The sequence below is a fragment of the Salvelinus namaycush genome, chromosome 30, assembly GCF_016432855.1.
Source record: "Salvelinus namaycush isolate Seneca chromosome 30, SaNama_1.0, whole genome shotgun sequence".
In the NCBI taxonomy this organism is placed as follows: Eukaryota; Metazoa; Chordata; class Actinopteri; order Salmoniformes; family Salmonidae; genus Salvelinus; species Salvelinus namaycush.
In genome coordinates, this window is record NC_052336.1 from 5217548 (window position 1) to 5289636 (window position 72089).

The 72089-nt window shown below is 42.3% G+C and overlaps 1 pseudogene; it reads right to left on the reverse strand.

Moving 5' to 3' along the window:
• Positions 1–13682: 13682 nt before the first annotated feature.
• On the reverse strand, positions 13683–45524 carry LOC120025304 (annotated as a pseudogene).
• Positions 45525–72089: the final 26565 nt, after the last annotated feature.

A 72089-nucleotide genomic window follows, 5' to 3' on the forward strand; every position in this document is an offset into this window, starting at 1 on the left:
AGCAAAAACAGGATTTAGGACATTTTTGCAAATATATTAATAATTAAAAACAAAAATATCACATTTACATAAGTATTCAGACCCTTTACTCAGTACTTTGTTGAAGCACCTTTGGCAGTGATTACAGCCTTGAGTCTTCTTGGGTATGACGCTACAAGCTTGGCACACCTGTATTTGGGGAGTTTCTCTGTCAGGTTTCTCTGTCAAGCTCTGTCAGGTTGGATGGGGAGCGTCGCTGCACAGCTATTTTCAGGTCTTTTTGGAGATGTTCGATCGGGTTCAAGTCTGGGCTCTGGCTGGGCCACTCAAGGACATTCAGAGACTTGTCCCGAAGCCATCCTGCATTGTCTTGGCTGTGTGTTTAGGGTTGTTGTCCTGTTGGAGGGTGAACTTTCACCCCAGTCTGAGGTCCTGAGCGCTCTGGAGCAGGTTTTCATCAAGGATCCCTTTTGTACTTTGCTCCCTTCATCTTTCCCTCGATCCTGACTAGTCTCCCAGTCCCTGCCGCAGAAAAACATCCCCACATCATGATGCTGCCACCACCATGATTCACCGTAGGGATGGTGCCAGGTTTCCTCCAGACGTGACGCTTGGCATTCAGACCAAAGAGTTCAATCTTGGTTTCATCAGACCAGAGAATCATCTTTGTCATGGTCTGAGAGTCCTTTAGGTGCCTTTTGGCAAACTCCAAACGGCTGTCATGTGCCTTTTACTGAGGAGTGGCTTCTGTCTGGCCACTATCACAAAGGCCTGATTGGTGGAGTGCTGCAGAGACGGCTGTCCTTCTGGGAGGGTCTCCTATGAATGGCACACATACACAATCCATGTCTCAATTGTCTCAAGGCTTAAAAATCGTTATTTAACCTGCCTCCTCTACTTAATCTACACTGATTGAAGTGGATTTAACAGGTGGCATCTATATGGGATCATAGCTTTCAGCTGGATTCACCAGGTCAGTCTATATCGTGGAAAGTTCAGGTGTTCCTAATGTTTTGTACACTCAGTGTATGTTTCTTTGCCTTTGTATCTTCACCTTTGTATTTTTCACATTATAGTTTTGCAATACAATGTTTGTATCCCTAAATACTGTGTTCCATTCTGTTAATGCTTTGCGTTCTCAGAGAGAGAGGACTACTGGCTGTTGAAATACTGTACGCTATTATCAAACTAAGGGGCCTCTCTCATGAAGGCAAACCGCTGGATTATCTCTCTCTCTCTCTCTCTCTCTGTGTCTGTGTCTGTGTGAGAGAGGTTGCCAGAGTGTGTTCCTGTCATGCATGTCATTGCCTTTGAGAGGTGAAGGCTTATTTAACACAAGACAGATGGAGGTATTTGCTAATTTTTTAAGTACTCTTAAAAGTACTTTGCTGTGTGTGCCCAACACCATGGTTGTTTTATCCTCCCCCGGAAACACTTTTACTCAGAACATCGAAACAGAAACAGAACATTTAAGATGATTATGTTGTGAGAGGAAACACTTATGAAGGTGTGTTTGTGCCTGTCTGTAGGGGTGCACATATGTTATGTGTATGGCAGCAGAGCAAAGAGCATGTGAAAGAGAGATTATGCCAACACATTTAATTTCCATTAAAACAGACAGTTAGCGTTCTTGCATTACTCGCCAAAGTAAAGAGTGGAGGCTTACCTAAACCTCCCTGTGTTGTCATTTCTACTGCAGGGACACGCTTGTTTTCATTGTAAAAAGCAGTGGAACGGAGCAGTCCTTAAATCACTTCAACCCAGCATTTATTAAGGAAAGAAGGCATACACATACATCTCAGCCACCTTTCAAACCCTAATTACAGGAGCAGGCTAATGCATATGCAGTGGAGGGCCCAGCTAAGATATATAAATACAAGACCAACCCTGTTGATGTTCACTGGCTTTGGAGGTAGTCTGTATACTATTGGATTGACAGAAGGATACCAAGCCAGCGGTCCGCACTGGAGCATCCCATTACACGCATCCCTGGGCGCCGATGACGTGGACGATGATTAAGGCGCCCCCCCATGACCTCTCTGATTTAGAGGTGTTGGGTTAAATGCGGACGACACATTTCAGTTGAATGCATTCAGTTGTACAACTGACTAAGTATCCTCTTTCCCTTTCCCCAGATACTCATATAGTAGCCTACACACATGAGCACGGATGCACACACACACACACAACACACAGACACGCGGACGTACTCACGCACACACATGCGCACCCACTAGGCATCCATAAACACTCAACAAAAGTACACACTTTGGCGAAACACTGCACACTGACTGAAAGGGAAGACTGTATGACCTAACTAGGGAAACATACATTTTTAAAGACTATTCATGCTTGTCTGTTTTGTTCATTACTATTTAATCTGATCGATATCGCTGTTGAATTTCAAGGAGAAATTAGGACTGGTTGAATAATATAGTGTCAAAGACAGTGTAACTTATTTTGAAACTGTACTGATGATGTTCCAGTCAGTCTCCAGAGTGAGTCAGCCTGAGGAGAAGTGAAGAATAGGAAGGTCTAAGGAGCCTCTCTCTGGATCAATGGTGCTACTACACTGTTTCTGATTATATCTATGTGGACAATTTTCTGTGTAGAAATCGTAGCTCTTTTTTTCCTGATTCTCTTGGCAGTAAGAATACCCTGGCACACGTCGAAACCTATCTCTCACTCACTCTACTCTCGCTCCCCTCTGTCTCTCATTTCCCTCTCATCTCTTGTCTACCCCCCCCCCCCTTCACTTCCCTTGTTCAAGCTGCCATCTCAGTGTGTAATCTGGCCCCAGTGGCCTGTTTGCCATTCTGCTCATTACCAAACACAGGAAGGTTTTTCAGAGTTCAAGACTCCTTATTGATCAGTCACAAGACCCTGATATCAACGTCTGTCTCTTGTGTTGTCCCAGTGTTAGCCAATCCTCCAACAAGGAACACAGCTATTGATAAACATTCTAATTTACCTAGCAGATATACTCAGACAACCCCAATACAGCTCCAAAAAATGTATAACCTTTTTTGTTCTTCGCTAAGACAGTGTAGCATAATTTGTAACATGTTTCATAAAATCATTACACATAAGGCCTTGATCAATACATTTTTAGATAGCAAAGTTTTACAAATAAAGTGTCAGAAATGAAAAATGTAGGCATTCACCAAGAGAACGAGTGCGTGCTTCACCTCCACCCACCATGCCACTCGCAATGCTCTAACTCTGCCATCCTCCTCTCTGAATGCCATCGCACCAGGGGTCTCGTTAGCCCTCTATTACAGATGTGACGAGCGTTCCATAATGGGCCAATTATCCCAAAACTCTAAATTTCACTCCAAAGGAAAACGACTGTGTAGTGATTAATGGGAAACACTTTAGGGGGAAGAGTAACACAACGCTGCTGGATGGGGAAGAAATATGTATCAGTCAGCCACCACTACAGATGCTTCCTCCCTTCTGACAACTGCAATTCATTTGAGATGCTATTAACATGCATAATTATGCTAATCAAGTGGTAATTAAGTGCCAATTCATCAGAGACTGTTTTTTGTGTGTAATTTTGTGGAACACGGTTAGTTTGTTGTTGTTTTCTTCCTCTATTTCCTTTCACAATATTGTCTAAGTGTTGTGTTCACGTTACATCCACTGTATCAGCCCTCTGCTCCATGTCTCCTCTCATATCGGACTGTACACATCATCGCATCCAAGATTCACAATCAACCTTAACACTTATCAAGAGAAGGCCTCAAATAGAAAGTAGCCTATGCTGATCAATATAAAAGGAACAGTTCCTACATAATTTACCCAAACTAAACATAGATTTTTATTGCCAAGCTGCCAGCAGCGACTTTGAGTACATACTGTTTGTTACAAAGATATTAAACCGACCATGTTTGATACAGCCGTGTTCTTAATTTATCCTCCATACAGTCCGTCCACAACTAGCTTCACCCCTAATTAATGACTCGCTCACTTTTCAAAATCTGATATAGGCCTACTTCATCCATAATAGCATCCATCACACTTCTCTACATGGATACCACTGGGAGTGAAATAATCCCTCTCTCCAGCCCGTCGACTGTCACTCTGGTAGTCTAATCATGCTGGGTCTGTCTTAAAGTAGCTACAGTATATAAGACCATAGGTTTGTATGAATCTGATCTCTCTCACTCTGTAACTCTCTCTCTCGCTCTCACTCTCTCTCTCTCTCTCTGAACAACTCACTGACTCTACATGCGGAAGCTTGCTCAGAGGGCATTGAACATTGGCCAGGAAATCCAACAAATATCTCTGAACCTCAATGCCACCCTACGCATGGCTTGAGTGGTCTGACAGAGATACTAAAGCTCTTTGGATGTACATAGGATAAACCTTTTAAGAACCCTTTTTGGTTCCAGGCAGAACGCTTTTGGTTCAATGTAGAACCCTTTTGGTTTCCATGTAGAACCTTTTCCACAGATGGCTCTACATGGAACCCAAAAGGGTTCTACCTGGAACCAAAAAAGGGTTGTACCTAGAACTAAAAAGGGTTCTCCTATGGCGACAGCTGAAGAACCTTTATGGAACATATTTTTCGAAGAGTGTAGGCTATGCCTACTATCGTTATGTGCAGGCCTACTCCAGTGACCCAATTTGGTATACAAACTTCATAAAAAATAACAATATAAAAAATACTCCAAATATAGTGTGGTATATTGTCTACAATACAGCTTGTTTCTATTTGTGTGTCCTAGTAATTCTTGTCGGTCAGTGCACTATTACATAGGAAAGCACATATGAAACATAATTTGCTGTGGCATCCCTCTGTCCAGTTTCACCCTGAGAGTCAGACAGGTGTTCTCATTGGACATGAAGGTCTCTGATGATTGATGTCACTCTTGATCACCACTAACGCTGGCCTGGGGTTATGAAACTGCTAGTTTCCCACCAACATGGGATCTCTTTGGAGTTTCAGCACTTTTAGGATGTTTTTGGCAGCTGCAACAACCTCCAACGCTACATCGAGATGGACAGAGTTTCACAACAAGGTGCATCATTTCTCTTTCGCTGTCTCTCTCTTTCTCTTTCCTGTCATTTCTAAAATCAAAAGTAAAACACTGTATTGGAGTTTCTAAAATGACCGAAGTGTACTAGCGGGCAGCCATTTATACTTTTTATCATTTAAAGGCGACATGGAAGTAGTGCAAAAGCATTGTGCAAAGTCCCAAAATTACCATAAACCTCATTATAAACTGGCAGCATTATTTAATTGGAAGCTTTTCATCCACAATGTGCGTTATGAAGAGGCAACAATTTATGTATTGCTCAATTTACTTCACTCTAGTTAAAGAATCGTCTCTTCATATCACACATTGTTGAAGAAAAGTTTCAAATGAATTCATACTGCGAGATCATTATAATTTGTACGGTATTGTTAGGTCTTTCTATAATGCTTTTGCATTACAAAAATGGAAATGTAGCCCTAAGTCTTTCTTTCCAAATACATGGACATTGATTTAATTCTATACATGTGTGAAGCTGGCCAGCTCTGTTGTTGTGGCACATGTTGTTGTTGTCTGTGCCCCTCTCTAACAGTTAGCAGGCCTTGACAGATCTATTTAACCCAGGCTGTGCTCCTCTCTAACAGTTAGCAGGCCTTGACAGATCTATTTAACCCAGGCTGTGCTCCTCTCTAACAGTTAGCAGGCCTTGACAGATCTATTTAACCCAGGCTGTGCTCCTCTCTAACAGTTAGCAGGCCTTGACAGATCTATTTAACCCAGGCTGTGCACCTCTCTACACAGCACTCTGGCCCGGTTCACAGGAACAAGGCTGAGAAAACAGCCAAGCGAGAGGTCACCATAACACACTGTGCAAATGTTTGACCTTGAAGTTTTTCCTCCATCTCTCCCGCTCTCTATTACTCAACGTTTTCATGTCTATTTTTCTTCTCCTGCTCTCTCCTTCTATACTCCACCTCGTGTGTGTTCCTCTTTCTACACATCTCTATCTCGCTATCCTGTATACAAAATCTATTCTTCTATGTCTCTCCAACACCGCTCTCCTCCTCTCCTTCCTCTCTATTGCTCCCCAGTTTGAAGACACAGAGGGACCCAGGTTCCTCAGACTCCCCATGGTCTCCCCTGACACCAGCCTATGAATGAATGATGACTGCATGGCCGGACACATAAAGACTCTTTATGGTGGTGGACCTGCAGCTGGTGCTCCCAGGGTGTCATGTTTATGATGTGGAGGAGAGAGAGGTGAGGCGCTGAAAGGCAAGTCCAAGGCGCTGAAAGGCACGGCTGCATGCTCCCGAGTTGGGGAATGTAAAGCAAAATCAAGTCATGTTGCTTCATGTAATACATACTGGACTCAAAAGCCACATGGATGGATAGTAATTTAGTACATTTATCATAGATGATCACAGAGTTTAGAGAGAACATTTTCTATCATACTTTTTAATTTACACCAATATTGGCTATAATCTCCCACTGTTGCATGAAGAAAAAGGCCTCTGAAATAACCTCCTGTTTGAAAAAATGAAAGCAACAGTAGAGGAAGTATACCATTTCTGTATTCAACTCCTTCGTCTGAGTGGATCAATCAAATCTCAATGATGTTGTCTGTACAGTAAGCTGTGGTTATGTTGTTCCATTAGATTCCACGAGTGGGAGAGATACATCTATCCTATTCCTAAAGGTCTGTGTGCAGCGTTTGCTAAATGACCTCGGAGAGCAATGACATGATGCTCGATCTCTTGTGTGTTGAAGGACTCCTTAAATGTCTCTATCATTCTCTCATCTCTCCGTGACTGATCTCTCCCCTGTCTCAACATGTTCCCACCACATTTTCCAGGCAGCAAAAAGGCCAGTCCTTTTTCAGCTCCTAAGTACACATGACAGGGAGTTGTCTCGGGAGCCTGTAAAAAGGCCCTCGGGTGCCGCGGGCGGCCGATCATAACAGATCTCAGTTAGTCCTCTGAATCATACCCCATCAAGCTTGTTTTGGGACGTTAGTTGGGCTGTCTGTTTGTCTGTCCAGCTCAGCCCACTGGGAGAGAGAAGGACAGATGGACAGGCAGAGGTTAGAGAATCACTGAAAAGGCACATTCTGAAAGATTTCCCATGATTCCAATTGCTCATTCGAAACATCCTGAAATATAACTCCATTTTGATGAATAAGACAACATAAAGGAATTCACTTGGTATATTTTAACTGGGAATTGAAATTAAACATAACAGATGCACTATGCAGAAATAGTTCAGCCAAATTAGTTTGCCTAATTTCAGTTTATGTGAAAAATTAAGTATGTATAGTGTAGAGAATCACTGTACTATCTAAACCGCTGTGAAGTATCTTTCCCATAAACAAAAATATTGTATTTTCAGCTGTTTGAAGCTGGTGAACAAAACTGAAAGTAAAAGATGCAAAAACTAAACTTAAGAACGGGATGCATAGAAATAGCGACATAGAACATATCTATGGATTCTTAGACTTGCTTTCAATGATAATGACAGATCTATAACTCAGATGTCTATGTGAATGTGGCCTGGTCGCCCAACAAGTTACATAATGCTAGAGAAACACACAGTATAAGACAGAGAGACACACAGATAGGACTGCTCCATTTGATACAGTGAAGGTTGCGACAGACAGACAGGCAGGTTGGATGGAGACACAGAGGTCTTGATACAGCACAGCCGCATAGGACAAGATAGGCTGTGAGGTTTGACGAGGCAGAAGGAGGCTTATGCGGACGTCTGGCTGCTCCTTTTGACGGCATGTCAGGCTTGGCTCGCAGGCCGCTTGGCCACGTCCGCATCACGCACTCATCGTTGTGGCAGGCCTGTCAGAAAACTCTGGTGTGCGGGAGACAGATCCGACCTCGGCTCGTCCAACAACCAGTGTGTGACGTATGTGCCACCCTGCCAAGGAATATGTTCCCCAAACTGGCAAGCTGGTGGCAAGCCTGTTGACAAGAACGACCAGTGACATCATACAACAACATGATCACCCTCCGCTCCAGACATCTGAGGGAGCTCAAGGATCAAACAGACAGACACACCGACAGGGTGATGAAGGGAGGTGCTTTCAGATTTGGTTGTTACTGTGACTTCTAACACTCTTGATAGAGAATGCAAGTTTGCTCTTTACAGAAAGACAGGTTTGATTTAAAAAATTCTGTAACAATCGTAAAACACCAACAACACACAAAAGCAAGCAAGCAAGCAGGCACACTTACAAGCGGAGTAGGACTTTGTCAAGAGGGTCATTTTTTCAATGCCTTACCGATCCAAAGTTTTTTTATGTGATATATTTCAAGTGAATGGACAGGCACAGTGGGAGAATAATGTGTAATCATTAGCAAAGGGTTTACAAATTATTTATGTAATATAAGCCATGATAATTTACTCAGACTTTTTTCCTGACTGCCATTAACAAGTAACTTGGAATCCAATAAATGTCACAATCGCTTTCACTTAATTAAAACAATAGATATCATATAGCAAGGCGTGCTGTCATTCATACCCTAGTTTTCTGCACACCGCCATTTACAGCCAATGCTTTATGAGAAGGGTGACACAAATAATAGTCATTAAACTGTCAGCCAATGGGAGCTGGATCACATTACCGAAATTAGCTAAGATGCACCATTATAAACAAGGCCTTCCCTCTACACGCGCATACACACACACACACATGCACATACACGCAAACATTACAGGAGGGAAACAGGCCAAAACGGAGGAGAGGAAAGGTCTTTCAACTTACTGCTAACACTTACAGAGCAGTTCAAAGGCATACCCCCAGCTTTAAGGTTGTTTCCACACGGAATGCTCTTTTGTCCCCACCATATTTGGGCGGTTGAGTTGAAACACTGTGTCTGATCCCATTAGGGCATCTGTCTTGACCATCCTGACTCCCATTAGGGCATCTGGCCAATGGCCATCCTGACTGTGACGTCCTGTTAAATAAGTGTCCATCGGACCACGCAAGATGAGCCTTTGTGCTTGACCGGTGCCGTGACATCCAATCATGTCCTCTGTGTTGGCATCATACCCCCGTTCACCTCCTGCCCGTCAGAGAGACATTTGGGTGGGTGTTGTCATCACGTATGTCCTGACAAATGTGTCACATTGAGATGAGGGGCTGTAAGAGAGATAGTATTTCGATGACCCCGCTGATGCCCTGACTAACACCAGCAGGACTGGGAACTCTACCATTATAAAGTACGTGGGGAAAGGAACATTGAAAGACAAAAGTTCTCATTATCATTCTGTAAATCGACTTTAAAGTGTTTACTTCCAGCAAGGTCCAACCTTTGTTAGATGACAATAGGCACTTTCAGTCGAAATTAATTGACACACTCATTTCTCTTAGTTGAGAGATAATAATGGCCTGACAGCACAATACAAAATTGTAGAAAAAGAGCAATCAACGACAGTGTGTTTGTTATAAGTGGTGTTAGTAGGCTTTGTCACGGCAACCTATTCTACAGACAACACTGACACCTGCTGGTGTGGAACATCAGTCAAATCTTCACAGTCCAACATGATATTTACAGTACCACCGTTGCCAAACTTTTCTGAAACTACCACATGTATAACGCCAATCACATACAGACAACCTCCTACAGTTTAACCCACAGACCAATATCTTTATATATACCCCATCTCCCCTCCAACCTCAGCCACATCCCTGTCCCCTCCAACCCATCCCATCCTCCACACCCACTCCTTTCCCTCCTCCTCTCTTCCTCTAATAAGCATTTAACATGGGCCATTGATTGGTGTGGCACACTATCGGTGGGACTAATTTATTTATGATCTTGTCATTTCCAATCATTGATCTGGATGTCCTTCGTTAGGGAACTAATGATATGCAGAGGTTAAAGATCCACTAATTATTGTGTTTGGTCTAGTGGAGGCTGTGCTGCAGGAGTAGAGTGCTCCAGAGGGAGATGACTGCAGAAGGACAGGGCTCAAGAACTGAGGTGACTGCTGGAGGAGAGGGCTCCAGGGGGGAGGTGACTGTAAGAGGAGAGGGCTCCAGAGGGGAGGTGACTGCAGGAGGAGAGAGCTCCAAGTGGAGGTTTCTGTAGACTGCAGAAGGAGAGGGCTATGGATGGGAGGGTACTTTAGGATTAGATGGCTCCAGAGGGGACATGACCACTGTCCTCGGCTGGCAGACTGCAGGACATTAGGACAACCACTGAAACAGAATCCTTTGCACTAACATTATTTAAATGGTTTGTCTGTCCAGTTCCATCTACACTTGTGAGATATCCAGACACAATGCATGCCTGACAACCTCTATGTGGTCTACACCCGTCTACAAATGTGGGCACAATCAGGATGAGGACACAATCAGGACAAAGGATGCATGTTAGCACCCGGTGTAAACGGGGCTAGAGACATTGACAACAGGTTGCATCCCTTCTCTAGAATGATAGAGGCATCTAGTGGCCAAAAGGCATGGATAGCGGCATTGAGGGCTTCCATCATTTTAATGTAGTCACAGATTCTCCATTATATTGACCAGATTGTAAAGTGGCCGCGCTAAAAATGAAAAAACATCTCTTAAAAAATGGAAGGCAGTCGGGAGGAGGCAAGATCAGGTGGGACCATTCTAGCCAATGAGAGGGCAGATGCGCTCCAATATAAAGGGCTCTATTCAATCAGATCCTCTTTTACTGACATCCGCATAGCCAGGGGCGTAACTTTCACAGGGGATGGGGGACACGTCCCCCCCCACACACACACATTCTGAAATTGCATTTTTGTCCCAACCCAGTTTTATCATTGGAATGTGATACAAAATTAGGCAACTATGTGCTTTAGGACCATGCGGACATCTCTGAGCGTCGGGTAAGCTGTTTGGAGTGTTTATCCAACTGGATTACAATCTTAAAAATAAAAATAAAAACATCCCCCCCGCTTCTAAAACCATAGTTGCGCCCCTGTGCACAGGGGTTGTTTTGACGTGTCGGAGGTGGAACTGCGTTAGAGCTGTCAAATCCACAAGTGGCTCCCAGCATTATACCATAGCAGACATTGTCATTGACTGCACGGAGTCGCATTAACATAAATCCTTTGTTCACAAGTTTGAACACTGGAAAGTGAGATGTAACCTACACCTAGGTTAGGATGATAGAAATCTTTATTTAGTTTCATGATTTTTAAGTTTAGGCATTAACACTGAATGGTTAAGGTAAGGGTTAAGGTTTGGGATAGGTTTAAAACAAAAATATCAAAAACAACTTTCTATTGGATTTGAACATGCATCCTTCAAAAGAGGCAGATGCTTACACCCATCCACCATACTCAGCAAAACGGAAACAGATTTGAAGTTAACAGCGCTCACGGTTGCCCCCAGTGGCCGGTTTCGCATCTCCCAACGTCCTCAGACATGGATGGACGTCACATACTGACTTGAATCTAGGCCAGTGTTTTTTTCTCAAAGTTGTCAGGATGTCACATGTCCTACTTATATCAATACACTCATAACAACCTGAGCATTGTGAAACTTCTATTCGAGCAAATAAGCCTCTCATTGACCTACAAACAAAAACTCCTCGCTTCGTGAGCGGGAAAAAATGAAAAACCGCCACCTGCTGGAGAACACAGATTTTAGGCCCAGTTATCCCTGTTACTTCGCCTCTTGCTCTCTGACATAGTCAACTGGGTGGGACTTCCAACTTCATTGGCTCATCCTTCCTTGTAACCCTGTTGGAGTCAAGCCCAACCGGGTCATCAGGAGGGATCAGCCAATCATAAAGAAGAAAATTGACTACTGCAAAATGGAGATTGCCTCAATGGCACTGCGCATGCTGTCACAGAAGGTATCATGGCACAGATACAAAGATGAGACCATGGTATTATGATCAGCTAGGTTGTTCATGTAGCCAGGATACAAGCTACTCACATGTATTGTCATATAACCCTAGTCTGGTTCATGTAAACTGGAAATGTGAGAAATATTATTTTGAGACACTTTAAAACATCCTTAACGGTCAAAAAAAACAATGTAAACTGCTGAGAGAGAGAGGAGAAAGAAAATGTACCAGACATATACAGTAATTCATCCACAACATGCATCATAGGTCTTTCGCATTATGTTGACGATTGGTGCTGCACTAGTAAACTAGACTGCACATACAACGCATACTACACAGAACTGCATAGGTCTTTGAGTTATGTACATACTAACAAGGAAACGAGGTCAAACACTTGATATCGAGAATGTATATTATATTGTAATGAGAATTAAAGGCAGAAACATTGGAAAAAATGGTTTACCTTCACGCTGAGCCTTTCATTTAAAATACTTGTGTAACGGGGTTATTCCTGTTTTGTTATTCAATTCTATAAAACTCAAGGGAATCCAATCCTAAGACATGTCCTTGCCTTTTTCAACCAGTAGAGGGCAGTGCTAGACCAGTCAAACAGATCACCGGACTTACTTTTTCCCCTCTTTCAGACATAGTCATGAACTATTCTTTGACAGAGATATAATTGTTCACATTGACCAGACAAAGAATACCTTTTGCTGCCATGTCTACAAAATCAGTCGTGGACAAGCAGAGGAGTGAAATGATTGTCTGAAGCTGGGTAAATCATGTGATATTCCTCCAACTGCTAATGATGAAATGCAAGAAAAGCCCTAATGTAAATTGCCCTGTTGAATGTTTGTTTCATTTCTGCACTTCTTTCCTAACGAAGATAACATGTCGTTTTCCTGTTCGTACTTTTCAAGGTGTTGGTACTCTAATAGTGTCTGAAATTGTCATTCGTGTTTTGTTCTTCCAATCCAACTGTTGGATACGTTTGCCTGTTTTGACATATGAAGGCAGTCACTTAATTTCATCATTAACAGAATAACATTCTTGATCAAGAAAGTTGCATTGATAAACTGTATATATATTTTTACAGCCATTGATTTCCCTCCATCATAGCTGAATAAATGGTGTGGGCTTTCGACCTAAAAATATCCTTCAGAGAGCCATCCTCCACTTCAGATCTTCACAAGGGTGAGTACACAGGGCTTTCTGGGAATTTCTGCTAGTTTTGTTTCTGCTTCTCACAAGTTCCAAAGCAGAATCTGTTCACAACGTTGTCTCTTCACACTGGAACAACACATAGGTAGACTACACAGAAGTTAAAGCATGACTGATGGACCTGAGGATACAATGAAGACCATAATGTTGCAATAACATGGAGACGCATGGTACGTAACAGTAGTCCAACATACTGAATTATACTCCTACTGTAGCATTGTAACTTGAGCCATAGCATCACTGAAACACCATAGGGGAAAATTACATACTGTATGATAAACATATCTTCAGTTCTCTGAAAAACAATGCTGAAACTCACCATGTTGTCCTCAGAGTCTGAGCTGGAGACAGAACTGTCCTCAGTGGATGCCTGATGGCATCCATCAAACTTTAGCATTCATGGTTTACCAGTCACATGATTGTACTATTGTATACTGACGTAGCAATGCTGTAAATTCAGGTGTGCATTGACGGAAAAATTATTTGAAGCCGATGTAGCATTGTCTATAAGCCGTGATGTGTGTTATAGTGGAGTCAGCAAGAGCACTTTGCTTCAGAGTCAATATTGGCTAGTGTGGCCTTTAACCCAATCACCTTCCACCACATTAAATAATGCATTTAGGATTAAAATGAACCAAACATGCAGCATACAAAACAATCACCTGCAAATTATTCTTTATTTTCAAAATATAACTATAGGCCAATGAGTTGGGTAGTGTGTGCAAACCTGAATTGTCATGAGAGCACCTTGTTTTATGAATTTGCCAATTATTAAATATAGCACAAAATAAATGAAAGATAATAGATTTGGAAATCTTTTGTATATTGTACCATAACTCAAGGCAGTTAATAGCTAAGCTATATCCAGCAAGGAGGAAGGCTACAATGGTCAGTAACATCATAAGAGTTGTGTTCTGAAGCAATGGCAGAAGATAGGAAAATTGAATCCATCTCATTTTTCCAGGAACGCAGAGAGCAGCTAACAAAGGGAACCATTATACAACCATAGCATTATGAATCCTCATTTAGCCTGTCAGGTCAGTCATGATTTCAACATATCCAGGTCAATTACTTAATAAGCATATCCAGCAAATACCCAATTAGCACATCCTGCTGATATTCATTATATACACACACAATAGCTTGTCCAGTGAATCACCATTTGGTGAAAAAAAAAAAAATCACGGCTTTAGAATTTATACCGAATCACAAAATCAGCACCTTGATTCAGGGAGAGAGGGATGTGTTTACATAGGCATGTGGGGCGGTGTTAAAAGCCATAAGATTTGCAGTCATTGGCTGAGGGGAGCGTCATTGTCAGCTTTTGGGCCCCACCTGCTCCCGCCTCTGACTCTCTGTCCAGGATGGGGCTGAGGCCTCGGACCCCTGTGTACGGCCGCCATTCATGACCGAAAGGCCCCCACTGTCTATAGGGCAGATGTAGTCCGCCAAATTATCCGGGCTCCTCTTCCTCAGGTGACTGAAGTGGGTGAAACCAAGTTTCTTGGGCTGAAATAATACAGGAAGACAAGGGCTTAAGCTAGGGTTCTCTGTACACAGTATGTACATTGAACAATAACTACTGTGGATCATTTCTAACTCTCAATAACAGAAAATTAAGCAGATTTCATTACATGTACACAGTATTCACAGCACATTATACAGTAATCACAGGCCTTCTTCCATGGACACACAGCAGTCGTACCCGGACTTTGGCAGTGGTAGTGAGGGGTGCATGGCCGGTGGCGTTGGCATACTCCCGTTTCTCCAGAGTGGCCTGTGTCCCCACCAGGGCAGTGAAGGCGGTGGCCAGGTGGCGGCGGAGCAGGGTCTTCTGAGGGGGGATGTTCAGCAGCATGGCCAGGGTCTCCGAGCTGAACCACGGCTCCAGAATCTAAAGTACAGGGGTAGAGGAGAGGGCTGGAGCTCACTCAGGTAGGAACACAATCATTTTTAAGTGCTGAATCCCAATTCTCCAGTCTTCTTCCAAAGTGTGTACCTGCAGATGACAGGGGGTGTGCAGCTGCACACTTCAGAAAAGTTTGGGGAATTGGGACGCATGCATGGTTCTGAGGTGCAGTCCACTCACAATGAGACCTCCATGGACCCCACTGCCCCGTAGGTTGGGTGCATACTCAGCCAGGTCCACTGCCCGAAGCCACTCCATCACACTATGGTTGGACCATTGGATCACTTCTGAGGGAGAGGGGTTCCTCTGACCAGGGAGAGAGAGAAATGAGGGAGTTCCTCAACTGAGCAGTAAAATCTTATCATTAAACAAATATTAACTAATTTCTCATCCATCACTAACTTTTCCTCTCATCCATCTTTTGCTTCTCCCCTCATTTCCCTCCTCAGGGTCCCTACCCTCTCACCTCCTCTCCAGGCCTGCGTCGGAGGCAGTGGGGGTTGAACTTGTTGACGTGGAGGACGTGGATAGCACACTTTATACTGAGGTGATGGAGCCGACTGGTCACCTTCAGGAAAAGCAGGTCATTCTGGGAAACAGTTTAGATAGTGTAGCTCAGTTGGAAAGCTAGGGCGTATTCACTGTATGGGAACCATTTTATACTAATTGTATATTAAATGGTGATGATATCACATGAGCACGTAAACTCACCATTTTTTGAAGGATTCACTTTAAAAAAAAATCTCATTGTTTAGCTTTACCACGGTGAGATACTGGAGCATCCTGCCGTCCACTCGCCCCTCGTGGAAATGGTCCTTGTACTGAGGAAGGCCTATGTCATCCAACCATCCTGCATGTGACCAAGCAGAGCTAACCATTTTAACTTCCTTTTAAACAAGGAACATTTTCCAACAAAATATCCTACAGACAATGCAGTTGACTCATTGTACACATAAAATACCACACTTCTGGCAATGTCTGAATATAGTAGATTTTAAAAGTACAGCTTAAGTCGTACGTGTAACCCAGATGTGGTCCAGTTCAGAGGACTTTTCCAGGGCTTTAGTACTGAACCCCCTTAGAGCCAGCTGTAGTTTCTTCCTGTGTAGCGGGTGTTTGATACCCATTTCCTGTGGACACAAACATTTACGAAAAAATAAGGTTCCCAAACACATGCAAGGTTTTACTGTGGTTTCCCAAAGCCAATCAATGACTATGTTTATAAGTTCAGAACAACATGATCCTGATTCCAGCAGAGAGTGCCATAATACTCCAGAGAGTATTATGACAACGCAGTGTCCATATGGAATCCTGCTGAGACTGAAATGTTCTGAGTGACTGACTTGACCTACTTGCTACACCGAGGCTGTCCTAATATAGGCACCATACAAGCAACAATTTTGTATGTTAAGTTCATCAGGGTAGAAACCCTCTCGCCCTCAATGACCTTCTCAAAGTCCTGTGGCCTTGCGGACAGGAGCGTCTGTCCGTTGTTGACCCACTGCCGGGTCAGGTTGACGTACTGGCCCAGACCATAGTCCTCCAGCCAACCACACACCTGCTCTCTGGTCCACTGGCTGAATGGAGTGTTCATATCCCTGATAGAAGAGAGAAATTAGATCAAGAATTCGTGAGAGAACACTGATGGAAAACCTTGTTTTGCTTCTGTCTACATGTATTGTACTTGGTCTACTCAACATCTATATGATGTGAACAGTATACCCTATATTGAAACAGGTACAGTAGCACACATGTGACTAATTTCAGTAAAGTAGGCATATGTCGCACGTCAATACTATACAATATATTTATTTTTTTCATAATTTCTCAAAAAGCTTTTGCAGAAATGTATTCTGGTACATGCGAACTTTCATGTTCCTTTAAAAACAAACTTGTATGCCGTCTGTAAATGAAAATTGTTTTTGTTAAATTACGAGCGTAGTTGGTTTAACCATGGACAAACAGTAAAGGGGGATAACTAGTCAGTTGTACAACTGAAATCTGTTTTCTGCATGTAACCCTACCCCTCTGAATGAGAGGTGCGGAGGGCTGCCTTAATCGACATCAACATATTCAGCGCATCTGGATTTTTACTTTGTCAGCTCGGGGATTCGATTCAGCAACCTTTTAGTTACTGGCTCAACGCTCCTACCCGCAAGGCTACCTGCCGCTAGCCATGATTGGCAGAGATAATGGTTGGGCTGAACATGCCGAGAGATGAGTTCAGATTGGTCTGCCATGTAGCGTGCTTCTGTTTATAACATGAGCTGCTAAGTATTTTAAGATAATCCTTTCTAAAGTGACTTTTTTGAAAGATATCACGAAGAACTGCAGTGCTGCTAAGGCTCTTCACTTTCTGGGAGGACAGAGTTTTGAACTCAGTGGAATGCTTGGTGGAAGCAGAGTATGATAACCTCTTCTGGCTGCAGGGTGAATATTGAAAAAACTGGAAAATATGCGCACATTTTCAAACGGCCTCTTAAGAAATTTTTGATCTTACAATATGCATATATTTACTACTATTGGATAGAAAACAGTCTATAGTTTCTAAAAACGTTTGAATTATTTCTCTAAGTTGAACAGAACTATTTTTACAGCCCATTTCCTATCCAGAATTGAGATTTCCAAATGCGATGTCTCTCTTTAAGACCTTGTCTATAAAAGGTCATGTCACTTAGGACCGTAGAAACACGTCATACGCCTTCATCTGGGTGTAATGCGGAAGTGAGAGAAAAAAGCAGTTGAATATCTCTTCCAGGGGCTGAACACAACATCTTGTAGTGAGACCTGCGCACTTTAATTTTTCTGGGCGCGAGGTAGAACCTGGACTCGGCTCCTGGAATACGCTCGTTAAAGGTGAATATGACCTCTGGCTACGATATTATTTGATACATGTCACAAAATCATCCTAAAGTATGTTTTTTCAATATACTTTAATTATATTATTGCAATTTATTCTGGACTTTAGACGTGATGCTTTGGAAGAATTTTTTGAAGAAAGAGAGATTAGCGCCGCACGGCCATTGTGCTTGCTAACCCAAGAGGGAAATAGTTCGTTCTGGAACCCAACTAAAGACTGTACTGGACAATGGACCCCTTTACAACATTCTGATGGAATATCAACAAAGATAAGGACCCAATTTGGGATGCTTTTTCATATATCTGTCGAACTGTGCTATGCTAGCGTTTGACTAGAATCAATGCTGCCGTATGCTAGCTAATGTTGTAAGCTAATATAACGATATATTGTGTTTTCGCTGTAAAACACTTCAAAAATCGGAAATATTGGCTCTATTCACACGATCTTTGTCTTTCATTAGCTATCCACCATATGTTTTTCTGAAATGTTTTATGAGGTGTAATTAGTAGTTGACGTTGGTGTCTGTATTTTCTCTGGCTACTCCCGTGCGATTTCAGACTGTAGCTATGATGTAGCTATGATGGGAGCAGTAATGTAAAACTGATTTATAGCTAAAATATGCACATTTTATGAACAAAACATAGATTTATTGTGTAACATGTTATAGGACTGTCATCTGAGGTAGTTTTTTCTAGGTTGGTTCTAGGTTAGTTAGGTTGGCTTGTGCATGCTACTTGAATCATACTTGTGCTGCTGCTACATGTCTGTCCACTTTTTTATTTGGTGGTGAGCTAACAAATATATGTGGTGTTTTCTCTGTAAAACATTTTAAAAAATCGGACATGTTGGCTGGATTGACAAGATGTTTATCTTTCAAATGCTGTATTGGACTTGTTAATGTGTGAAAGTTAAATATTTTTAAAAAATAGATTTTGAATTTCGCGCCCTGCAATAGAGCTGGATGTTGTCATAAGTGTACCGATATCGGGACAGCCCGCCTAACAGGATAACTAAGGAGATGGAGAAAAACCACCTAATTCCCCAATAGATTATTGGCAAGGAGTCATCCCCCAAACGCAGTCTTACCGAGCAGAGCTGCCAGACTCAGGGGTCCGGGTCAGTCTTGGCCCAGCTGTGGCACGCAGCCCCCCTCTCCTAAACTGGTTTGGTTCCAGGTCCTCCCCCTGCAGACCCCCTGACTGGGTCCGCCTGATCCTGGAAGAGAGGACAGTATTTGATTTCATAGACATACTTTACAAGACTTGGGAGTCATTCACATTGCAAAGCTTGCCAATTTACTGTATATATTTTCAAAAAATATATATACCCACTCACTTTCCCCAGAGCTTTCTGATACTGTTATTGTTCTTCAGGTGCTCTGGTGAGCCAATAGTCTGTTGACCTGACTCCGCCCCTGAAGACTGGGGTGAAAGGTCAGAGGATGAGGTGTCATCCATTTTCTCCGTCTTTCCTGTAAGAAGGGGGGAAAAGAACAAAAATATTATTTATTTTCTAGTTGTGTATCTATCATTGAATCATTTCAATCGGACGTTTACATCTGGGTGAAGGTTCTGGTTTAGCTTTCATTAGAGTTGCTTTTGAAATTTAAAGCAATCAACTGGTTCAAAAAAGTAATTTCTTTCCAGGACCGCAAAACAAATAGCTGATGTTATCTATGTGCAAGTAAGTTTCATACAGGCGGTGAACCTTCAGTCTTAATGACTGAATTCTGTTTATTGCCAATAGCCTGTGGAGAGATGACTAGCACAAACATGTTAATTAACTCATAGCTAGTGCCATGAACACCCTTACGTGTACATATCCCTGAAATATAAGAAACATGAATGTATTGGAAATTCCAAGATGTATGCAGTCAACTTACACACATCACTGACACACACTTACCCCACCAGACATGTCACCAGGGGTCTTTTCACAGTCCCCAGGTCCAGAACAAATTCAAGGAAACGTACAGTATTATACAGAGGCATGAGTGCATGACTCCCATCTTATATAGTGCAAGTGAACAGCAAACCTGGTTTCAAAAAAACAAGTAAAGCAACACCTCACGGCACAATGTCTCCCCCATGTGACCTACTTGTGTGTATGTACTGACATGTGTAACTGATTAATGATCACGCACACACTTAAAACCATTAACATGTTTTATATGTAAATTGTAAAGTATTTTGTCTAATATCTTTGTAGTTATGCGTGTCAGACCCCTTTAAGACTCACTGATAGGTCCACTAGGGGATTGGTAGCGCTTTGCTTTCTCATATTTGTATTCGAGGCCTTTGGCTCTAACCGAGCACCCAACAGGAGTGAGAGCACATAGAAAGGGGTTCCAGCTGCTGGGCCTGTACCTGTTTATGTGCACAGGACAAAATCCCACCACTGCATCCATAATATGGCACCATTTACAGCTGGGAGGCCAAAATAGATTCATTTTAAGGGAGGATCATATACTCATGGGCTTGATTTCTGCCACTCCAAAGCCCAGGGTGGAGTTGAGGTGAGTGTGGTCCGTGAGAGAGGGTGGGGTTGTGTGGACCTTGGTCATTTAGAAAGAGAAGGTGGAATTGAGGTAAGCGTGGTCTGTGAGAGAGGATTGGGTTGGGTTCAGTGTGGTCGACCAGAAAGAGGGTGGGGTTCTGAACATGGTATATGTCAGGCAGTCAGGAATATCCCTGAAAACCTTTGCTCCGGCTGGGGCCTCGCCGCTATTAGCTTTGATCAAAGTGACACTATCCACTGATCAGAGTCCTGTGTATGTGCCCTGTCTCAAAGGGAGGACCAGGTCTGATCAGCTATCTGGGGCTTTGTGCTCTGTGGTGTAGAAGGGGCCAGAACTAAGCACATCTCAGAGCAGGTCTGTCCACCATGCAACATAAGATAGTGAAACCTACAGTATATTCTGAGGTGAAGGTGTCTGAAGCACCTATGGACAGTGTGGCAGGGGGGTGCTTCAGGCTTACTTGAGTCGCCATCTTCACTCCCCTCTGGAGACCTCTGGCTCTGTGTCTCACTGCACTCTCCATTATGCTCTGGTAGGGAGGCCTTCACCGGCAAGGTCTGGCACCTGTTATCTACAGGCCCATTCTGGAGAACAAACACAGATAAATGAAACAATTAGACCAATACAATGTTTTATTTTACTTTTAATACAGATTCTTCTGTAAAATTCTGATTGACAAGACACAAAACAATCATGTGGTCAGAAGTGTAACCCAAACAAGAAAGAGAACAGTAATGGTTAGATATGAAAAGTGAAGAGTTTTGTTCACAGTAATAATACCTCAGACACTTCAGCCGCTACAGGAAACACCACTACATGCTAGAGATAGGAAAGGTGAAGAACAGTCATTAGTTGACAAGGAGTTAGTGCTGTGATACAGATTGAGAAGAAAAGTGTAAAGCACTTTCTAGTCAGATTTTCCTACTCTGGGCAGTAAATGTTGACAGGTGACAATGTCTCCACTACCGTCGGTGAAGATCCATTCTGTAGGTTGTCCATACTGCTTGATAAAAGTCGGGGACGCGTCCTGATAAAAATACATTATCATCTGATCATTCCCAATGAAATATATTGATTAGTGCAGTCCCTTATGTCCTTATGCCTTATGTGCAGTTCCTTGTGTGTGATGTCCGGTAAAAGGTATTCCTTTCACAGAGTCTCACCAGAGTTCTCTCTCCTTCTGGGTTGGCAGGTGGGACACAAGCTGGGGGGACGAACCGCTGAAGGACATCTGGACCAGAGGAGAGATGGAGATAAGGACAGGGAACAAGGTATATGACTGTAGCGCATTAGCCTCTAGTTCAATAGTCAGAAGACTTGTGGGAAAATGAGACTTCTTAACCATATTAGGCAGGATCAATCATGTTTTAATCCAAAGGCACTTTCAACCTTCATATTATGCTGATACTGAAAACTGGAGTAATTGTCAATGTATGCTTGGGGCTGAGAGAACAATGTTTTCCCCATCTGAACATTCCCCTTCCTCTGACCCACCTCAGTCTTTGTGTTCTCAGGGAGTGCACTGGGAGGAACTGTCCTCATCACCACTCCATGCTCCTCTTCCTCGCTGCTCGACGGAGTCCTCTCATTGGATACTGAGAGGATAGTGGGTGGAGCTATCAAAGAAAGTGTCATTGCTTCATACCATCATGAGTAATGGAAATGTTCTGCTTTCTCTGGGTCATTATAACATTTGAATGTAAGGAATATTTTACCCTTTTGGTAGCTTTTATTTTTTTTTTAAAATTATCAATAACTAGAGTAGTACAATGTTTGGTAGGGGAGATTGTTACCTTGTCTTGGGGTCACAATGTCTCTGAACTGGACTAAGAGCAGTGTGAGCTCCTCAATACGCCGGTCCTGTAACAGAAAGATTAATCCATACAGTGACTTGCAAAAGTATTCAGAGTATTTCTTCACATTTTGTACTAGAGTGGTATTAAAATTGATTTAATTGTCAATCTACACAAAACGCCAAAGTGGAAAAAAAATGTAATAACTCAAATATTCAAGTATTCCGCTCCAAGAGTCAAAACATGTTAGAAACACCTTTGGCATCAATTACAGCCATTAGTCTTCTTGGGTAAGTCTGAGAGCTTTGCACAGCTGAATTGTGCAATATTTACCTTCCTTTTTTAATAACTATCGTCACTTCCTGTTTAACCTGTTTGGGCTGCAGGGGCAGTATTGAGTAGCCGGATAAAAGGTGTCCATTTCAAACGGCCTCGTACTCAATTCTTGCTCGTACAATATGCATATTATTATTACTATTGGATAGAAAACACTAGTTTCTAAAACCGTTTGAATTATATCTGTGTAAAACAGAACTCCTTTTGCAGCAAACTTCCTGACAGGAAGTGGAAAATCTGAAATCGATGCACTGTTCTAGGGCCTGCCTATTAAAGTCCTTGATATTTATTAGTTTAGATGCACTTCATATGTCTTCCACTAGATGTCGACAGGCAGTGAGAGAAGAAATGGAGTGTGTAACTTGATCTGGGGTCGCATAATAGCTTTCGGCATGACGTGTCACCAGTTTCCTGTTTTCTGGAGAGCGCGCGAAGGGACCTGGATTTGCCTTCTGATAAGCTGTCGTTATGGACGACTAATATCTCCGGCTTTGATTTTATTTGATACATGTGACAATATCATCGTAAAGTATGTTTTTTCAATATAGTTTAATCAGATTATTGAAATTTTTTCGGGAGTTTTGCCGTGTTCCGTTCTGAGTTTGTTGACGATGGAGAGATTCGCGCCACTTGGCAAGTGTGCTTGCTAAATCGAGAGGGAAAAAGGCCATTCTAAAACCAAACGACGATTGTTCTGGACAAAGGACCCCTTGTACAACATTCTGATGGAAGATCAGCAAAAGTAGGACCCATTTTATGATGTTATTTCATATATCTGTCGTACATGTGAACTAGTAGTTTGCGGCCAGGTTTTGGGCACGCTCTCGCCATAACGTAAACTGCATATCGTAATGAAGTTATTTTTAGAATTCTAACACGGCGATTGCATTAAGAACTAGTGTATCTATCATTTCCTATAAAACATGTATTTTTTTGCTATGTTTATGAATAGTTATTTGGTCAGAATATGTGTGTCAGAAAAAGTGTCAGAAAAATATCCGGACGTTGTGGGAAAAAGATGCTACGTTAGCACAATGTATAACCACTGATTTCAGCTCTAAATATGCACATTTCCGAACAAAACATAAGTGTATGTATAACCTGATGTTATAGGACTCATCTGATGAAGCTTATCAAGGTTAGTCAAAAATTATATATCTTTTGCTGGTTTGTTACGATCGCTAACTTTTGCTGCTGGGGAATGGCTTGTGTTTCTGGCTATTGTGGTAAGCTAATATAATGCTATATTGTGTTTTCGTTGTAAAACACTTAAAAAAATCGGAAATATTGGCTGGAATCACAAGATGCCTGTCTTTCATGTGCTGTACACCATGTATTTTTCAGAAATGTTTTATGATGAGTATTTAGGTATTTGACGTTGGTGTCTAATTACTCTGGCTGCGTCGGTGCCATTTCTGACGGTAGCGGTGATGGTAGCTGCAATGTAAAACTGATTTATAGCTCAAATATGCAAATTTTTCGAACAAAACATAGATTTATTGAACAACATGTTATAAGACTGTCATCTGATGAAGTTGGTTCTTGGTTAGTTAGGTTGGCTTTGTGCATGCTACCTGTGCTGTGAAAAATGTCTGTCCTTTTTTGTATTTGGTGGTGAGCTAACATAAATATACGTGGTGTTTTCGCTGTAAAACATTTTTTTTTTTTTTTTTAAATCTGACACGTTGGCTGGATTCACAAGATGTTTATCTTTCATATGCTGTATTGGACTTGTTAATGTGTGAAAGTTAAATATTTCTAAAAAATATATTTTGAATTTCGCGCCCTGCACTTGAAGTGGCTGTTGTCATATTGTGCCCGGCTCCAGGCTTGCAGCCAGAAGATTAACATGAAACGAGGGAGAGCTCAGTTGTGTTTTGAAAATGTATTGAAAAGTTTTAGTAGCTAGCTAACTTTTTAGTTTGGATCCCACGACACAGTTGGCATCAGTTGCTGGGACTGCTAGTCTCTGTCCAGTGATCTTGCCAACTAAGGCCAGGTCTGAGGAGCTATTTACTTAGTGGGGTTGAGGGCTTGAATGCAGCCCGCGAAGTGGTTAGCCATTGTGGCTGGGACTGCAGATCGTCCCGAGTTTGTGGCTGTCTAGATCCCTGCTGTTTGTTATTTTCAATCTTCCCTGTGACCTGCCCTGTCTGGAACTGTGAGGAGAAACAGCGTAACCTATGTTGCTAGCTACCATGACAAAGTTCTACAAGCAGTTGTTACAAGAAAATAGCTTTGTGTTTTGTCAAAATACTGGTGGATTCAACTAACTGAAGAACAGTTTGCAGTTCCCCCAGAGTCAGCACGATGGGTAGAAACAGGAGAACGGTAAGATGAAAGCAGTCTAAGTCATTGAGAGAGGACATCAGTTCCGTTTGTGAATCCATGATAATAATGATGGATAAATCAGACTATCAAGGCGGAACATGGTTGTGGGCGGAATTGCCGAATCTCCATGAAACCTGGACGGAGTCTGAGGACAAAGTGAGGGAAATGATCTGAGAAATTGACGATGGACCAGTTTGAGGTAGAGCGCGCTCACAGGACTGAAAACCCACCGACCCAGGTGACAGGCCCAGGTCGATAGTCATCAAGTTCCTGAGGTTCAAGAACAAGGTAGAGGTTCTGGAAAGAGCCAAGAACTTGAGAAGAACGTATATCTTCCTCAACCGGGTCTATCCTGAAGCTGTGTGCCAGAAGAAGAAATAACTGATCCCAGCCATGAAAGCTGCCAGAGCACGTGGGGACATTGCTTACATCCCCTATGACAGGCTCATTGTCCACTCTCCCTCCCAGAAGCCTGGAAGGGATGAGAGAACCAAGCCTATGGGTTTGTAGCTTCAACCCCGCAGCACACAAACCAATTGATTAATGGACTGCTGAATGTAAAAAAAAAAATGCTTTGTTTGCTATTTTCAGTATTATGTCTGTGATAAGCTACCAAGGAAAGGGCTAAAATTAGCCCAAATTGATATGTAGCATTAGAAATAAGGTTAATAAAATCAATAACATTCATATATTAGCCATTTCTAAGACTCAATTCATTTGATACAGCAGTAGCAAAACAAGAAAATAGCATCTATAGAAGAGACATACATGCTCACGGGGGATGTGTTGCTGTATATACAGTGCCTTTGGAAAGTATTCAGAACCCTTGACTTTCCACATTTTGTGACATCCTTATTCTAAAATGGATTAAATAGTTTCCTCTTCAATCTACACACAACTCATAAATGACAAAGCAAAAACAGGTTTAAAAAACCCGGAAATATTACATTTACATAAGTATTCAGGCCCTGTACTCAGTACTTTGAAGCACCTTTGGCAGTGATTACAGACTTTAGTCTTATTGGGTATGATGCTACAAGCTTGGCACACCTGTATTTGGGAAGTTTCTCCCATTCTTATCTGCAGATCCTCTCAAGCCCTGTCAGGTTGGATGGGGAACGTCGCTGCACCACTATTTTCAGGTCTCTCCAGAGATGTTCGATCGGGTTCAAGTCCGGGCTCCGACTAGGCCACTCAAGGACATTGAGACTTGTCTCGACCCTAAGCACACAGTCAAGACAATGCAGGAGTGGCTTCAGTACAAGTCTCAATGTCCTTGAGTTGCCCCACCAGAGCACGATCCAACATCTCTGGAGACCTGAAAATAGCTGTGCGGCTATGGAACCCTGACCTGTTAACTGGACGTGCTACCTTGTCCCGGACCTGCCGTTTTCGACCTCAATGCTTGGCTATGAAAAGCCAATTGATATTTACTCCTGAGGTACTGACCAGTTGCACCCTCTACAAACACCGATTAGTATTTGACCCTGCCAGTCATCCATGAATGTTTTGAACATCTTTAAGAACAATCTGGCCTTGATTGCCCTGTACTCTTATAATCTTCACCCGGCACAGCCAGAAGAGGACTGGCCACCCCTCAGAGCCTGGTTCCTCTAGGTTTCTGCCTTTCTATGGAGTATTTCCTAGATACCGTTCTTCTACATCTGCATTGTTTGCTGTTTCTGTAAAGCACTTTGTGACATCTGATGAAATAAAAAAGGGCTTTATAAATATATTTGATTGATATTGTGTGTAGATTGATGAGGTTAAAAAAAACAAGTATTTTTAGAATACGGCTAACGTAACAATTTGTAAAAAGTCAAGGGGTCTGTATACTTTCCAAATGCACTGTATATTCAGTAAAATCCCTGTAATGCTTAGAGAAGAGCTTACGTCAAATGTTTTTGAAGTGTTGTGGTTGCAGGTTCACTTGGCAAATCTAAAATACTTTTCTTTTGGGGTGTTGCTATAGCCCACCAAGTGCTAACAGTCAGTATCTAAATGTGTGAAAAGCTTGATAGTGTGATGTAAACAGAGGTCTACTTTCATGGAGTCCTGAATATTGACTGGGATACATCAAGGTGTCTGCTCAAAAAGGAAGATTCTCACTGTAACCAGTGTTTTTAATCTGGTTCAAGATATTAATCAACCTACGAGGGTGTTTACAAACACCAGAGGAACAAGATCCACATGTATCGATCACATTGTGTTAAATACTGTAGAACTTTGTTTTAAAGCTGTCTCCGTAACCATTGGATGCAGTGATCACACTATAGTGGTTAGTCAGGAAAGCCAACTTTCCAAAAGCTGGTCCTAAAAGTGTATAAGAAATCATACAAAATATTTTGCGATGAGTCTTAAGTGGATGTTACATATATTTGTTTGTCTGATGTAATTAATGAAAGGAGCATCCAAACGCTGCACTTGATGAAATTGCTTCTTCCAATTATTGATAAACATGCACCTGTTAAGAAAACACTTCTAACAGTGTTAATGCTCCATGGATTGATGAGGAATCCACGCAAAAGGAATGGCCAATAAGTTGTCTACGCAGCAGACTGGCTGACATACTGCAAATTGTGACTAAACTCAAAAGAAACTGCATTATGAAGCCAAGATCAATTATATAAATGGAAAAAAACTCAGATGGCTTATTCATCATGAATCGATTTAATGTTGGCAATTATTTTAAAGACTTTATTGGCAAAGCGGGAAAACTTTAGCAGGAAACGCCAAAGTGAGCCGTCGTATTCATGTATAAATCTTTTTTTCTTTAAATGAATTTTGTAAAGTTCATGTGGGAGAGGTGGAAAAATTGTTACCTATCAATGACAAACCTCCTGGCATTGACAACTTAGATGGAAAGCTACTGAGGACTTTATAGGCACTTCAAATCGGTCATGTCATCTGTGCCTAGAGGAAAGTCTTTGTCCTCAGGCTTGGAGGGAAGCCAAAGTATTTCCACTACCCAAGAGTGGTAAAGCAGCCTTTACTAATCCTAATAGCACACCTATAAGCTTGCTGCCAGCTCTTAGCAAACGGTTGGAGAAAAACAAATCTCTAAACAAATGAACAGACTTTCAACATGCTTATAGAGAAGGGCACTCAGCATGTACTGCACTGAAATTACTGATGATTGGTTGAAAGAAATTGCTAAGAATATTGTGGGAGCTGTACTGTTAGAGTTGAGAAATGTTAGGATTTTTAAATCTCATCTCTGAATCCATGATATGACAAACTAATTGAAGCTATCATTAAACTCTACATTTTTGACAAAGTGTGGTGTACCACAGGGCAGATCTCTTGGCACTCCTTTTACCAATGAGCTGCCACTACACCAAGTATTCATGTATGCTTATGATTCAACCATAAATGCGTCAGAAACCACAGGTAATGAAGTCAATGATACCTTTTACAGAGTTGGTCTGTTTTGAAAAGGGTGGCCGGTAATAAACTGGTGCTGAACATCTAGAACTAAGAGCATTGCATTTTGGAACAAATCCTTCCCTAAATTCTAGACCTCAGCTGAATCTGGTAATGAATGGTGTGACTGTTGAACACATTGATACTAGCTGACTTTTTACAATCTAATGCCAAGTAATGATCAAAACAAAGATTCAATGGTTTTAAAGATGGGTGGAGGTCAGTCCGTAATAAAGAGATGCTCTGCTTTTTTGACACCACACTCCAAAAAGCAAGTTTCGCAGGCTCCAGTTTTGTCTTATCTGGATTGTGGTCAAGTGCTGCAAGGAAAGACCTAGTTAAGCTGCATCTGGCCCATCTTGCATGTCATTGTAATCAGAGGGCTGATATAAATACTATGCATGCCAGTCTCTTGGTTAAGAGTTTTTACCTTTAACTAGCCAAGTCAGTTTAGGAAAAAAATCATATTTACGATGCTGGGCCAATTGTGCACCACCCTATGGGACTCCCAATCACAGCCGGTTGAGGAAAGACATAACTTATTTAAGAAACAGTAGTGTTAAAATCCCAAATTGTTTGCATAGTCAACTTACACAGATCTGACGCGCACACACATGTCACTAGGGGTCTTTTCACAGTCCCTAAACCCAGAACAAATTCAAGAAACCATACAATAGAGCCATTATCCTGTCTAGGATGAGTGTGCCGCTAGCGGCCCCCCCCCCCCCCCCCACTGAAAAACCAGTGCCGCGAAATTCAAAAAAAATATTTTTTTAAAATATTTAACTTTCACACATTAAAGTCCAATACAGCTAATGAAAGACACAGATCTTGTGAATCCAGTCAACATGTCCGATTTTTAAAATGTTTTACAGGGAAGACACAATATGTAAAGATGTACATCTATTACCTAAAAACACATTAGCATAATCCACCATCTTTTATTTGTCCACCAACACCAGTAGCCATCACCAATTCGGCTAAACTAAGATATTTATAGCCCCTAACCAACAAAAAAACTCATTAGATGACAGTCTGATAACATATTTATGGTATGGGATAGGTTTTGTTAGAAAAAAGTGCATATTTCAGGTAGATGGCATAGGTTACAATTGCACCCACCGTCACAAATGGAATAGAAAAACTACTTAGAGCAACGTGTTTACCTACTTACTAATCATCAAACATTTCGTAAAAATACACAGCATACACGAATCGAAAGACACAGATCCTGTGAATACAGACAATATTTCAGATTTTCTAAGTGTCTTACAGCGAAAACACAATAAATCGTTATATTAGCATAGCACATACCACATAGCAGCCCAGCATTGATTCTAGCCAAAGTGAGCGATAAAAGTCAACATCGCCAAAAGATATTAATTTTTTCACTAACCTTCTCAGAATTCTTCCGATGACACTCCTGTAACATCACATTACAACATGCATATACAGTTTGATCGCAAATGTTTATATTTAGCCACCAAAATCATGGTTATACAATGTGAAATTTAGCTCAGCTGGTCAGAATTTCCTTGCGCCACTTAGACAGTGATCTACTCTTATACATAAATACTCATAAACGTGACTAAAAAATATAGGGTGGACAGGGATTGATAGACAATTTAATTCTTAATACAATTGCGTTATTACATTTTTTAATTTATCCTTACTTTTCAATACAGTTTGCGCCAAGCGAAGCTACGTCAAAAAACATGGCGTCCTAAGCCACTAAAATGTTTCGACAGAAACACGATTTATCATAATAAAAATGTCCTACTTTGAGCTGTTCTTCCATCAGTATCTTGGGCAAAGGATCCTTTCTTGGGAGAAATCGTCTTTTGGTGGAAAGCTGTCCTCTTGCCATGTGGAAATGCCAACGGCGTTCGGGATGAACTGAAAAGCGTGCCCAACTATTCACATCGTTGCAAAAATAAATGTCCCAAAATCGCACTAAACGGATATAAATTGCTATAAAACGCTTTAAATTAACTACCTTATGATGTTTTTAACTCCCATAACGAGTAGAAACATGACCCGAGTAATATTACCCCCTTCACTAATGCTTGGAAAAGGTGCGGGCCGGTGTCCTCTAGGCGCATGACGCAGCTCCAAAAGAATGACTAGCTTCAGGGTTTTTTCATTTGTAGGGCCTGTGAACGCGCAATCGACCCCATTGGAATCGTCATCACGTAAAGGCATCCAGGGGCAGACGTAAGAAGTGTCCGTATAGTCATAGCAAAATCAGTGCCTTTTTAACTGACTTCAGAACAGTGGCCAACATTTCTGAAATCTGAATCCATGTCAGGGAAATTGCTGTAGAATGGGCTCTGTTCCACTTAGAGACAAAATTTCAACTCCTATAGAAACTATAGACTGTTTTCTATCCAATAATAATAATAATATGCATATTGTACGATCAAGGATTTTGTGGGAAGCCGTTTAAAAAAAGTACCCAATTAGCATAAATAGCCTAAACAGCGCCCTCATCCCCAACAGGTTATTGCATGGAACTCCATTCCATCTCATGTCGCTCAAATCAGCAAACGTTGTTTAAAAAAAAAAATATTCAGGTTAATCAACACATTGCACAACAACTCTCCCCTATTTGACCTAGATAGTTTGTGTTGATATGTAGGCTACGTGTGCGTTAAAAAGGTAGTTTGGTACTTGAGCTGTTCTTGTCTCTTAATGTTCTGTATTATGTAATGTTCCATGTTCTGTGTGGACCCCAGGAAGAGCAGCTGCTGCTTTTGCAACAGCTAACAGGGATCCTAATAAAATACATTGATCCCCAACATCTTGATAGAGGTTCATGGCTAGACAGTAATGAGGCTTTTCCTGAAAAACTCCAGTATTTGCCAATGTCAAGCATACCCATACCATGATGCAGTTACCACCATGCTTGAAAATGAGGCAGTTAGTGATGTGTTAAGCGCAAATCTAAGGCTTTACATTTAGGCCAAAAAGTGTATTTTTGCTGTATTACTTTAGTGCCTTGTTGCATGCATTCTGCACATTTGTATTCTTGTCACTGTTGTGTAGGCGATTGTGGCGTCACCACAATGTTGTTGATACAGCCTTAGTTCTCCAAGCACAGCCATTGAACTCCGTAGCCATTTTTGAACTCACCAATGGCCTCATGGTAACATCCCTGAGCAGTGTCATGTCCTGCAGCTCAGTAGGACTATCTTTGTTGTGTCTGGGTGGTTTAAAGTATCAACCAGATCATGCTTAAAGAGACGTTCATTGTCAGATTGGTTGTTACCCATCACTGCCCTTTGAGGCTTTTGCAAAGCTCTGTGGTTGTGCTTGAAATTCAACACTTGATTGTGGGACCTTAAAAGCATTAGGGGTTGACTGGATTTTTGAATTACTATTATTTCAGTGTGAGTCCAGGTAATTTGTGATATGTTAAGCCATATTTTACTCCTGAACTAATTTAGGCTTACCTAAACAAAAGGGGATGAATACTTATGCAACAGTCTATATGTACAAATACTTTACATTAGCATATTCTCTAGATTGTTGACATCCATTTTAATCCCACTAACACAAAAGTTGAATTAATCCAAAGGGTCTGAATACTTTAGCAAGGCACTGTAATTGGCTTTCTCCGTATGCTTTTAACATAGGAGTTGAGAAAGGTTTTGTTACATGGGCACAGCTGGAAATCAGTAGTGGTAACTGAGTGCGTGTGTGTGTTTTGAAGTGGTGCCAGTGCCCTGGCCTGGTCTAGTTTCTCTTAATGGACCAAACTCCAAAAGTAGGTCTGGCATATCCAAGACTCATTAATTGTGGCTTTGCCTAAAATGGCTGCGGAGAGAGCGAGCACGCATGAGGCCTATTTGTTCAAAGATTCCACCCGTGGGTGCAACTAAGATTACAAAAGCTCTGTGCTGTAAATGGCGGTGGGTGGTGCTACTGATGTGTGGTTACGTACGCCATCAGCCTTCCAGCAGCTCCTGCCATTCAAACAGTGATGGTCGTGCTGTGTATGCCAACATTGCTTAATGTATACAATGGCACCCAACTGTATACACTGTACAAAGCAATGGGATCAGACAGTTCAATGTTTTATTTTGTGACGTATAGCAAATGATCTCACTACTGGACCAAGAGAGACAAACATGCATTAATAGTAACCTTTGACAGCCGCCTACTCACCTTTTCATCATTGGCAACCAGCAGTGTCTCCATCCCCGTCTTTAACCTTTGGAGCTCCTGGTCTGTCGAAAGAGGAGTCAGTGTAGTTGCCATCATGTACCTTATGCAGTACCATAATATGGCAATGTATTTGCAATCTTTCATTTTCTACCCCATTTAGGCATATAGTTGGAATATGTATAATCGATGGAGCAGAGCTTTTCTCAGATGGAAACGTCTCACCTAGCCAGGGAAAAATCAACAGTATTAGCTAGGGGTCTATACAATGAAGCAGAAATTAAGTAGAGAAAGTTGACAGGCAGCCATGGGCAATGGAAAAGTTCTGAAAATGAAACTTAATCACTTATCTATACTTCTAGTAGCAAGAGCATAATGACATATCAAGGTTGTTACTGGACACCAGTTGGCTGACATTAACAGATGAAGAGTCCCTTCCCAGTGGAAATTCTGATCAGGGATTCAATAATCTACTCAGTTGAAGAAACATAAGCTCATAAAATGTTACCAGACAGAGGAAGCCAATGTCCATTCCTGGGTTTGATTTTCTTGGAGCCCCACAACAGGGTATGAAAGAGTGAAATGAGTGTATTCAGGTAAGGGACAAGATGTTGAAGCAGTGTTTAAGTTGTTAAAATAGTGTTAAGGCTTACGCTTATTGTTGAGCCTTCTCCTAAACATATCCTCTAACAGTGGAAATGCAAGGTGGAGAGAGAACCATTGTTAGACACCACTCAGGCACAGCATGTTATTGATCCATGACTGACAAACCTATTGACTAGTCACCAACAAAGGACATACAATCCCTTCATTACAGAATAACAAACCCTGTAATAAAGTTATGCAGTTTGGAAGAAGTGCTTGGGTGCTTACCTCTCTCGGAGGTCTCAGCGGACAGTGGTCTGGCCAGGAGCTGTGCATGCAGGCTGTCTAACTCCGCATTCTTACTGAGCAGGAGCTGCTGGAGGTCTGATATCTGTGCCTGTGTGGGATAGGGGGACAGGGTAAGATCAGGAGCATGCATAAGCTAAAAACACATACTCAGAAAGACAAACTAAGTATAAGTCAACACTCATAACAAAAATGTCCGCATAACTTGGAGACTAAGTTTATTGGTGGCATAAACTGTTTAGCAGATGTAATAGGTGCAGCAAAATACACCTGAAATCTAAAGCAGATTTACATGATTTGGCTGGTTCATCTTTCCAGAGCAGGCTATATGTTTTACATAGGGCACACTGAAGTTCACAGTAACGCAACATGACCGTGTACACCAAAAAAAGACATTTTAGCAAGGCTCTTATACACTAGCAGTAATTTAAGTTAAAATGCATAGTGTGAACAAAAAGCAGATGGGACAGATGAGGCGAGTGCATGTAAAAAAAAAAGCTCAATGAAGAAGTTCAGGAAAAGGAGAGATTGAGGGGTAAAGAGTGCAGGGGAGTGAAAGAGCGAGCAAAAGAGCCAGGTAGCGAGCCAGCGAGTTATGGTGTGTGTTAACCAAGATATTGTAATACCGCCAAGAGAAACCAAGGAACTGTGCCACCATTTAAATCCATTTCTACAAAGAAAATGTTCTGCAGATTTGTTAAGAAAAGCCTTTTGTGAATGACTTGTCTGTAAGACTCATCCAACTGGGCAGAAGAGCAGATTGGACAGTTTAGGAAAGCTGTAGTTAGCAGAGGAATCTGGGCACTACTAGTACTGTCTAGACATAACAGGAGATGAGGTAGGCTAATGTGTTTAACCTTTGTTGCTTTGAGTCTCCTCTCATACTGGGACTTCTGGTCTTCAAGATGTTCTACTTTCTCCTTGAGAAGACTGATCTCTTGAAGTATGACCTGGGGACATTGATAAAAGGATTTACAACTCGTACATGTCATTGTCACAAATGTACATCAGATAATGGATTGTTTTAATTGTCTGGAGACTGTCAATTAGTCCATGAGTTCTATCTGCTAACTACTCACAACACCACAGTGAAATGCCTCTTATATGATGCAGTACAGTACATGCATCAACCCCCTTATTTACACAAGTCATGGGATTGCATTGGGTTTGGGTCTCATGACCTACGCATGTGTAAGCGTTGTGGTGAGGGGTTCCTTAGTGCAAGCATAAATCTAAGTGTCAGAGCCTTGGGATCATTCCATACAGTGATGGGATGACTACATGCTTGGGGTCAAAGGTCATGCAGACATTCTCTGCCTACTCTCGCCACAGCAGCACTGCTCCTCAGAAGTACTGGAGCTATTCTCCACTCCTGGGATCACGTCAGGAGGCTCCTCCAGCCCACTGTCATGTACCTCTGGGCTACCCTCACAGGCAAGCCCCTGGTCTGGGTTTTGGGCCTCCGTGGAGCCAGTGTCGCAGGCCTCCTGTAAGCTGCGGTCAGCCTGGCCTGTTTTCTCCCGGATCCTGCAATTGATCTCCTGCTGAAACCTACACATCTGCTCCTGCAGCTCACTTATCAAGTTCACAACACTCTAACAGGAAGAGAGAAATAAGGAAAATAAAACCAAAGAGGAAGAATGAAAAAGGAAAGAGTTGTGTCTGGTGTTCCTCAACGATATACTACTACATTTTCTACACATTTAGTTAAAGTAAACAGATGGAATGTTTAAAGCCATGCAGTGATTTGGTTTGATATGTCTGAGTGAACCACAATGAGAAACAAAGCGCTGCGAGATCTAAACACTCTGGGCCTGTGAAATAGTTGTCTGGTCAGGGTAAATATGCTTTTAACCTACTGGAGTGAAAACAAGAGGTATATAGTCACACGCTACTGCCACATGAAATGAACAGTCTAGTCCATTAGAGCAGGGCATGTTATCATACTTAGAGCGTAAACAACCATAGAGCTATACCTGGACTGTGGAAGTATCACATGAAGTCCAGTATAGAGGATATGACAGATATGCAGAGCTGTCCAAAGCTATATATAATCATGAGCTTAGTGACTTCGCGCCACAGCAGGGAGGCCTCCAAAATGAGTGTCAATGTGTGCGTGCGCATATTCACACACGCTATATGCTTGAATGGTCACACATGGAAAATCAGCAGAATGTTCAAAACAGGTCTCATTCTCTCCAGTCAGCTGTCATAGGGAAGGCAGTGTGTACATGACCAGAGCAGAAAGACTATTGCAACACGTGTCCTTATATTACTAAATATCCTCTACATTACAAACCACAGGTATGGATAATTTCCTGTCTAAAGTGTTATGTTACCCGCTCTTGAAAGGGGTGGGGTTTCCTCATTTGACACTAACCACCTTCCTCTGCAGCTCATACAATAGGCCAGTCATGATTTCAACATCAGGACTTTAGACTAAAACCTGTCGCAGAGTTAAAGCCTACGCACCCTCAGGTTTACCCAGTCATCCATCATGCCAACACGGCTACACATAGTACTGGATGTGCTCTGGGGCACAAAGGCTCTTTGTCAAGCCATGTTTTGACAGTAACTACATACTGGTAGTTCTCGTAACATACAATATCTGCCCCTTTGTCTTAAAGGACCCATTAAAGGACTATGCCAGTTCTGGACTGACACCTAGTTTTTCTGGATCTTTGTCAAGTAATGCAAGGGGGGGGAAAAAAATGGTACAGCAGCCATTTTGGGAGGGGGTGTGGATGACCACACACCATAGCAGTCATCGTATTAGGTTTTGCTGAAGTTCTGAGGAAAAATGTTGGACCTTACCTTCATGTGGTGATGGGTGTAGGTAACCCAACATACCATATGGGCTTAAACAAACATACATTTCAGGTTGAACTAAAACACAGAGCCATGACTTCATGGAGAGTAGTTTCATTCCTAGGTAGTCCAGGAAGAGGGTGGAGTACATTTTACTCTGTCTTTAGCATATGTTTGTCATAAAGTCAGCAGCATTGTTGTATCTCCCAAAACATGATCAGGAATTGTACATGCACTCCTGTCATTTCCTGGCAAAGCTCACTTAAATAGAAGTATCACAAGGGATGTGAAACAAACCCCCTTAGAGTATGGAAATAATTCAGCTTCCCTATACATGTCTAAACGCATTCTAAAAAATATGTATATTTGTTTAAGTAATCAGATTTGCTACATTACAGTCTGTCTCAGGGACTCAACTCTAACCGCCTCAGTCATACATAAAAGTTTAGGATTACACTCATCACCCCTCATTTGTGTGTCTGTGTCCTTACCTCTGCTTTATGCTTCCTCGCTACTCCATGAATTTGTTTCTTCTCCATGTCCACCAGCTTCAGTTTCAGGTAAGACACCTCTCCCATCAGATCCAACTTCTGACTCTCCAGTGACGTCCTGCTAAGAAGCTCCTGCCACCAGGGGAGACACTTGTTAACACCAATCATGCAAATGGCCACACCATTAGAGACAGTAGTACAACCACACCAAGCCCAAACAGAACTTTTACACTGGACACTAAAGAAGCTACCATCTAGCTCTGTTCAATTCTCTCAAAGTCAGACGCTGTCCACACGGCTAAATATACACAGCTTCTGGGCACTATTTTACTGCGCCTCTCACATGCAGACACACGAGTACAAAGCATGCAGAGGAGAGCATGAACGAGCCCACAGAACCCTGCACAGTTGCCATACAACAACAACTAGAAATACTGTAGAGGCCCAGCACGTGCCTTCCTATTTAAATTAGGATTTCTATCAATCAAACATGATGCTGATTAGGACCTTGCTTGGTCCACTAATTATCCCTCTTTATCAGAAAAACGGTCTGCTTTGAAAGTCCCTATTTCATTCAACAGCTAATTAGGTTGATTTCAGGCAGGTGCAAAGTCTCAGAGGCTGCCCAATTCTGATATGTTTTCACAAATTGGTATTTTGACCAATCAGAGCAGCTCTGAAACAGTGCTGATGTGAAAAGATCTGATGTGATTGGTCAAAAGACCAATTAGTGTAAAAAATAGCAGAATTGGGCTGCCTGTGTAAACACAGCCTTAGAAAGGTCCAAAGAAAATATCTGAAGCACTGAGGCAGTCCAATCATGGGCATTTAAAAATGTAGCTTTTTTGAAGAGAAACGGGTTTGTTTTCTGAGGTTTCTGGGAGAGTGCACATGGAAAATATTAGAGCTGTGTCACTAGTAAGAGATTTGCGGCTCAGGTACGAAGCCTCATAATGACAACGTCTCAAGGAAACAAACCCAGCCCTTCAGAACAACCCTGCTGTACAGAGTTAACCAGGGGTGTATTCATTATGGAAACTGTTTACCGTTTAACCTCTACGGGATTGGTGTCTCCCCTGTGGGACGGTTGAGCTAATGTAGGCTAATGTGATTAGCATGAGGTTGTAAGTAACAAAAAAATCTCAGGACATAGACATATCTGATATGGGCAGAAAGCTTCATTTCTTGTAAATCTAACTGCACTGGCCAATTTACATTAGCTATTACAGTGAAATAATGCCATGCTACTGTTTGAGGAGAGTGCACAATTATGAACTTGAAAATGTATTAATAAACCAATTAGACACATTTGGGCAGTCTTTATACATCATTTTGAACAGATATGCAATGGTTCATTAGATCAGTCTAAAACTTTGCACACACTGCTGCCATCTAGTGGCCAAAATCTAAATTGTGCCAGAGCTAGAATAACAATGGGCTTTCTCTTGCATTTCAAAGATGATGGTACAAAACAATTTTAAATGTTTCATGTTTTTTTCTTTGTAATATCTTTTACCAGATCTATATCTATTCTCCTACATTAATTTCACATTTCCACAAACTTCAAAGTATGCGAATCCTTGCTTCAGGTCCTGAGCTACAGACAGTTAAATTTGGGTATGTCACTTTAGGTGAAAATTGTAAAAAAAGGTCCATCCTTGAATGGAAACAAACGGAGCAAAACAAAAGTTTATTTTGGACAAATGCAGGTAGGTCCCTCCCCATTTAATTTATTTTGCTTCTGTTTAATGAACTTTTTGCAGCAGAATCGAAGTTTGCAATGGCTACCAAATGAAATGCATTGTTGGCATTTAATGACAGTCTACCAAAGATGGCCTAGTATACAGATTTATTCAGGGGAACTTTGGAGCAGTTGAAAGCCTCTCCTTGGAATGATGATAAACTGTAGCAAAAACGCTTACTAGTATGCTAAGTTTGTCCTACCTCAGTTTCCAGTTTGTATGGACTGACGATAGTCCTTTTCATGCATGTTGCTGTCATGAAGTTATCTTAGTTTAGTTTTAAAGAGGATCCTTGGTTCTGACTGAGTTTCCATGTCTGCTCTGAGCTTGAACTCCACTGCACCTCACAGGAGTGGAAGACATGGACACACCACTTCTACTGATGACAGATCTCTCTCTCTCACACACACACACACACACACACACACACACACACACACACACACACACACACACACACACACACACACACACACACACACACACACACACGGGTGGTTAGGGGTGTGACCGACTACGCTCCCGGTCCTGTGCACACCTGCCCAGACAGACCAGCCCTAGAGCAGAGCACCACGACCAAACCTACCAGAGCAGACAGACGCTGCACTCTAAGAATCAGTCTTGGATGGGAACAGACCACACTAAACATTTGGGTTGTCAGAGATCTAGAGCCTGGCTCACTGGAATCCCTGGGAGGAATTTCCTCCTGGGAAGCTGGACTCTATAGGAGGCAGTCTACCATGAGACTCAGCATGTCTAGACAGTCTGCTAGGAGACAGAGTATGTCTAAATGTAGTCTGCTAGTGGACTGAATATAAGACTATTGTATGAGGAGTATTTTTACCATGGATGTGTGCTAGTCTTAAAATACAAAGTAGTAGATGAAAGCTTTGGATGTCACATGCTCACACATGCATTATTTTAAAGTATTCTAGTCACACATGAAGCAAATGTCATGATGTCAGTCTAAGGGAGAAGGCATAATGGTTGTGCTGCTGTGATGCAGACTTTCAGATCCCAATTTGAATAGAAACGGGAAGATACGGAAGTGAACCTGATAACCACACAAAACGAGGAAGTTGATATCATACCGAAGCCAGTCTAAACTGAGACTGTGAATAAGGTTGAGGTTCAAAGGTTTGTATGAATGGAAGAGGACCAGTGTGTGAGGTCCTTACCTGTTGCAGCATCTCTTCTGTAGAGTTTAGCTTGTGTTGGTGTTCCTCCAGAGAACTTTCCAGATCACTGATCTTTACACCCTGAGCTTCCACCTGGTCCGTCAGAACGCTCACCTGTGTGTGTATGTGTGTGTGTGTGTGTGTGTGTGTGTGTGTGTAATGGAGGAGAAACTTAGTCACACCAGTAGACAGCAATACTTCAACATTTCTGACCCCTTCTTTCAATGTTGTCAACCCTCTTGACCTCTGTTCATCCTTCATTCCCACTCTCTCTTTCTCCCTCCCTTCTTCCCCCCTTCCTGGCTCCACCCTTTACTCCTCCTGACCTGGGAAGTTATCTAACCCCAACATCCACATGCACTTTCTCAAAGTCATTAAAATCACCTCTCTTTGCCTGCCATCCATTTCACAACATATCAGTTCCTTAATTGATAATCACTTCACACTGCCAGATTAAACAGTGCAAATATTTCCAAAGCTGAATGAAGGACTCTTTGTCCTTCAGGAGTTTTTCTCAGTTCAGCCCATCAGGCCGGCTCTGCACTACTCATGATATAGATAAAGCTGTTGAGAAAACAAACTAGCGAAAGAGTCAATCAGTTACAAAAGGCAGGGCTCAACCAGCCAATCAGGTGGAGTTTAGTGGAGGAATGTGTTAGTGTGTACATGAGACCTATACACAACAGCAAGTCATCACATCTGCCAACAAACAGAGGTGTGTTGTAGCCAGCAAGTCTGGACCTGACTGCAGAAAAACCCTTACTCAACAGCCCTGAGAACTAGTGTACACACACACACACACACACACACACACACAAGTACTGCCCTTGTACCTAACCCTTGGAGGCCTGGTCACACTCAAAATTAAAGTGGAAAACCACACTACAGGCTGATCCAACTTTGATGTAATGTCCTTAATACAAGTCAAAATGAGGCTCAGTAGTGTGTGTGGACTCCACGTGCCTGTATGACCTCCCTACAACGCCTGGGCATGCTCCTGATGAGGTGGCGGATGGTCTCCTGAGGGATCTCCTCCCAGACCTGGACAAAAGCATCCGCCAACTCCTGGACAGTCTGTGGTGCAACGTGGCGTTGGTGGATGGAGCGAGACATGATGTCCCAGATGTGCTCAATTGGATTCAGGTCTGGGGAACGGGCGGGCCAGTCCATAGCATCAATGCCTTCCTCTTGCAGGAACTGCTGACACACTCCAGCCACATGAGGTCTAGCATTGTCTTGCATTAGGAGGAACCCAGGGCCAACCGCACCAGCATATGGTCTCACACGGGGTCTGAGGATCTCATCTCGGTACCTAATGGCAGTCAGGCTACCACATGGAGGGCTGTGCGGCCCCCAAAGAAATGCCACCCCACACCATGACTGACCCACCGCCAAAATGGTCATGCTGGAGGATGTTGCAGGCAGCAGAACGTTCTCCACGGCGTCTCCAGACTCTGTCACGTCTGTCACATGTGCTCATGTGCTCAGTGTGAACCTGCTTTCATCTGTGAAGAGCACAGGGCGCCAGTGGAGAATTTGCCAATCTTGGTGTTCTCTGGCAAATGCCAAACGTCCTGCACGGTGTTGGGCTGTAAGCACAACCCCCACCTGTGGACGTCGGGCCCTCATACCACCCTCATGGAGTCTGTTTCTGACCGTTTGAGCAGACACATGCACATTTGTGGCCTGCTGGAGGTCATTTTGCAGGGCTCTGGCAGTGCTCCACCTGCTCCTCCTTGCACAAAGGCGGAGGTAGCGGTCCTGCTGCTGGGTTGTTGCCCTCCTACGGCCTCCTCCACGTCTCCTGATGTACTGGCCTGTCTCCTGGTAGCGCCTCCATGCTCTGGACACTACGCTGCCAGACACAGCAAACCTTCTTGCCACAGCTCGCATTGATGTGCCATCCTGGATGAGCTGCACTACCTGAGCCACTTGTGTGGGTTGTAGACTCCGTCTCATGCTACCACTAGAGTGAAAGCACCGCCAGCATTCAAAAGTGACCAAAACATCAGCCAGGAAGCATAGGAACTGAGAAGTGGTCTGTGGTCACCACCTGCAGAACCACTCCTTTATTGGGGGTGTCTTGCTAATTGCCTATAATTTCCACCTTTTGTCTATTCCATTTGCACAACAGCATGTGAAATTTATTGTCAATCAGTGTTGCTTCCTAAGTGGAGAGTTTGATTTCACAGAAGTGTGATTGACTTGGAGTTACATTGTGTTGTTTAAGTGTTCCCTTTATTTTTTTGAGCAGTGTATATATATATCCCTCTCTTTCTCTCTACATCTCTCTCTCTTTCTCTCTCTCTGCCACCCTCTCTTTCTATCTCCCTCCCTCTTTCTCTCTGCCTCTCCCTCTTGCTCTCTCTTTTTCTCTCTTCCTCTCCCTCTTGCTCTCTCTTTTTCTCTCTTCCTCTCCCTCTTGCTCTCTCCCTACCTTTCTTATGACTGATACATGATAGAGCTACTACTGCTTATATTTTATAGAGGGCACCAAGGGGCCAATGCGGTGTAATGTATCCTTTTGTATTGCAGTAGGCTCATATTCAACTCTCTCTGTCTCTTTCTCTCTCCCCCTCCGTCTCTCTCTCTCTTCCTCCCTCTCTTATAACTGATACATAAGGGGGCCAATGCAGTGTAATGTATCCTCTTGTTTATCAGTAGGCTCATATTCAACTCGGGGGATTCAACTTCAGCTGAATTTAAATAATAATTTCTATAGATGAAGGGTATATCCATTAACAAAACTCTTTTATATGCCAATGTGCAGCGAAACACACTATTCTCTCCCATACAAACACACAAATGCAAAACATGCACATGCATGTATTGTTCATGCCATAAGGTAATCTTACCTGGAGGGCAAGGAACTCTTTGTCTCCCTCTAAGCGTGTCAACCGTTCTTGGTTAGTCTCGCCGTTCACAGGGGACCGCTGGTTTACCTACAGAGGAGCGATCAGTTACTGGTCAATTTGTGGTCAGTACAAATACAACTGTGAAGTGAGAGGAGTTACCCACAGTGTCAGCTCTACCTTGAACCAGGGCTCTCTGAAATGAAAACTCAGACTCTGGAGAGAACAACAAGAACACACACACACACACACACACAGCACTGGTATCACATTTTAAATAACCTATTGTGGCCGCGAGTGTGGAATTCTGTAAGAGGTTTATGCTTCTTAAGCTTTCATCAAATGATGTTGAACCTTTTAGTATTCTATTAATTTGATATTTGCTTCTCGACCAAGTGTGCAAGACCTCGGGCCTTCCTAAATAATTGCTTAGCCGTTCATATAAAGAATTAAACAAAATTAGAGCAAATTACTGAGAAATCCAGACTTTTTACAGCCACAACCATGGAAAGTTTGTGGCAAAGTGACTGTGAGGACTATGTAAGAATAGACTATGTAAGAATACTCTTCAGATCTAACTGTTGAAGATTCAGAATCTACAGCATGTGGCTGGAGTTTAACTTCCTTCAAGAGTCATAAGAAAAAGAAGACAAAGTATGCATATAGCCATATATCTTTCGAACAATAGAATATGTAAATACATTCTCTCTTCAGCTATTTCAAGTGCTGCAAATAACACATTTTTGCACAACATAAACATCCTGTAAACAAGTCCAAATAAGCAAGTCAGTTTGATAAAAGAGAAAGAGACTTCGTATATAATCATCTATCAGGCCATTTTGCGTCTAAGTTAACCTGTAACAACGAGGTCCAGATGGTACGAGCCAGCAAAGAGTTAATCCCATCTCCCTAATGACAACAAGATGGTGAAGGAGAATTCAGGAATGGGCTGATGGTAACTACATCCAGTCTTGTCCTATCAGGTCTATTTCAGGTGCTTCCTGTACTGTACCTCCCAGAGGAAGGACAAAGTCTGAAGTGAAAAAAACATGTTGCCCATCCATTCATCTATTCTCCTCAGGTACTATGACCTCTTGACCTGTCTGGTGTTTATCTTTCACGCATCCCAGTATGCACTTCTCCCGACACATGTTTCCTGCCCCTAATTGTTGATTGTTGACTGGGACCTTGATTGCTGATTGGCCACAGGGACCGTGAAACAGGTTAAGCCTGGTGCACAAGCTCACCATACCAGATCTGGTTCCCATTTAGTGACTCGTTTAAATGTTTTCCTCCTATCCTAGATAACATCCATTTAGCCACAGACTACATATTCTTCACTGAAATTCAGTAAAAGTTCCTCAACAGATGGATTGACAGATTAGCCATATAGCTAATTGAACCATATGGAAATCAAGTTTTCCTGTTATCGTACCATGTATGAAGGCTATGTAGATGCTCATCCAATCATAATCGCCTGCAGAGTTATGGATATAGTTCCCTTAATAAGGAAAAGCACCTTTAGTCAATCTGTTTTCTCTGTGAGAGATTCCCATGTCTGGAACCCACTGTCATCAGACACACATAACTGCACCACCTATCTCACCTTCACAAAAAAATGAAGAAATGGTTAAAGGCCAATCAGACTTGTTGAACATAATCCCCAGCTGTGTATTGCCGCTTTCCATGTTGTCTGTAGCATGTGAGGTGTGGAAACACTTTTGCTTTTATGTATTTTGTTTTGTTGCTTTTTGTGCTATTGTTCTATGTTGCTCTGCATGTGCTCACTGCTCATTGTTTGTCTGTATTGTAATTGTTTTAAGAACCTGCCCAGGGACTGCGGTTGAAAATTTGCTGGCTGGCTAAAACCGGCACTTTTACTGAATCGTTGATTAATGTGCACTGTCCCTGTAAAAATAAAAATGAACTAAACTTATATAAGTAAAATATGATATTATTCCTGTTCAGTAAAGAAACACAGGGAGAGTTGGGTCCCGTGTGGCTCAGGTGGTTGATGCCAGGGTTGGATTCCCATGGGGGACCTGCTGTTTAATGACTAAAATGTTAATGTAAAGTGTTTTCCAGAAAGCTGGTTACCATGTTTTATTGAATGCTACCTGTTGCTCTTCAACAATTCCCAAGCTTTTCCCTATATCGGCCTTGTTCTGTGAAGGTGTAGACATTACAGACAACAGAACAGGTGAGTACTATGCTGCCCTACCAAGCAAAAAGGCAGTAACTTCTCATTTGGTCAAAAATGAGTTAATGTCCTTTTTGCAACATTAAATACATGCTTAATCATGTGGACAAGTATCCTGCCTCTATTGTATTCTGTTTTGGAGAAAATGGGGGTCATGCTAGCAGTAACTGCATAAAGTTACTGTGAAACCAAGGTAAATAAAAGCCATTTTTCTCAGTTTCACGCTATGAGCAGTTACAGCCTTGTTGCTTTTTAGGACAGTATGACGTACAAATTTCCAGCTTACGGTCAAAACAGATGAGTCTGTACTATCAATGTTTCTATCTGTGTTACAATGAGCCACTCCACAACACAAGTCTTTCTCCATGTGCATCTCCAGTATGCAAGGAATTTCACTGTCTGTGTACAATAACAATAACCAGATTCCTCTATACAGATGTATAAGCAAGGTAAATGCATGAAAGTGAAACCTCAAAAAGTCTCTTACCTTTTTTAGCCAGGCAAAATGCTTATAAAAATCTATGTTATACTCCATTCTGTTGGCCCATTGTAGCTTTGACTATTTTGTTCCTCAAACTCTACACTGCAACTTATCCTGGCAAGGCAATGAGGCTCCACACACACACACACAGAGAGACAGAGAGAGAGAGAGAGACAGAGAGAGAGAGAGAGAGACAGAGAGACAGAGAGAGAGAGAGACAGAGAGCGAGAGAGACAGAGAGAGAGAGAGACAGAGAGAATGATTAATAAAGTAGAGCTCAGAAAGAAAGATACTATATCACTGTTAATCTCTCTGAATCCTTCTATCTTCTTCTTCCCCTCTTTCCCTCTGTCTTGCTGCAGAGAGACTGTAGTGGGGACCCTATGGTGTGCTGTGTCTGGTTCGGACCCTGGCTGTGTGGTTTGGAGCCCAGACAGAGGCAGGCTGAGAAGTGGCTAGTCTCTAATATCAGACTGCAGCTCTACGACTCAGACCACGCCAGCTGGCTCCTCTCCCTCCCTTTCTTCTCCCTTTTCTCCTCCCCTCTCTCTATTATTCTCTTTCTCTCTCTTTCTCGCTCTCTCTTACGCACACACACACACACACACACACACACACACACACACACACACACACACACACACACACACACACACACACACACACACACACTCTCTCTCTCTCTCTTTCTCTTGCTTTCTGTCTGTCTCTCTCTTTTTATGCCTCTCCCTCTCCGTCTCATACACAAGCATTGTTCTTTTTGGCTCTACCACCCCCCCTCTCGCTCTCTCTCTCTGAAGTACACATCGATGTAGCTACTTTTGTGATCTCTCTGAAGGGGCACCGGAGAGAGGGAGCATTCTGCTACACATGCTTGTCACAGATGTGGTACAGACCAGGAATGGTAGGTAGACTGTCAAAATATTGTCTGTGAGTATAACAAAACTGATTCTGCAGGCGAAAACCTGAGAAAATCTAACCCGGACGTGATTAAAAAAATAAATAATCTGTATTTAAAGGGGTATCAACCAGATTCCTTTTCCAATGGCTTCCTCAGGCTGTGGCCAGGCTTTAGACATAGTTTCAGGCTTTTATTTTGAAAAATGAGCGAGATTTTTCAAAAGTAGTCAGTTGTCCTCAGATTAGTTCCTGCGCGCGAGAGGGTAGCTCTCCATTTTCCTTTTCTCTCTTATTGAGTAGGTTACGGTCCGGTTGAAATATTATCGATTATGTTTGTTAAAAACAACCTGAGGATTGATTATAAAAAACATTTGACATGTTTCTACGACCATTACGGATACTTTTTGGAATTTTTGTCGATTGGAACGAAGCTTTGGTTTTCTGAACATAACGCACAACCCAAATGGCGTTTTTTTGTTATAAAAGTAATATTTATCGAACAAAAATGACATTTGTTGTGTAACTGGGAGTCTCGTGAGTGCAAACATCCGAAGATTACCAAAGGTAAGCGATTAATTTTATTGCTTTTCTGACTTTCGTGACCAAGCTAACCAAGCTAATATAAGGCTAACTGTTCTAGCATTGATTGATACACTCACAAAAGCTTAGATTGCTTTCGTTGCAAAGCATATTTTCAAAACCTGACACGATAGGTGGATTAACACCAAGCTAAGCTGTGTTTTGGTATATTTCACTTGTGATTGCATGAATATAAATATTTTTGGTAATATTTTGCGCCCTGCAATTCAGCGGTTGTTTAGGAAAATGATCCCGTAAAAGGGATCCGTAGCGCAGAGAAGTTAACAAGTACAATACAGCAAATGAAAGATAAACATCTTGTTAATCTACCCATGGTGTCCGATTTTTAAAATGTTTTACAGCGAAAACACAACATATATTTATGTTAGATCACTACCAAATCCAAAAAACACACAGCCATTTTTTCCCAGCCAAAGATAGTCACACAAAGCAGAAATAGAGATAAAATGAATCACTAACCTTTGATAATCTTCATCAGATGACACTCATAGGCCATCATGTTACACAATACATTTATGTTTTGTTCGATAATGTGCATATTTATATCCACAAATCTCGGTTTACATTGGCACCATGTTCAGAAATGCCTCCAAAATATCCGGAGTAATTACAGAGAGCCACGTCAAATAACAGAAATACTCATCATAAACTTTGATGAAAGATACATGTTTTACATATAATTAAAGATACACTGGTTCTTAATGCAACCGCTGTGTCAGATTTTTAAAAAACTTTAGGAAAAAGCATACCATGCAATAATCTGAGATGGCGCTCAGAAATACACAACATTTCTCCGCCATGTTGGAGTCAACAGAAATACGAAATTACATCATAAATATTCCCTTACCTTTGATGATCTTTCATCAGAATGCAGTGCCAGGAATCCACAATAAATCGTTGTTTTGTTCGATAATGTCCATTACTAGTGTCCAATTAGCTACTTTTGCTAGCACTTTTAGTTCACATGTCCAAACGCTGGCGCCGGTCCAGGTGAACTCGGACGAAAACTTCAAAAAGTTATATTCCAGGTCGAAAAAACTGGTCAAATTAAGTAGAGAATCAATCTTCAGGATGTTGTTATCATATATATCCAATAACATTCCAACCGGAGCATTTCTTCATGTCTGTATAAGTAATGGAACACATTGCCATATCATGACTAGCGCGCATGACCAGGAACTAGCATTCTGCCAGACCACTGACTCAAATAGCTCCCATCCGGCCCCACATCACACTAGAGGCTTCATTCCACGTTCTACAGACTGTTGACATCTAGTGGAAGGCGTAGGAAGTGCAAACAGATCCATATATTACAGGGAATTGAATAGGCGATGACTTTAACATCGACCCTTCTCAGAATTCTCACTTCCTGTTTGGAAGTTTGCCTGCCATATGAGTTCTGTTATACTCACAGACATAATTCGTACAGTTTTAGAAACTTCAGAGTGTTTTCTATTCAATAGTAATAATAATATGCATATATTAGCATCTGGGACAGAGTAGGAGGCAGTTCACTATGGGCACGCAATTCATCCAAAGTGAAAATGCTGCCCCCTATCCCTAAAAAGTTAAATATTGCACTAGTCTGCACAGATATATATTCATGATCTCATGTCACCTTAGTTGTCGCCCTATTCCGGGAATTGCTAGAATTAGCATTATTAGCATTATGCTAGCCTGTATTACCATCTTTATGGGTGATGTCACTGTTTTCTCAGTCTTAGAGCAGTGTGCTGGGGGTCATTAGCACTATGCTATCTCCATTACTAGAGCCGTGTGTCTTGTGCCCCTTACAGGAACCCCAACAGAGTCATCTGATATACTGCTGTGGTTGTGACAAACAGCGGTGACTGAAATGTATCACCCCTGTAACAACATGGAGAGAGAGCTAGTTAAAGAGTGAGGTGGACAACTACAGACAAGGATGAAGAAAATATAAATCAAACCTTACTGTTGTATTTGTCTTTCTTGCTATTGCTGACAGCTGCTTTATTGAGGAACGTTTTTACATTCTATGACTGTGATATGTGGTTTTATGGAGCTTAGTTGAATGCACTGACTGTAAGTTGCTCTGGATAAGAGTGTCTGCTAAATGACCAAAATGTAAATGCAATAAAAATGATAGTATGAATGGAATAGATCAGGTGGGGGAAGAAGAGAGGCAGCTTCAAAGACAAGCAGAAAGGTTGATGTACAGTAGCCTACTGACAAGGACCATCTAATCAAAACCTGCAGAGTTTCCCCCAGTAAATATGTTCTAGTTGGAACAAACTCAATCCCAGTATCTCAAACTTCAAAATCACAAGAGGAACTTTCCTTTCCTCATTTCATGTAAAATCTAAAGTACACCATTTTTTAGATTATGCTTAGAAAGTACTGAACACATTGTAACATTCCTACTCTAAGTTAATCTATTTAAATCTCAATTAAACCTTCAAGACATGATCAAATACCAGTCTAAAGAGAGCAGTAATTGCAAGCCGGGTTGTCTTTGAGGAGGTCATAATAAAATGGAAACTTACCAGCGATAATGTCATCCATTTACTCCAAGGCTGCATCCATTTGCTCCAAAGCTGCCTCCAGCATGTGGCTGGCATCTGACGCCATGGCAACGGGCTACTTCATACACTGTTACTCACCGGATCACCATGCACCGGTAGAAGAAAATGAAATAGAGAAAGAGAGAGAGAGGGGGGGGGATGGAGGGAGTGAGAGTAGAGTTGGAGAGAGCAAGGTTTGAGAGAGACGGAGAGGGGCAGAAGGAGCAGAAGGGAGGGGAGTAAGAGATGGGACAGTTTACAATCATGAACTATAATGCAAAACCAGTCAAAGAGATTATAATCAGCACTCAGATGACTGCAGCTTTAAGGAATACTCTTTACCTCTTAGATCCATTTACAGCAAAACAACAATAGCCTTTTTCCCCATGTAAATATCCTCCATGGATGTGGCTTTTGGCTTTAAATGTTCCTCTCATTTTGCGGGCGGAGTTCTTGTCATTGTTAGCAGTCCTATCCACTTGGGATGGGAGCGCAACCTTGGCATTGTTTGTGTTTTGTTTTTGTGGGCCTCCCGAGTGGCGCAGTGGTCTAAGACACTGCATCGCACTGCTAGCTGTGCCACTAGAGATTCTGGGTTCGAGTCCAGGCTCTGTTGCAGCCGGCCGCGAACAATTGGCCCAGTGTTGTCCACGTTTGGCAGGCACCAGCGACTCCTGTGGTGGGCCCAGGTGCAGTGCACGCTGACACGGTTGCCAGGTGTATGGTGTTTCCTCTGACACATTAGTGTGGCTGGCTTCTGGGTTAAGTGGGCATTGTGTCAAGAAGCAGTGCGGCATGTTTGGGTTGTGTTTCGTAGGACGCATGGCTCTCGACCTTTGCCTCTCCTGAGTTTGTACTGGAGTTGCAGCGATGAGACAAGACTTTGAAAACCATGAAAAAGGGGTGGTTAAAAAATTGTCCTTGTTCAAGTACTCCATTTGTCTTCCCTTTATTTCTATAACTTGTTAACTTCATTCATATGTCCTGAAGGTAACTGAACTAAATGACTATCGCCCTGTAGCCCTCACTTCTGTCATCATGAAATGCTGTGAGAGACTAGTCAAGGACCATACCCGACACCCTAGACTCAATACAATTTGCATACCACCCCAAAATATCCACGGATGACACAATCACATTCGCACTGCACACTGCCTGGTATAGCAACTGCACCGTCCGCAACTGCAGGGCTCTCAAGAGGGTGGTGCGGTCTGCCCAACTCCTGGTGGCACAATGCCTGCCCTTCAGGACAACAACAGCACCCAGAGTCACAGGAAGGCCTAGAAGATCATCAAGGACCTCGCACCTCGTGGTCCCGTGTGGCTCAGTTGGTAGAGCATGGCGCTTGCAACGCCAGGGTTGTGGGTTCATTCCCCACGGGGGGACCAGGATGAATATGTATGAACTTTCCAATTTGTAAGTCGCTCTGGATAAGAGCGTCTGCTAAATGACTTAAATGTAAATGTAAATGTAAATGCACCCGAGCCACAGCCTGTTCACCCTGCTACCATCTACAAGGTGGAGACAGGTACAACAAAGCTGGAACCAACAGACTGAAAAACAGATTCTATCTCCAGGCCAGCAGACTGTTGAATCCTTAGTCACTGTTACTAGTCAGCTGCCACCCAGTACTCCACCCTACACCTTAGAGACTTATATTCCGGAGTGACATTGCTCAATTGAATATTTCTAGATTTCTTAATTGTCTTGTGTTTCTTTATTTTTTCATGTCTGGTATCATTTTTATGACTGTAATTTGGCCCTTAGGCTGAGAATACAGAAGTTATAAAATACTGTCTTACTGGAAACAAGGTTGAATAAGAATAAAGATGGTACTGACCAGCAGGACGGACATACAGTAGGAGGACAGGATGACAGACTGTTGGATACTGATAACCAATGCAAATATGGACCAGTGGCTGTCATAACAAAGTCCAAGTGAAAACCCTATTGGTGATGTAGACAGAATGGTGACAGCCATCATCTCTGTCACTACACCCTGTTTTAGACTATTTGCAGTATTATTACACACACACGCGTACACACACAAACCTACTCACAGGAAAATATATATAAATCTTTAGACCTAATGCACATTGTCACATTGTATTACATCCTTTGTTCACAGATGTAATCATATAATCCTCTTATTTGGTCTATATTCAAATCAAATTGTTTTTGTCACAATACAACAGGTTAAGACCTTACCGTGGAATGCTGACTTAAAAGCCCTTAACCAACAATGCAGTTCAAGAAATAGAGTTAAGAAAATATTTACTAAATAAGCTAAAGTCAAAAATAAAATAAAAAAGTAACACAATAAAATAACAATAATGAGGCTACATACGTGGTTGCAAAGGGCATCAGTGTCTTAAGCGCAATTTACCAAGGCAGGATACTCTGAGTGCAGCCCAATCTAGAAATCTGGCAGTGGCTTCTGATTAAATAACATTTTCACAGAACCGCTTGTTGCAATTTCGATGAGGCTCTCTGGTTCAGTGGACTCACGAATCCAGTTGTTTGTGTCATCCGTTTCGGGAAAGTTGAGCACCCAACTCACTCAGGTGCTTCGCGATATCACATTTGACATTGTCTGTAAGCTTGAGTTCATTTGCAGACACAAAATCATACAATGAAGGAAAGACCTGTGTGTTGTCCTTGTTAATGCAGAAAGAGAAGAGCTCCAACTTCTAAATCATAGCCTCAATTTTGTCCCGCACATTGAATATAGTTGAGGTGAGTCCCTGTAATCCGAGATTCAGATCATTCAGGCGAGAAAAAACATCATCCAGATAGGCCAGTCGTGTGAGAAACTTGCCATCATGCAAGCGGTCAGACAAGTGAAAATTCTGGTCAGTAAAGAAAACTTTAAGATCATCTCTCAATTTAAAAAAGTGTCAATACTTTGCCCCCTGATAACAACGCACTTCTCTATGTTGTAAAAGCGTTACATGGTCACTGCCCATATCACTGCATAGTGCAGAAAATACACGAGAGTTCAGGGGCCTTACTTTAACCTATTAGGGCTAGGGGGCAGTGTTCGGAAGTTCAGATACATTTTGAGGTCACTGTCCTTCTCAACGCTTGTCTATGGGATATACACATACATAGCTCCCATATTGCAGTTCATATGGCTTCCACTAGATGTCAACAGTCTATAGAAAGGGTTTCAGGTTTGTTTTTTGAAAAATGAGCTAGAATTTGTAGTTTTTCAAGGTGGCTGTCATTTGGACTGTAGTCTTGTGGCTCGCGTGGATGAGGACGTGCACTTCGTTATTTATCTCCGGTATAGAACACACTATTCTCTGTCTTAAATTGTTTCATTTTTTACATATTAGGGTACCTGAGGATTGATTAGAAACGTTTTGTGACTTGTTTGGACGAAGTTTATTGGTAACTTTTGGAATTCCTTTGTATGCATGTTGAACTAGTGGAACGGGTGGATTACTGAATCAAACGCGCCAAATAAACAGACTTTTTTGGGATATAAAGAAGGACTTTATCGAACAAAACAACCATTTGTTGTGAAGCTTGGACCCTTGGGATTGCAAACAGAGGAAGATCTTCAAAGGTAAGTGATTTATTTTATCGTTTCAAATTCGACAACATCCGGTAAGGTTGGAAAAATCAAATTATAAAATCGTAATATTAAACATTCATGAACATACAAGTGTCTAACATCATTTAAAAGCTTAACTTCTTGTTAATCCAACCGCGTTGTCAGATTTCAAAAAGGCTTTATGGCGAAAGCATACCATGCGATTATCTAAGGACAGTGCCCAACATCAAAATACTTTTTAAAACCAGCACAGGCGTAAAAAAAATCACAAATAGCGATAAAATAAATCACTTACTTTTGAAGATCTTCCTCTGTTTGCAATCTCAAGGGGCCCAGCTACACAATAAATGGTTGTTTTGTTCGATAAAGTCCTTCTTTATATCCAAAAATGTCAGTTTAGTTGGCACCATTGATTTCAGTAATCCCCTCGTTCAACATGCATACAAACGAATCCAAAAGTTACCGGTCAAGTTCGTCCAAACAAGTCAAATGATGTTTCTAATTAATCCTCAGGTACTCTAATATCTAAATAAACGATAATATTTAAGACGGAGAATAGTATGTTCAAAAGGGAAGATAAATAACGAAGAGCATGCACCTCATTCACGCGCGCAACAAGACTACTTTTCTAATGAGGGACACCTTGGATAAACTACAACTACTTGTTCATTTTTCAAGAAACAAACCTGAAACCCTGTCTAAAGACTGTTGACATCTAGTGGAAGCCATAGGAACTGCAATCTGGGTCCTATTTATTTGTATATCCCATAGGCTAGCATTGAAATTTCTGGATGGATTTTCCTCGGGTTTTCGCCTGCCATACAGTTCTGTTATACTCACAGACATTATTTTAACAGTTTTAGAAACGTTAGAGTGTTTTCAATTCAATGCTACCAATTGTATGCATATCCTAGCTTCTGGGCCTGAGTAACAGGCAGTTTACTTTGGGCACGTCAGTCATCTGAACTTCCGAACACTGCCCACTGCCCAATCAGTTGTGTTGTGACAAGGTAGAGGTTGTATACAGAAGACAGCCCTATTTGGTAAAAGACCAAGTCTATATTATGGCAACAACAGCTCAAATAAGCAAAGAGAAATGATAGTCCAGACATGAAGACATGAAGGTCAGTCAACATGAAACATTTTAAGAACTTTGAAAGTTTCTTCAAGTGCAGTAGCAAAAACCCATCAAGCGCTATGATGAAACTGGCTCTCATGAGGATCACCACAGGAAAGGAAGATCCAGATTTACCTCTGCTGCAGAGGATAAGTTCAATAGAGTAACCAGCCTCAGAAATTGCAGCCCAAATAAATGTTTCACAGAGTTCAAGTTACAGACACATCTCAACATCAATTGTTCAGAGGAGACTGCCTGAATTAGTCCTTCATGGTCACATTTCTGCAAAGAAACCACTACTAAAGGACACCTATAAGATGAAGAAACACGAGAAATGGACATTAGACTAGTAGAAATCTGTCCTTTGGTCTGATGAGTCCAAATTTGAGATTTTTGGTTCCAACCGCCGTGTCTTTGTGAGTAGGTGAACGAATAATCTTCGTATGTGTGGTTCCCACCGTGAAGCATGGAGGAGGAGGTGTGATTGTGACTTATTTAGAATTCAAGGCACTCTTAACCCATTTTTCCCCAGACATGAAAATATCCAAATCAAGTGTCATTAGTAACCCTTTGAAGTAATAAATCATTCTTTTTTAAATATTTTAATGGAAAAGTAGGTGAAAAAGTGTGTTTTATGGTGGGTCACAATTGTGACCGGTGGGATAATGGGATGTATACGGAATTAACATATTTCTCCTATGCAGTTATCAAAGTTCTTATATATCCCAATCCAGTTATTAACACATTTAAAACTCTGTCACTAGCAGTCCCCAGCATTGCCACTAGAATGCCCCGTCACATTCTAGTGTGACTATTTTATACATCAAAAACCCTTATACAACAATATATGCATACTGAGAGCAAAGACAAAAAGACAACAACCATCAACGTATTTCAACATTGTTACTTTAGTTCAACATGTATTGAAACATTAATATTGTAACTTAATTGTAACATTTTAACTTGTACTTTAGTGCAATATTCATTGTAACATTGTCATTGTGACATTTTAGTGCAACATTCACTAACACCTGTATAGCAGTCATGTGATTCATTCACACTGAACATAAAGGTAACATTTAGGATAGAGGTAGCCTGTAGAATATGCATTCAAGTAGAGACCTACACTGAACAAAATACAAATATATATATATATATATTTAAAAAGCGCCACTGCACAATGAGTGCCTATATATACGTACAGTGGGGCAAAAAAGTATTTAGTCAGCCACCAATTGTGCAAGTTCTCCAACTTAAAAAGATGAGAGAGGCCTGTAATTTTCATCATAGGTACACTTCAACTATGACAGACAAAATGAGAAAATAAATAAATTTTGAATGAATTTATTTGCAAATATAGGTGGAAAATAAGTATTTGGTCAATAACAAAAGTTTATCTCAATACTTTGTTATATACCCTTTGTTGGCAATGACAGAGGTCAAACGTTTTCTGTAAGTCTTCACAAGGTTTTCACACACTGTTGCTGGTATTTTGGCCCATTCCTCCATGCAGATCTCCTCTAGAGCAGTGATGTTTTGGGGCTGTTGCTGGGCAACACGGACTTTCAACTCCCTCCAAATATTTTCTATGGGGTTGAGAGACCCTTGGCTCTTCATTATCAACAATGGAGGGGGGTGGGGGAGGTTGTGGATGGGGGGGGGGGGGGGGGGTGAGGGGTAGGTCATCATCACTGATAACGTTGTTCCTGTCATGATCTGTTTGTGATAGGTTCAGCATATGCATTCAACAGCCTGGCTGGCAAATGGCCTGTCCATAGTCCATATCTGACCCATCGCTATCACAATCACTCAGGACAGCATCTTTCTCATTTTGAGGGATAACTGCAATGTTGCATGCCTTGTCTGGGCGGTCACCTAGATCCAACATATCCAGAACTTGACTCAAAGTGAAACTAACAGAAATAACAGAGTAGAAAGTTAGGTAAAACAAGAACTATGTATGTGTATCAGTATGTGAATACCTAGACGCACTGTGTTATCCCGCCGGTCACTATTGTTGCCGTCAACATGTTTACTCATTCTATGACCACACTGAACAAAGTTGAGTAATTGCAAATGCATATATCAATACTAGACACCCTAAAGATGATGTGTACCAAAAATCCTTGTCCTAACTTTATGTTAACATACGTTACTAACCTTCTGTTTGGGAGCTTTGATGCAGCCATCCTCTTCTCATGGTGCAACCAGGAAGTAAACAGCTCTGGTCATGTGACAATTTACACTAAACATGTGACACTGCACATCTTTCATTGAGACCCTTTATTATTTCAATATTTGCTGGAAATGCATTGATACATCATTCAGTAACATTTTTAGAGCCTTATAACTGAAAACGTTTTTTACGGTCACTATTGTGACCGATGGGATTAAATAGGTTAACCAGCATGACTACCACAGCATTCTGCAGCGATATGCCATCCCATCTGGTTTGCACTTACTGGGACATTTGTTTTTCAACAGGACAATGACCCAACACACCTCCAGACTGTGTAAAGGCTATTTGAAGGAGAGTGATGAAGTGCTGCATCAGATGACCTGGCCTCCACAATCACCCAACCTCAACCCAATTGAGATGGTTTGGGATAAGTTGGACGGCAGAGTGAAGGAAAAGCAGCCAACAAGTGCTCAGCATATGTGGGAACTCCTTCAAGACTGTTGGAAAAGCATTCCAGGTGAAGCTGGTTGAGAAAATGCCAAGAGTGTGCAAAGCTGTCATCAAGGCAAAGGGTGGCTAATATATTAAATATATTTAGATTTATTTAACACTTATTTGGTTACTACATAATTGCATATGTGTTATTTCATAGTTTTGATGTCTTCACTATTATTCTACAATGTAGAAAATAGTAAAAATAAAGAAAAACCCTTGAATTAGTAGGTGTGTCCAAACTTTTGACTGGTACTGTATGTTTGCCAATGTGTTGTAATCACACACACCCAAGGGTCGATACGTAGACTACTTACTGAATCACAGATAAGGTTGTTACTTCATAGCACTCTGGCTCCATAGTGGCAGAGATGCAATCAATGGAGGAGTGATAACCTACCAACTGAACTGCACCACAACAAAATGTATCAGATTAGTCAGATTATATCAAGTCCTTGACCAGAACCAGAGTACAGCATCATCCTACCACCCCTATCTTGTCGTTATTTCAAGGTCTTTGGTACACTATTAGAAAGAAAAGTGCTATCTAGAACCTAAAAGGGTTATTTGGCTGTCCCCATAGGAGAACCCTTTGAAGAACCCCTTTATTTTCCAATTAGAACCCTTTCCACAGAGGGTTCTACATATAACCCAAAATGGTTCTACCTGGAACAAAAAAGGGTTCTCCTATGGGGACAGACATTTTTTCTAAGAGTGTATAATGAACATTTCGACGTTTAGGCCTATTTTAGTCACAACCAGTCGGTTGTCGGCAAAATAAAGGCTTTTATTTCTGGCCAGGGAATAACAAAAGCACTTTAATGATATGGTACATGCACTGTGTTTTCTCCCACAAACCTCTGCACCGCTCAACACAGTCCAAGAGGAAAGAAACAACCTTCTGGATGTCCTGTGAAAAACATCAAATCAAATCAAATCAAATGTCTTTATATAGCCCTTCTTACATCAGCTGATATCTCAAAGTGGTGTACAGAAACCCAGCCTAAAACCCCAAACAGCAAGCAATGCAGGTGTAGAAGCACGGTGGCTAGGAAAAACTCCCTAGAAAGGCCAAAACCTAGGAAGAAACCAAGAGAGGAACCAGGCTATGAGGGGTGGCCAGTCCTCTTCTGGTTGTGCCGGGTGGTGATTATAACAGAACATGGCCAAGATGTTCAAATGTTCATAAATGACCAGCATGGTCAAATAATGATAATCACAGTAGTTGTCGAGGGTGCAGCAAGTCAGCACCTCAGGAGTAAATGTCAGTTGGCTTTTCATAGCCTATCATTAAGAGTATCTCTACCGCTCCTGCTGTCTCTAGAGAGTTGAAAACACAGCTCAGATAGCTGTTATAGTGGGGAAGACGGCATCATAAAATTGTTCTACATTGTTCTACAGAGTCTTTGAGATATTATCTACACACCCTCCCTTACCACCTGCTCTATCCCTTCCCTCTCCTCTCCCCTCTCCGGCCCCCTAGGCTCGACAAAACAGACATTCTGCTGTTACATTCCTCAACTGGAGTACAAGTACAGGTTTTAAATTGAATCCCGTTCCATACACTGTAACCATGAATTTGTCTTTGGTATTGACTGAAATGCATAATTTCTATTTGATTTGACCTACATTGACATATGCCGTTGGGAGAATGTTCACTCGCCGTGTTATTGCCCCATGGGTAGCATCTGTTGGGGGCAGGATGGCTCATTAACAGTATTATAATGTACATTTAGCCAGCGGGCTGCTACACTTAATGTTACATTACACACTATTACAACATACCAGTGGCGTGCCGTGGGCCTGGGGCCTGGGCCTTCAGTGAGGTACTACACAGTCCCACCCGAATTAATCCACCTCTTATTACCATCATTATGATGCCATGGCTCTAGACACTATACATTTAGACAGAAACGCAGTATAACCAGGCGTTGCATCACCTTGAAATTGACAAATTGACATTTTTGGGTAAACAGTGTTTACCCAAAAACATGACACAATCAATGAGTCTTTTCAATATTTCCCTTCACCTTTTCATTGTGCAGCTCCGTTGCCCTGCGCGCTTCTTAGTTGAGCTGTAGATCCACTCCGGTGTCCCCAAAAGTTTTCAAAAGCACCATTGCTTGTAAGTGCCCAGCCGTCCTTTGGTGTCTCGTTGCTACCTTGGTTAGACAACTCAAGTTTGCAAAGCCAGTGTGGCTCCAAACACCAAATCGATCACTTGCAAATAATAGGCATTCCCAGCAGTACAGTTTGCAGTGCTTCTCGGAGCCTGTGAGCCATTGATAGCGCTCGTAGTTGGAACCCCTTTCCCGCCTGTGACAGGCTTTGTGGTGTCGGGCGACCTCTCCTTACAATGTCTAACTTTTCTTGAAAAGTTCGTCTTGAGAATGGCGTTATAATTATATCCTCGACCAAATCGATATCTTCTCCTCCTTCCGCCATTGTGGGTTGAAAAAACAGCTTAGTAGTACGCGAATTAATTCGGTTATCAAATTGAGTTTCCTAGATCTGCATAGACCTGCCCATAGGACTTGCCTCTCAATATTGGTAATCCAATCAAAAGACGTGCACGCACTACGCCTGCTAGCTGGCTCCTGTGTAACACTGGAGCCAGCCAGCAGGCGTACAATAGCCAACTCTAAAGCTGATTGGTTGACACTAAATTTTCATTTCCATTCACTATAAGCTACAAGCGCCCGCACTGTTGATTCTGAAGGCCTGAGGGCAGATTTTAGACCCCTGGCAACACATGATGGCTGAATATGATTGGATAAAAGATCTAACATAAAGACCAGCCCTCCAAATCTCAACCTGGGGTTGGAAGCAGTGCAACCAAGAGGAAAGCTATGAAATGAAGAGTATAACTCGTACTCTGGGGAATAATTTAATACATATTTGTGGGGAAATATATTTAAAAAAAAATTATATTCTGATGATGTTTAGGCCAGCAGAGAAGGCCTTGCTGGCCCTGACGGCCCACCACTGCAACATACTGTATGTGTGGATCTGTTTATCTTCTGTAGTGTAATGTGTTCACATAACCCAAATGAAATTGTATTGTGTTGCAGAATCATTTGTAATAGAGCGTTTATGTTCCACTGTTGCTCCTCTGTTCCATTTGCATTCACCTGTGTGTTCTTTTGACAGTGTATTTGTCCTATCAGCAGAGACGGTAGAGAAAGCGAAACATCTCACAGGCAATTTTTTTTCTGATCGGGCAGGGTGGGGTGAGCGGGGGTGAAGGGGGACTAGGTAGACCAGAGCCAGCGGTTATCAGGCAGATTCCTTTTGAAAACAATTGTGAAGGTTCCTGTCTAAGTGGGCGTTCCCTCTCCTTTGTGACCATCTTTGAGAATGCACGGCGGAAACGCCCACTTACACAGACAGGAACCTTGACCTTTTTCTTTTTATGGTTAACATCCTTTATGTAGCATCTTCATTATCCACCATCTTTGCTATCTGTATAGGAGAGCATGGGGAGGCAGTGATGTGCTGCTATGCCTTACAAGGCCACCAGAGAGCATCAAATCACTACATACAGTATATCAATGACCAAATGTTGTGTGTATGGCAATCATGAATGGTGTTCTGTCTAATATACTGTTCAGCAAAAAACACATCATAAAATAGGCTACACATCATAACGTAGACTGCACATCATAACATAGGGAACACACAAGTGCAAGATGGAGTGGGGTAACTGAATTGATTCGCTTAAAAAATGTCAGTCCATTTATCCAATGAATCCTCCTGTTTTTTTTCTCTCTCTGTCTCTCTCTCTCTCTCTCTCGCTCTCGCTCTCGCTCTCGCTCTCTCTCTATCTCGCTCTCTCTGCAGAGTCTTTTATCCTCCCACGACTGTTACACACGTAATATATTTTATATCCAATGAGAGTAAAGATCATTATTGTTGCTATTAATTTGAAAATGATCAAAACTGCCAGTTCAGTGTTTGGCTACAGTTTGGCCAAGCAGCTCTCTGTAAAAGCAGAAATGCTCGTACAGTCCAGTGAAGAATAGATTGCTTCCCAGGGCAGTGAGCCTGGGTGAATCCTCAGAGAGCTGCACACAAAGATTGGCGCGGAGGGATCAGAGCGGTGCTTCCTGGGTAGTGATGATGTACAAACCTTGGCCTCTCCTGAAGACCATAACAAATGCCTTCATCCTCCAGCCAAGACCATTAGCGGCCAGATAAATGCAGGGTGTGTGTGTTTCATAGGGGTTTATATGTGGGTGTGTTGGTAGGAAGTGTTTTGTAGAGGGACAATGTGTGTTTTCTTCTATGTGTGTCTGTCAGTGTGTTTATGCACTCTACCCAGTCTTCCTTTCAGACCCCTAGACACTTGTATGGCCACAGGGTGTATCCTGACGGCTTATTGGATTCCTTTTAGTGATGGCCATTAGCTAAACAAATAAAGGCCACGTCTCTGTGTTACGACCTCCACCACTGTGGTCACAGGCACGATCCACCGTTGATCACAGGATCAACATTTTAACTTCATACATGAAACCAAGCAGAACTAGGTAGGGTGAGGAATAATTTACAGGTGCTTCTACACCTGCATTGCTTGCTGTTTGGGGTTTTAGGCTGGGTTTCTGTACAGCAATTTGTGACATCAGCTGATGTAAGAAGGGCTTGATAAATAAATGTGATTGATTGATTGATATACTGTACCTTGGGACTCGGGTCTAGAGGTGTTATCTCAGTGAATGTTGCAAGGTATTGTAATAACAGAATCAATACACAAAAATATGTGTATGTGTGTGTGTAGTCATTCCTGCTTATCTGCCTGCGTTTGTGCGTGTGTGTACGTGCATGCGTCTGCCTGTGTGATTGACTGCTGGGTTTAGTGAACTTGACATTCCGTCATCATGATGACACTGACCTTCTCTCCACAAATGTGTTCTGGCTAATGCAGTTCCCAGAGAGTGGAGAAATCAATTGCTCAGTCAGGACAGGAGGTGGACTGGACTGCTGCACTGAGCACAGCGTATCCCCTCTTGATTTGATTTGATTTATTAGGATCCCCATTAGCCGACACCAAGGGTGGACAGCTAGTCTTACTGGGGTCCCACATATAACAAACAAGATATTACAGACAAAATACTTTACAATTTACATACGTTTAGAAACATGAACATGTAGTCTGTGTGTGCATCTATCAGTTACACATACATGTCAGAACAAACACACAACAAGTAGGTCACATGGGGGAGAGGTGTTGTGCTGTGAGTGTTGCTTAATTTCTTTTTTGAATCCAGGTTTGCTGTTCACTATAGCTGCGCTATCTGAGATGGAAGGGAGTTCCATGCACTAATGGCTCTGTATAATACTGTACGTTTCCTTGAATTTGTTCTGGACCCAGGGAGTGTGAAAAAAAACCCGGTGGCATGTCTGTAGGGTAAGTGTGTCAGTGATGCGTGTAAGTTGACTATACAAACAATTTGACATTTCCAACATCAATGTTTCTTATAAAAACAAGAAGTGATGCAGTCAGTATTTCCTCAGCCAGGAGAGACTGGCATGCAGAGTATTAATATTAGCCCTCTAATTACAATGAAGAGCAAGGTGTGCTGCTCTGTTCTGGACCAGCTGCAGCTTAACTAGGAATTTCTTTGCAGCACTGGACCACACGACTGGACAATCATCAAGATAAGATAAAACTAGAGCCTGCAGGAATTGCTTTGTGGAGTGTGGTGTCAAAAAAGCAGACCTCTACCCATCTTTACAACCATTGAATCTATATGTTTTGACCATGATAGTTTACAATCTAAGGACACACCAAGTAATTTAATCTCCTCAACTTGTTCAACCGCCACATCATTCATTACAAGATTCAGCTGAGGTCTGATACTTAGGGAATGATTTGTACCAAATACAATGCACTTAGTTTCAGAGATGTGCAAGACCAGTTTATTACTGGCCACCCATTCCAAAACTGACTGCAACTCTTTGCTAAGGGTTTTAGTGACTTCATTAGCTGTGGTTGCTGATACGTATATTGTTGAATTATCAGCATACATGGACACACATGCTTTGTTTAATGCCAATGGCAAGTTATTGGTATGAATAGAAAATATGTGAGAAGGCCTAGAGAGCTGCCCTGCGATACACCACACTTTACATGTTTGACATTAGAGAAGCTTCCATTAAAGAAAACCCTCTGAGATCTATTAGATAGGTAGCTCTGAATCCACAATATGGCAGAGAATGAAAAGCCATAACACATACATTTTCTCAACAACAGGTTATGGTCAATAATATCACTGCACTGAAATCTAACAGTACAGCTCCCATAATCTTATTATTATAAATTTCTTTCACCCAATCATCAGTCATTTGTGTCAGTGCAGTACATGTTACGTGTCACATAATTTCTAAATTTTGAGTAAGTCAGCCAATCAGATGTGCAGCCCGACTTATTGGCCATTTATTTTCCCCCATCTCTTTCAACCATACAGTTTTGTAATTCCTCATCAATCCATAGACTTCTAACAGTCCGTTTCTTAACAGGTGCATGTTTATCAATAATTGGAAGAAGCAATTTCTTAAATTCATCAAGTGCAGCATCTGGATGCTCCTTATTAATCACATCAGTACAACACATTTTTTTTTGTCACAGCAAAATCTTTCGTATGATCACTTCACATTATTTTAGGACCAGCTTTTGGAACTTTGACTTTCCTGGATATAGCCACTGCATCCAATGGGTATGGATACAGCTTTACAACAAAGTTCTACAGTGTTAGTAAAAATGTAATAATAATAATTTTAAAAAAGACATGTGGATGATCTTGTTCCTGTAATGTTTGTAAACACCCTGGTAGGTTGATTATTAACCTGAACCAGTTTGCTGGCACTGTGACAAGCTTCCTTTTGTGTGGACAATTTGAAGAAAACCAGTCAATATTCAGGTCCCCAAGAAAGTAGACCTCTGTGTTTACATCACATACACTATCAAGCATTTCACAAACATTATTTAGATACTGACTGTTAGCACTTGGTGGCCTATAGCAACACCCCAAATGAAAGGTTTTAGATGTGCCAAGTGATCCTGCAACCATAACACTTCAGTAACACTTGACAAAAGATCAGGAAAATGGCTCTGAATATACTGTATATAGCAACACCTTCTCCATAAGCATTCCTGTCCCTTCTGTAGATGTTATATTCTTGTATTGCTACTGCTGTATCATCAAATGAATTATCTAAGTGTGTCTCAGAATGGCTGATGGCTGTTTGCTGTTGATGAGGAGGATTTAAAGAGATGGTGTAACGATCTTCGTCTGGAGAAAGAGAGGAGGACCAAAACGCAACATGGTAAGTGTTCATGATGAAACTTTAATAAAACAAACTGAACACTGAAATACAAAACAATAAATTGAACGAACGAAAACAGTTCCGTGTGGAACACACAGACATGGAAGACAACCACCCACAAAACACAACAGAAAACAGGCTACCTAAATATGGTTCCCAATCAGAGACAATGACTAACACCTGCCTCTGATTGAGAACCATATCAGGCCAAACGAAAAACCCAACATAGAAACACAACATAGATAACCCACCCAACTCACGCCCTGACCATACTAAAACAAAGAAAATACAAAAGAACTAAGGTCAGAACGTGACAGATGGGGGGTTAATAGTGCCAACCTGTTCAATCTCACTCACTGTGTCTTCCTGTAACAGGAATGGAAGTTGTGGAAATACACTAGCTCTACCAATGGATTACTTTAATATCTCTATCATTGTCCTCTAATAATCCTATCATAGTAATGAACTGAAATTCCATTGGCTGCTCTCTCTCGCTCTCACTCACTCTCTCTCTCTCGCTCTTTCCCTCTCTCTCTCTTTCCATAACTCCTCCCTCTACCTTCCATCAGTGTGCTCCACCAATAAACTAGTCTGTGGAGAACTTCAAAGTGCATCCTCATGGCTCCCCACTCAGTGTAGGGATGGAGAGATGCTATGTCTGTTCCATGCACTCTCACTGACAGAGCAATGTCTGTGTAATTAACAATACAACTCTACGGTTCAGAGGAAGGGAGAAAGATAGAGCTGAGAAAGAGTATCAGTATCATATAGTATCATATAATAACAAGAAGTGTCATGTTCCTGACCTTATTTTCCTTGTTTTGTATTTATTTAGTATGGTCAGGGCGTGAGTTGGGATGGGTTGTCTATGTGTGTTTTTCTATGTTGGGATTTTGTGTTCGGCCTGGTATGATTCTCAATCAGAGGCAGCTGTCAATCGTTGTCCCTGATTGAGAATCTTACTTAGGCAGCCGGGGTTTCACGTTTGGTTTGTGGGTGTTTGTTTCCTGTGTCAGTGTTTGTGCCACACGGGACTGTTACGGTTAGTTCGTTTGTTATTTTGTATCGTGTCTTGTTTTCGTGAATATTAAAATCATGGAAACTTACCACTCTGCACATTGGTCCTCCGATCCTTCTCGCCTCTCCTCGTCCGAGGAGGAGGAAGAAATAGACTGCCGTTACAGAAACACCCACCACCAAAGGACCAAGCAGAGTGGTAAAGGACAGCAGCAGCAGCGGCAGAAGACACAGGACTCATGGACTTGGGAGGAGATTCTGGACGGCAAGGGACCCTGGGCTCAGCCAGGGGAATATCGCCGTCCCAAAGCAGAGTTGGAGGCAGCGAAGGCAGAGAGGCGCTGGTATGAGGAGGCAGCGCGGCGACGCGGTTGGAAGCCCGAGAGTCAGACCCAAACATTTATTGGGGGGGGGGGGGGCACACGCGGAGTGTGGCTAAGCCGGGTAGGAGACCTGAGCCAACTCCCCGTGCTTACAGTGGAGTGAGAGGGCGTCGTACTGGTCAGGCACCGTGTTATGCGGTGGAGCGCACGGTGTCCCCAGTACGCGTGCTTAGCCCAGTGCGGGCTATTCCACCTCGCCGCACTGGCCGGGCTGGGTTGGGCATCGAGCCGGGTGCCATGAACCCGGCTCAACACATCTGGTCTCCAGTGCGTCTCCTCGGGCCGGCGTACATGGCACCAGCCTTACGAATGGTGTCCCCGGTTCGCCAGCATAGCCCAGTGCGGGCTATTCCACCTCGCCGCACTGGCAGGGCTACGGGGAACATTCAACCAGGTAAGGTTGGGCAGGCTCGGTGCTCAAGAGCTCTTGTACTCCTTCACGGTCCGGTATATCCGGTGCCACCTCCACGTACCAGTCCTCCGGTGGCAGCCCCCCGCACCAGGCTGTCTCTCCGGTTTCTCTCTACAGTTGCTCCCGCCTGTCCAGCGCTGCCAGAGCCTTCCTCTTCTCCAGCGCAGCCAGTCTCTCATCTGTGCAGCGCCGTCTGAACTGCCTGTCTGCCCAGCGCCACCTGCGCTGTCCGTCTGCCCGGCGCAGTCTGAGCTGCCTGCCTGCCAAGCGCCGTCTGAGCTGCCTGCCTGCCCAGCGCCGTCTGAGCTGCCTGCCTGCCCAGCGTCATCTGAGCCGCCCGTCTGTCCCGAGCCGTCAGAGCCGCCCGTCTGTCCCGAGCCATTAGAGCCGTCCGTCAGTCAGGAGCCGCTAGAGCCGTCCGTCAGTCAGGAGCTGCCAGAGCCGCCAGCCAGCCAGGAGCTGCCAAAGCCGCCGGTCAGCCAGGACCTGCCAGAGCCAGCCAGCCAGCCAGGAGCTGCCAGAGCTGTCAGTCAGCCAGGACCTGCCAGAGCTGTCAGTCAGCCAGGACCTGCCGGAGCCGTCAGTCAGCCAGGACCTGCCGGAGCCGTCAGTCAGCCGGGAGCTGCCAGAGCTGCCTGTCAAGCCGGCGATGCCGGAATTGCCTTTTACTCCGGCGCTGCCGGAGTCGTCTTGCACTCCGGTGCTGCCGGAGTATCCTGTCCATTCGGGAACCATGGCTAGGGTCCCCAGGCCAAGGTCGGCGGCGAGGATCGCCGCTCATAAGAGGCCACGGGGGCGGTTAAAGAAGTGGACAAAACAATGGTGAAGTGGGGTCCACGTCCCGCGCCAGAGCCGCCACCGCGGACAGACGCCCACCCAGACCCTCCCCTAGAGTTTTAGGTGGTGCGTCCGGAGTCCGCACCTTGAGGGGGGGGGTTCTGTCACGTTCCTGACCTTATTTCCCTTGTTTTGTATTTATTTAGTATGGTCAGGGCGTGAGTTGGGGTGGGTTGTCTATGTGTGTTTTTCTATGTTGGGATTTTGTGTTCGGCCTGGTATGATTCTCAATCAGAGGCAGCTGTCAATCGTTGTCCCTGATTGAGAATCATACTTAGGCAGCCGGGGTTTCACGTTTGGTTTGTGGGTGTTTGTTTCCTGTGTCAGTGTTTGTGCCACACGGGACTGTTACGGTTAGTTCGTTTGTTATTTTGTATCGTGTCTTGTTTTCGTGAATATTAAAATCATGGAAACTTACCACTCTGCACATTGGTCCTCCGATCCTTCTCGCCTCTCCTCGTCCGAGGAGGAGGAAGAAATAGACTGCTGTTACAAGAAGTCAGCTTCCAATCACTTATTTGTTCTATAATTTTGTAGTAGAGCAGTTGTTCCCAACTCCAGTCCTCCAGTACCACTAACAGTACACATTTGTATTATATCTGGAGAAATACTCCAGATATAACAGACTGACCCTAGCCCCCCGACACATACGCTCGTTGTTGGAATGAGTGGACCAAGGTGCAGCGTGGTAGGAGTACATCTTTCTTTATTCAATGAACACCAAAAAAAAACAAATACAAACGAAACGTAAAGTTTAGTAGGGCTAAACAGCACAGTACCAAAACAAGATCCCACAAACTACAGGTGGAGAAAAGCTGCCTAAGTAGACAGCGATAGACAGCTGCCTCTGATTGGGAACCATACCCGGCCAACAAAGAAATAGAAAACATAGATTGCCCACACTAGTCACACCCTGACCTAACCAAATAGAGAATAAAAAGGATCTCTAAGGTCAGGGCGTGACAGGTAGATTCATATTTGAAATCATAGATGGACACATCTCACCATCCCTCCTACTGTCTCTCCTCTATATCCACCCATTCATCCCCCTCTCTCTTCTCTCCCTCCCCTTTCAGAGTTAATATGTTCTGCATCTTTTCTAGATTAACAATCATCAAAAACATCATGCTTAATTACATACATGTACAGTATCTATGTTATGTTGATTTAATTCCATGTCTACTTTGTCAACAGTATGTTGATGTCAGGCTGATCTTTATTGTGGAGAGTGCACTCATGTACAACTAGGGGGTCTCTCAGGTGAAGTACAGCTTGGCTGTAGCCCTAAACGATGTGCTGCTACTACTACTTCTCTCAGCTCATTATCCATGCATGTAGGCCACTGGAATATGCAGCTCTGGGGAGGCTGTACAGCTGGTGACCACAGGCATGACAGAGACAGAAAAGTGCAGTTTGACCGAAATCTTACCTGTGAGAATTCATAAAATACCTAAATTCTCAAAGTGATTTTCTAACGGAGCATTTTTCACCTTGCATTTTAACACTTAATTCAATAGTTTCAAAGTTCTCTATTCTGTCACCATTCAAGGTGATAAAACGACACATACAGTATGTGTGCTAATCAATTACTCTGATGACACCAATATATCCTCCCCTCCTGTAATATAGGCAAAGACAATGATGTGCTGTAGTATGAGGATGTTCCCACCATCCTTATTTAGGTTGACTGATTTAACCAATCCCCCTGTAATCTGTTGGAAACCCACCAGTAACACAGCACCTTCAGGTGGCCCAGATATGTGGTGATAGGAGGACTCTATTTGATGCATGTGTAACAAAGGTAATTAGGCCCTGAGTTTGCGAGGTGTTATTAAAATGCTAAACAGTTTAAGGGCTGGACAACATGACAATCTAAACCTCATCAGGATGTGGGAGGGATGGACAGAGGGAGAAAATTGAACACGTCTGATTTGTATTCGCTGTGGGTGAATGTTATTTCATACATTACAGAATGCAATATTCCTATGGATCATTATTGTCCAATTGAACTCTATGCTGATATATTCACTCTCCCCTACCTGTAGTGGTTTGATTGTTCCCTTGGCAGTAATATTTATTATTTTTGGTGAATTCAAACAAATAGGTCTAATCTAAACATGCTGCGTCACATTTCAACAGTAATGAAAATTTGCTGCAGAATTTTTTTTTTATTAATTGATCATAGTATAGCTTTTGCTACATTGAAATGTTCATTAGGCCTATTGGCTCTTCAGAGATCCAGAGGCAGCTCGATCTCCACTGTCAACATGTAGTCATAAAGAGCTGCAAGCTCCAGCAGCTTTGCATCCTCATTGGCATTATCAGTAGCAGTGGTAGCGGAGGCAGCCATATCCTTCAGCTCATTGTCATCTTCATACTCAGCGATGAGGTCTTTCAGGTTGGTCTCACTGATGGATTTCTCCATAGAGGTGTCTGTTAGGGTGGAGATCAAATCTTTAGCAGAGTCATCCTTCACATCCTCATCAGTAATGATCATGTCCTTAGTGCTCTCAGGGGTCAGTGCCATGTCAAGAGTGGAGGTCTTGGTAATGGAGTCTGACGTGTGAACATCTATCATGGTCTCCGATGAGACCATGGAGGTCTGGCTCTGAGAGGCTGCAGTGGTCTGTGTGTCTGTGTTCATTTCTGTTGTCTGTGTTTCCATCTGCGCATGTGTCGAAGTGTTGGTAGAGGATGGCTTTCTCTCTGTCCTAGCTGCCGTAGACGAGGTGGTCAGAGGGACTCCAGGTAGCTGCCACTCCAGCGGGAGGACGGCCAGGTTCCTAGCCAGGGATACCTGGGAGAGGGAGCTCTACTCGGAAGGAAAAGGGGGGTTAGGTTGAGGTCAGAGGGGAAATTGTCGAGATGTTTGAATCTCTGTCTGTCCGTATAGTAATTTAGGTTTCAGTAACTTACGTTGGCACGTGGTAGAGTCGGAGAGTCAGGTCTTATGTAAATTTCCTCCACAGGGGTCTTCACTTGCCGGGGTGTCCTTCGATTTTCCTGAATAACACAATTGTAACACCCAATGATAACACAGCATTTGGGGAAAGATATTTTGCTCACAATAAAATATGATACAGCATTTTTTGTTGTCTCACAGAGTTAGGTCTTTGTCCCAAATAAGTTCCCTTGTCTGTTTCTGGTGTTGTACTTATGGGTTTGTGGTCTTGAGATGATTTCAACAGCTGAACTTCAGTACGGTCTTTCTCCCTCCCCACCTTTCCATTACTCTTGTCCTTTACCCTTTTGGTTGTAACATCACCTCCAGACACGTCCGAGCCTGTGTAGATTAGACATTTTGATTTTGAAGAAACGTTCTTCCAAGTGGAGCCAATCTCATTCTATATCTAATCAGCAGACACCCCATAACACTCACCAGTATCAGATGCATTGTCTTTGTCCTGGTCCTTTCTACTCTGTCTGTTCTGAGAGAGACCAGTCTTCCTCAGCTTGACTTTCCCACCACAGCAGAAGAGAGTGAACATCTGCATTGCCACCACAGCTGGATGGATGCTCTTCTTCTTCTCTTTCTGCTGGGTCTCCTTTGCTTGATCCTCAGAGGAGACCTCAGTGTCGCAATCAGTGCATCAGTTAGAAATCTACTGATATTTCAAACTACAATATCAATGTTGAATATATGTAGCCAATGAGCTCTGGCTTGATTGACAACAAATATTATTTCCTAAGTGTGTTTCCATGTCAAAATGTTACCCCATAATAACTAGGGTTAGTGCTGTCCGTGATCCTTAGGACGTCCCTACCCTAAACCCTAACCTTAACCCCTACCCTAACCTTAACCCCTACCTTAACTATTTCAATTTCAACATCAAAGGTCAGAGTTGGGACGTTCCATGGATTCTGTTTAGACTTTTCCTAATAACTATTAGGGCCTACCCCATCCGAAGGGGCATTGTGACATTATCACATTTGTCAAGAGATGTCAAAGGATCAGATTCAACACAATATGCTGTGTTTTCCTTATTGTGGTCATTATCAGTTGTCAAATGCTTTGGTTAATCCTCATTAATAAACAAGTTTGGATGTCTTACCGAGTTAGGTCTTTGTTTAATGTCTTTTTCTTTTTCCGGTGTCGTTCTGCATTTGTGGTCCTGAGATTCAATGCAATATTTCTCTCCCCCAACCTTTCCTTTATTCTTGTCCTTGATCCTTTTCACGTCACCTCCAGAGTAGTCCAAGCCTGTAAGTGAAACATTTCTAAGACACATGACCTGTTTTTTTCCAAGTGAAGCCTAAATAATTGTACTATGTAGCAGCACTAATCAATATACACCTCCTAACACTCACCAGTATCAGAGTCATTATTGTTGTTTGTATCGTTTATCGTTGTTCCCTTTCTCCCCTCACCACTCTGGGAGGGATCAAAGGGGGTTTTCTTCACCTTGACGCAGCTCAGCAGTGTAAACACCTGAAGAAAGGTCAGGGCTTGAGGGATCCTCTTCTTCTTCTTGGGTTTATCTTTATGTTCCTGTGTCTCCTTTGGTTTCTCCCTGTGGGATACCTCAGGGACAGGGTCACTTAGTCTCTGACCCATGTCACGACAAGGTAGTGTAATGTTGTAATCAATCAAATCAGTTATAGGTTGAGAGATCGTCCGAATGTAGCTAATGCGCTCTACCTGAGCTTGTCTGACACTTTCAATGTGGTCTGAGATTATGACATAAGTGTGTTTCCGTGGCAACATGTTACCTCATAATGTTCCCTTATAATAACTAGTGCTCCATCCCTGGTAACGGGGCATTGTGACATCATCAAGTTAGTTACCTATCCACATATCCACCCAGAACACTGGAACAGCCTATTCCTATAGACCTAGTCTGCCTGTATGTGTTACACCCCTGAACACGGGGAGAAAGAATCACAATTATGATACGGAATGTTTACTTATTGAACTTTTAGTGCAATCATTTTACAAAAGTAACACATTTTACAGAATAACAGATCTACAGGAAATAGAGTCTTGTAGGGTACAAGGCTTATTCAAGTCACAACAGTATACACTGTACATCACTGAAACAAATACTATTTTCAATATATAATATAATAATATAAGCTTTAACTCAGTAAACCATAACTCAATTTATCAACAGGCAATAAAGTGTTTGAAAAACCATTACACAAATAACACCGCAAAATATATTATTAACAACGCACCTGTTCATTCACAATCGACATAAAATGGCAGCTACGTAGCAGTACGAAGCTAGCTGCAACCGAGCACGGCTCATTACTCTCTGCAAACTTAACTAACTTCCTCAATATGTTACTACGACACACCTTAAACACTCTTGACATGTTAGCAAGTTATTACATTTAAATTACTCTTTTTAATCATCAATAACGTACCTGAACAAGGGGAGAAAGAATCACAATTATGATACGGAATGTTTACTTATTGAACTTTTAGTGCAATGAGAAAAAGACCGCGAATTCTCCGTGAACTTGAGTGGAGACCAGAGCAATCGATCTCAGGCTCATAGATTAAGAGCATTTAGTAGATCACAGATTAACACTTTTACCCACGACAACATAAAGTAATCAACATAACGTTTACACATTCCTCTCACAATTCGTACCCTTTGTATGCTTGACGGATTTTAACACAACATTTATATAATTATCAATCTATCAACTAATACTGAATGCATGATCTTCTTAACCTTAGATGTTTTAAGATCCTCACATACTATGAACTTACTAATACTTTTTAATGT